The following is a 72,089-nucleotide window of genomic DNA, read 5'->3' as shown; positions in this document are numbered from 1 at the left end:
ACGGTTGTCACATATTGGTGGCAGTGGTGGGATATCGTATCGCATATTGGTGGCAGTGGTTGGGATATCCTATCACATATTGGTGGCAGTGGTGGGATCCCCATCAAATACTGATTAGTTGGCAAACACTAATTGGTTGTAGTGGTGTGGGTAGAGCGAATTGCTGTAGCTTATGTACAGTGATCTCTAAAAGTGTTGTGTACTCTAAAACAGTCACGCAGTGTATACTCAGAGTTCAGATCGCAATTGTTTTATTTTTTTTGTTAGCTTAGTGTTAGTCAGGGTGAGCAGGCAACATGTCAGCAGAGGAGTATGGAAAGCTGACAAGGAGCTAGCTGGCGGAGATGTGTCAGGCTAGGGGACTGATGCATGGAAACCTGACTAAGGCAGACCTGATTGCAGCCTTGGTTACAGCTGCATCAGATAACAGCAGCCTGGAGGACAATCAAACTGACAGTGGAGATACAATATCCTCAGAGAATGGACAGCTCAACCTTTCTGCAGTGGACTTAAAAATCCAGCTGGAGCTAAAGAGACTTGAGTTGGAGGCCAGGTATATGGAACTAGAAGCAGCTGAGAAAATGAGGAGTCTACAAGCTGAGGAAAATAAACAGCAGAGAAGGCATGAGAGGGAAATGCTGACTCTTTGCCAGAGTCATGGAGGTAATGGGGAAGGGAGTAACTGGACCCCAGAAGCACAAAAGATCAGTAAATTTCTTCCACAGTTTAAAGAGGGGGATAATTTTGACAGCTTCATTCATATGTGTGAGTGGGTATGTAAACAGTATGAAGTTTTCCAAGGGCTCTGAGTATGATTCCTGACCCCCTTACTCCATTGTAAAGCTGTAACTTCTTTAGAAAAATGCATAACACTGACTGTTTTGATTATACTGCTGTAAAAAGACACTTGTTGGAATGTTTTAAGCTAACACCTGAAATGTGTAGGAAAATTTTTCATGAGCATAGACGCAAGGCAGATGAAAATGTATGTGAATATGTTGTTGAACTGAGCACTTATTTTCATAACTCAGTGAGTGGATGTCAAGTCACCACTTTTGAAGGGCTGGCAGACCTTTTGGTGAGGGAACAAGCCCTTAGCACTTTGCCTGAGGAAATGAGGATCTGGTTAGCTGATAGACAATGTGCTACTTTTGATGATTTGGGGAAGGTGGGAGACCTATACCTGGCCATCAGGGCAACCCTGCACAGGAAGAGGACCCCCAGTACAACTCATGGGTATAAAGGAACCCATGATGGGCAGCACAGACTGCCCCAACATAATCCGCCAGTAGCAGGGGAAGCCACTAGTCCAGGTACATGTCCAGGAGCTAGGGTTAAATGTTTTGAATGCAACCAGTGGGGCCATGTAGAAGCAAGGTGGGGAACCAAAGGTGAGAGAGCCAGCAAGTGGGAAAGACAAAATGCCAACAGTGGGTTGTCTTGAGACAACCGGGGTATGGAACTACCATCCTGCAGATGTCCTGAGAGGGAAGAATTTGGAGGAGGCAGTACTATGTACTCATGCAGTTGCATGCAGTGAGGCTAGGAGGCAAGCATGTGGGTCTAGTAGCCTGGGGAAGACCCAGACAGACTGCATACTTGCAGCCAGGACTGCTGAGGTGGTTACTTCAGGGAGTGAGCTATGCTGTAGCAGTGAGACTGAATGTGAGCCACAGCTGCTTGTGGGTACTGATGTTCCCTTGGACAGGGTAACTGCAAAGGTAAAGGTGAGTAGTAGTACCCAGGCTGACAGTGCGACACCGCTGTCAGAGGATGCCTGACGTCCTGTGGAAAGGGAGCTGGGAAGGGTTACAAGGAGAGACTTGAGACAGGCTCAGCTCTCAGACCCTACATTGCAAGGCCAAAGGCAGGTAGCTAGGGAGGCAACTGATTCTGAAGGGAAGGGGGAATCTGTATACTGGAACAAAGGGTTACTGTACAGAGAGAGGACCCCTGAGGGAGGGATAGAAGGTGAGAGAGTACAGCAGTTGGTAGTGCCTAGATCTTACCATCTGGTGCTTCTAGCCATAGCCCATGATATTCCCTCTGCAGGTCATATGGGAAAAAAACATGCAAAGAGGTGTATTATGCAAAACTTCTATTGGCCTGGAATTTCCAGAGATGTAACAGGGTACTGCAGGACCTGTGAACAGTGCCAAACGTTAGGCAAGGCAGGAGACAAGGTGAGAGCTCTTTGATGCCTTTGCCTGTGATTGAGGAGCCATTTCAGAAGGTAGCTATGGATATTGTGGGTGCTCTGAGTTCCCCAAGTTCCACAGGGAAAAAGTATTTCCTAGTGATTGTAGATTATGCTACACGATACCCTGAGGCAGTGGCTTTGTCCTCCATTGAGGCCGAGAAGGTGGCAAATGCTTTGCTAGAGATTTTCAGCAGGGTAGGTTTCCCAAAGGAAATACTGTCTGACAGATGTGCCACTTTTATATTAGACCTGCTGGCTTGTCTGTGGAAGTCATGTGGGGTGAAGCACATGAAGATCACCCCCTACCATCCCCAGACTAATGGTCTTATTGAGAGGTTAAACTCTACAATCAAGTCCATGCTATGGGCATTTGCAGATCAGTTTAAGAGGGAGTGGGACAAATATTTGCCCCATCTGTTGTTTGCTTACAGAGAGGTTCACCAAGAATCCACAGGTTTTTCACCCTTTGAGTTGCTATATGGGCATAGGGTGAGGGGACCTCTAGATTTAATTTGAGATGAGTGGGAAGGTGAGTGTGAGTCTCACAAGGAGTCTGTTGTGGCATATGTGCTGAACCTCAGGACAAGGCTCAGGGAACTCATGTGCCTGGCCCAGGAGAACCTGGCAGAAGCCCAACAACAGAAAAAGGTGTGGTATGACAGGAATGCTTGAGCTATTAGAGAGTAGGCTGTAGGGCAGCAGGTGATGGTTCTCATTCCTGTCAGATACAACAAGTTGCAAGCAGCTTGGGAGGGACCCTACAAGGTGGTAAGAAAGGTAAGTGATGTTAACTACATGATGGAACTGCTAGGCAGAAGGCAGGGGCACAAATTGTACCATGTTAACATGATGAAACCTTACCATGATAGGGAGGCCCTTGTGATGAGCATTTGTAGTGGATTGCAGGAGGAGTCTGAGAGAGATCTTGTGACTGATCTCCTCAGTGAGGCTCGGGCTGACACATCAGTGGAAGGGTTAACAGTGTCCCAGCAGCTATCTCCTACCCATGTTCGAGAAATCCAAGCAGTGTTGCAGGAATTGGGAGCATGTTCACCTGGAAACCAGGGAACACCCACATGGTGCAGCACCAGGTGGATACAGGACCCCAAATGCCTATCAGGCAGGCCCCTTATAGTGTGCCTGAGAGAGTCAAACAGACTCTGAGGGAAGAGGCACAGGAGATGTTGGAACTAGGGGTAATTCAGGAGTCCAGCAGTCCCTGGGCCTCCCCAGTGGTACTGGTGCCAAAGAAGGATGGCAGCACCAGGTTCTGTGTGGATTACAGGAAATTAAATAGTCACACAGAGGCAGATGCTTACCCCTTACCTAGGACAGATGAGTCCCTAGAGCAGCTGGGTGGGGCTAAGTGTCTTACAACCATTGATCTTACCAAGGGTTATTGGCAGGTGCCTTTGACTCCCAGTGCTAGAGAGAAGTCAGCCTTTGTGACTCCTTTTGGCTTGTATGAGTTCACAAAGATGTTCTTCTTTTAATAGATGATACCTTTTAAAAACCTATAACTTTGGCAAAAGTAAATAGAATGATTATGTTCATAAACTGTTAAAATGGATGGTTAGTGTGAATATTTTGGATGAAAACCTTTTCCAATATTTTCTTATTTTTAAACCTACCATTCCCATGATACAAGGTCTACCTAAGGTACATAAAAATAAAGAAAATCCCCCAATGAGACCAGTTGTATCAGGTAGAAATTGGTGTCCTGAAGCCATTTCCATTTATTTGGAAAAGTCTTTGATAATTCTTATAAATAATTCAGATTATATTTTAAAGGACACCGAACAGTTTGTTAGAGACCTTTATAAATTTTGTGAAAGTACAGAGAGGAGGCAGGTATTACTTGTTACATTTGATGTTGTTTCATTATTCACAGTCATACCTAATGAGTATGGAATTAAAAGTGTAGCTGATTTAATGTATAAAAATGGGAATTATGATCACAACAAGATAGATTTAATATGCAGGTTATTGAAACTCGTATTGGAAAAAATGTATTTGTTTTTAAAGACAAGGTTTATTGGCAATGCCAAGGCATTGCCATGGGAACGTCTTGTGCGAATAGTTATGCCAATGCAGTAATGTTGGAATGGGAGAAAGATTTTTTAGAGAAAGGTGAATTTGAAAATGACATTTTGTTTTATCGTAGATTTGTAGATGACCTTTTTATGTTATGGGGGGCTCTGTAGAAAAACTGAGAATGTTTGTGGATTATATTAATACATCAACAAACTTTCTTAGATTCACATTGAATTATTCAGGTAAAGTAATAACTTTTTTAGATGTCCTCCTTATGCAGGAAATGAGTGGTAAATTAAATATTAGGATGTTTTAGAAGGAATGTCATGTTAACAACCTCCTTAGAAGAGATGGTATGCATCCTCAGTTTACTTTTAAAAATGTAGCACAAAATCAAGTATATCGAGCCTCTAGGCTTAATGCTATGGAGAATGATTTTGCAATACAATTAGATATAGTTAAGGTAGATTTGTTAGAAAGAGGTTATGATCAAAACATGATTGATTCAAGCGTTAACACTTTGAGAAATATGAGGCATAGCAGAGCCAAACCCTACTTTTCCAAACTGATAGAAAATAGAATAAAAAGCAAAGTTACTAATGTACAACCACTTAAGTTGTGCTTTGAATATTATTAATAAATACTGGAACATTTTAACTTCAGATAGACAAGTAAGTAAATTGGTAGGTGCATTTCCAGAATTCACCTTTAAGAATAAGAAGTCTTTAAAAAGACAACTATGTGGCCCTAGAGATTTTAGCATACAAGGCAGTAGTGTGGGTACTAAACCATGTACTAAATGTCAATTTTGTAAATATATAAATGTGGATAATAATTTTTTACATCCAGACTCAGATGCGGTTTACAATTTTAAAGTTAGTGCTAGGTGTGATTCCCCACATGTGGTTAATCTAGCTACTTGTAAAACCTGTAATAAATTTTATGTGAGGAAAATGGATAGGCTATTACGAGATAGAATTAGGGAGCATATATACCACATTAAAAAGGGGAGCTTATTCAATGCCTTAGCTAAGCATATTAAAGAGACAAGTATGCAACATTGTTTTGTTTTCAGAGTGATAGATAGATGTTTTGAAAATGTGAGGGGTGGTGATGTTAAGGTAAGAACGGAAAATTTGGAAACAAAATGGATAGTGAAATTAAGAGCAGATTATGGCCATGGCCTGAATGACCATGTGCCATTAAAACCAGTTTTAAAAAACAGGGCATTGTGTAGGTAGTCTACATAATTGTGATGTTTCTGAACCTATATATTGATATATATATATATATATATATATATATATATATATATATATATATATATATTCTTATATTTTCAGAACGTTTTATTTATATATGTATGTATTAAAAATGTTTTTATATGTATATGATAAAAGGCTGAATGTATGTTTTATATATATATATATATATATATATATATATATATATATATATATATATATATATATTTTTTTTTTTTTTTTTGTCAAGGCTTCATAAACATAAAATATATATATATATATATATATATATATATATATATATATATATACACCTTTAAGAGTACTACTAGGCAATTAAGTGATGATTAGTATAAATGCAGGTATGATACAGTTGTTGGATACACCTGAAGATGCCAGTTGGTGAAAGCGCTTGTGTAACTTGTTAATAAAATTTTTGGAAGAGACCTGGAGCCTTACCTCTACTTCATTTACACAACTGAATTTATATCTATGTGTTTCATACCTCCCTATCCATTGTCTTCTGCTGCACTGATTGTGTCAACACTTCCTCTTTGCAGTCATGTCCATGTTATATGGTTGTGTGGCCTACTATCTCCTCTAACTCTCAAATTTAATCTTACTACCTTCCATAAGTTATATTTTCTGCACATATGTATCATTACATCAAAAATAGATTGGCACACATGCCTCATGACCCTTTAGGGCTGATATACCTTATATCTTTTGCCACAACAGTGCATGTGGGACTGCACCAAGCAGCCTCAGAGCTTGTACTCAACTGCCTTTTGTAGTATCATGCAGTTGCACCATAGTTCTACATGGTCTTCCCACAGCCTTTACTTTACCCACAGCCACTATTTTTAATGATCTGCTCATTTTGCACATGTGCCTGTCTGCAATGCATTCATTGTTAATAAGCATCAAGGGCCATCATGCACACACAGTAAACAGAGTAGAGCTGGCAGCGATTGAGGCCACAATGTTTTTAAATTCCAGGGAAAAGTTCCTGACTGAGACATCCCTTGGGACAAAGCAGTGCCAAAGCTCATCCTGTGCAGTGCTATAAATGACATAATGTGCATATTATTTCTGCTGCATAGAAGAGCAAACTTGCTTCTTTCTGGCTACTGCATTAGGTGACGTAAAGATACTAACACAAATTGTGGATAACAAGATATGTGTAAGTGAAAATGGATGAATCAAAAAAAAGAGGTTGGAAATTTTTGAAGGGTTGTAATGCTAACAAGAAAAGAAAAACAGTAATTGTGATAAAAAGAGTGTCTTTATCATGCTCAAAAAATGAAAAAAAAAATGCCTTTATATTACAGAGTTTCATAAAAAGCTTTATTTATAAAGGTTCATACTTAAGAACCCACATTTAACAAGCTTCATCAATGGACTTGCACTCACAAGGAATGCAAAACAAATTAAAAAGTTTACTTCTTTTACATCAAGCCATAAAGAAGGAATATAAGCTCTTATATACTGCTTCCCTTGATTTTAATTCTGAGATCAAAAAGCAATATGCATGACCTTGTGGAGACATGGCTAACACTTAACAGTCAGGAGCAGAAAGAAAAAAAAACACTATGCAGGTAAGCAAAGTCAGAAACAGTATCAGGCCATAATTCCATCCCCTCACTAAAATACTGATGTCCATAGTGGCATTTTTGCCATGTACTACCTAAAACGTAATGTGACTAGTCAGAATGTGACTATACAGTTGGATTAGTTATGGCTGCCTTGTTTGATACAAGCTGAGTATGTAGAATTGTCCCTTCTTCCTGTCTGGAATAGTATGTATGAGTACTCACATCCCTGACTGCAGTGTTGGTAACATAACATAATATTTTCTATGGCTGCTGGTTCATATTTCTACTCTGGAAACAGGGATTATGTACATCAAAGAATTATGATTAGGTCACTGTTCCTTTCTACAGTTTATTATGTACTTGAAGGCATTCACCTCTCAGGCTTTAACTTTTAAGTGAATTTCTTTGAAATCCATTTCTCAAATATATAACAAAGTTGTTAGGATCAGCTACCAGATCATTATTATTATTATTATTATTATTATTATTATTATTATTATTATTAATTTGTTAACTAGGTAAGGTCATGAGGTAGAAGTACTGCTTTGCAGGTACATCCCTGAATTATCATCTGTTAAGCAGAGATTAAACGATTCAAACCCAGGACCATATGACAAAGCTTATCAGTAGCTCAAAGCTTTAAAGGGCATGAGACATGTTTCAATACACCTTTATTTACCATTATATTTCATTAATAGCTGTATTATAGATGATGATTTTACAGCTAATTCTATAAAATAATGGACATTGTGGTGTGTTTTTATAATTTGTTTTCTCACATCTGCCTATGTTTTCTCTGTGCTGACATCTTCATAATGATGTCATAAGGGGGTGCTGACCATGATCTTGCATATAGCAGCAAAGTATTCTAGGTAACAAAATTAAATTATTTTTTAAGATGTGAAAATATACCTTTCATCTGTCTCTGATTTTACAGAACTGATTTTGTCACATATTTGTTGCCCTGTCCTTGCAACATTTTTGATTTTCAGATAAATCAGTGAGGATTAACATCAGTCAGTTGTGCTAGACATTTAGAGTTTCATACATTTTATTGTTCAAAAATGCATGTTGATGCAAAAACTGATCATCTCTTAATTGTTCAAATTAACTACAGTAATATTTTAACACTGTTTCTGATTTGTGGCCTTTGACCCCCCCCCCCCATTATTTCTGGCTTTGTTCCTGATTCTTGAGCAAATACACTGACAGCCTAAAAATCACTAATTTATGTTGTGGGTTTAGTACTGCATCTGGCTAACAAAATATCTTGGCATTACGTACAGGTCTCTTATGCCTGCAGTTAGAACAGGAATATAGCAGTCTGGGTACTACTATAGATACTGAAGTATCTGTATAACACAGATTCATCTTCTTTGTTTCTACTCTTCTCCCTTCAGTGTATCAATATAAAAAGGGGCAATATTGGTGACTGATTAACAAGGGGGCAGATGGAGCTGCAGCTCCAGTCACATGTCTGAATAGGCCCTCCTACCTCTACTATCAGTTTAGTTTGAAATCCTTTGCTATTGTCACACCAAACAAATAGGACCCTTAAAATTTTCAGCTCCAGGACCATGAGGCCTATATAACAGAGATGGGTAATTCCCAACTCCATGAATTCACTACTTCAATTTTGTAAGAAAAGTCACCTCAAACTCTTTATCCTTTCTGTTAAACTAACAAAATATATGAAGTAGCACCTAAAGAAGTTTCTCATTTCTGTATTTAAGAGTATAAAAGTGGGGAAATGGATAAAAGCAATGTTTGAAAAGGGTCCAGAAAATGTGGCAAATGCCATACGAAAGATATCAAGACAGTTCTACAGAAAGAAATTAAAGAATGATGAAGTGTGCAAAAAATGCATTAATAAAGCAATGCACACAAATTAGGTTAAGTATTATATTACTAGAAGGTGGGGGGAGACCACAGTCAGGTGAAAATCTTAAATGAATTATTCACCTTAATATTTACAAAAGAGGGTGGCACAGTGGCACAGCAGATAGCACGGTCACCTCATAGCAACAGGTTTCCTGGTTCAATTCTTGACTGGGGTGCCTTTTTTTGGAGTCTGCATGTTCTCCCTGTGTTCTCGTGGTTTCCCTGTGGGTGCTGTGGGTTCCTCCCACATTCCAAAGACATGCAGTAAGTGGATTGGACACTCTAAACTGGTCATAGGTTTGAGGAGTGCATGTGAGTGTGTGGTGTAGAAGAACTATCATTGCAGGACTAGCCACCTAGTGGTGTAAACCTTGGCTTTAGATGATTGCCACTGTCAAACTGACACCCCGATCTCATACGTAAAAATGGGAAAAAGGGGTTGTGGATGGATGGATTTACAGAAGAGTAACAAGGAATGTTGCCAGCAGAGAAAGTTATAATAGCAGTAAAAGGGGAAAATATCAGATAACATAGTAATTAAGTAATAAACAATTCATGAACTTAAGGTACTTATGTGGATGAAATAAAGTACAAGTTCAGGTGAACCGATTCCAATGGTGTAAAAGTCTGCTGTACTGCTTCAAGAACTGGCTGAACTGTACAGACCTGTCTAACTCTAACCTATTTGCTTTATTACTGAAAAACACCTATTTTACCCTAGCTAAATGACCTAATATCCTTACAATTTCTGAAGAATCTTTAAATATATATATATATATATATATATATATATATATATATATATATATACATATATAGATATATGTATATATCTATATATATATATATATATATATATATATATATATATATATATATATATATATTTCTAGTAAATGTACATATTCATTTTCCGTATATACATTTGACATTTCAACTATAGATCCTAAACTGCACACACAGTTTAATGCACATACATATCTGACTCATAAAGTAAAATGCCACAATGTTTTAATTTATGTATGAAAAATGAATATCTTCTCTATTTTGTATGTGTAAAAACTGCACAGCTTTTCTCCCTGTACAATTGAAAATTCCAAGTATCTCACTTTATGTATGTACATTTAATGTTCTCTATACTTTGTATCTGTAATAACTGTAGAGAATTTCTCCCTGGGCCTCTGCTCAAAATGGGATCAACCTCAGTCAGGCTTTCCTTGTCAGAAGCATGTAAAGAAGTCTGTTTTATGTGAAAGGTAGGGTTTACTGCCCCAAAAGCCATATGTACCATGGACTGTTTCGCTGTTACACACCCATAGCAAAAATCTATAATCACCCCTCAGATAACTCATGTGAACATGCAACTGTGAAGGCCAACATCCTGCTGAGATGTGTAGTTTGAGGAGTGAACTTGAGATGGTGCAGTCATTGCTTCTTTGCTCACCAATAAGACCGCTTGATGAATAACATGATCCTTTCAGGCAATCACACACACACACACACACACACACACACACACACACACACACACACACACACACACACACACACACACAGTGAAAATGATAGGAGATGTGTAGCGATGAGTTAACAACGTGAGGGAAATAAGGGAGCTGGGTATAAGGAAAATGTTAAGACACTTTGGCCATTTATACAATAAAATATCAACAAGAAGGGCTTGATATATGTACACAGCTTTGGCATAGGGCAAGTGTAAGGTATAGCATTAAAAATGAATAACAACGGAAGGGAGGAGCAGGTCATCTTGAAGTAGAATAAGACAGTATAACACAAGGAAATACTGTCTCAGAGAAAAGGTGACAGGATCCTGGATATTATTGCCAGAGTAAGAGGAAAAGCTATAACATATATCAATGTTGGTGCTTAAGTTGGAAAAAGGAGTGAGGTAAAACCTGGTAGGGGAAGATCTGCACCAAGGTTACATATAACATTCATCTGTATTTTTGGGGTGTTCTATTAGCTTTTCCATATGCCTCTGTGTCTTTGAATCTAATATTTAAATGTAGTACCATAAAAACTTACAGTAATACTGATTTTACAGAATAAGTACCAAAGTACAATATGTTCACCTTTACCTTTATTAGTATATTGTTAAAGAACAATTTAATTACACCTACAGGGTTTTGTAAAAATAATTGCAATATTTTGCATCATAGTTAAAATAGTCTACTTTGGCAACTTAAAACTAAAATGCTGCTATGCTTTAGTGAAATATCAAGTACAGATATGAGGCAAATAAACACACTAGGCCCAATGCAACTGGCTCTTTTCTATAAAACTGCAACAAGTTACCAGTCTTATTTCGCCTCTGCCTTCACATCCTTTCTAGAGGCAGCATTTAATTAAGTTCAGGACAGGTCTATGCACTTTTCCACCCTCCCCACATAATGTTTGTTCTCAGATACTATGTAGGGAGTATGTGCCATACATTGGCCATGCTTTATGTGAATAAATATATCCTAATGTCCTAAAGGACTGTTAACAATAACATAGTACACCAGCTCAGACATAACAAAACAGCTAATTTTTGATGAGATATTATTATATAAGCCAGAAATTAGTTTGAAATTATTATAATGTCAGGGTGTATGTAAAAAGAAAGTTGAAGAATATGCAAACATTGTATCTGCTGCCAATTAACAATCAAAATAGCCAGAAAACAAGCAAAATAGTCAAACACTGACACATGAAATGTGTTTACATCTTTATTCATGGGTCCTTGCAGTTGCTCCAATATTATGTTTGGTTTGCCAGGGGGTACAGATCAGCTCAGAATTTGTCATCTGGTACTGAATGAGAATGTTACAGCAATGTCAACCCTAGTAATTAATGTGAGCAACTCTGTGTTTTGTCTGAGAGGATAATATTGGTCCTAGAGTCAACTACTGTTAATTAAAGGGTGTTACATTTTCTTCTTTACATGTGTAAATATAATATATTAATTAATTATTAATATACCAAATCTGAAACCTAGCAAATAGTGTGACTTCAATTAAATGAAAGTACTAGTTGAGGAAACATAAGCATTTTCTTTTAACATGTCTTTTCCAGCATACAGGTTAATAATCTTGATGTATAGCATCTAGCTGACATAGACAGGAGAAAGAGGGCAGGAAAGAGAATTTTAACATTAATCATTCAATATGTGTCGCTGCACCTCTGTCTCATTCCTTACGGTGTGTGCCTCAGTCCCACCATTAGAAATATTCTGATCCCATGAGAGATGCACCCAAGGTCAACTATAGCATTTGTTCTGGCATTTAAAAGCTGATTCTTTCAAGTAAGCATGCTGGGTGATTCTGACCATATGGTCAAGTGCTTAACCAAAAACGGCTTAATTTATTTAGATGTCGCCTTTAAAGTAACACTGTTGTAATGACCTCTATAAAGGTCAAACAGAAGTAGGGTCATATGTTATAGGGTGATATAAGTGCACAATGAAGTGAATGATGGAGTTCATCCTTCTTAAATCAGTTTGTTCAGTCCCAAGTGTGAAAAGACCTCCCTCTTCAGAGTGTTAGTTTTAAGCATTTGCTAACCTGACAGGGCCTAGTCTGACCTTGGGCTGTAAAAACACAAAACTAACAGAACTAAAAGAAAACATGCAAAGGTTCAACAGAGGGTCATAATAACAACCATTCCACAAATAAGAACATGTTTATTGTAAAACATAGAATTCTCCAGGCAGTTTTACACACACACAAACATGTGCACGCACACACACACACACACACACACACACACACACACACACACACACACACACACACACACACACACACACACACACACACACACACACACACACACACACACACAAAATACTGTAGAGACAGAGACCTTCTCAAAATCTATTACCAAAATGGATGAAAAAAGTAATGCAAAAATGAAATGGCAATACATGCAAATATGTACATTATTATAGGTGTTTTACAGTGAGCACAAAGGGGCTAAACAGATGTTCCAACAGGCTGGAACACCGGCCTCACAAGCATGTTACAGGTAGAAGGTTTATTTTCTGAGTACAGCATATTAAGTAAAGCATTTGACTACAAAGCTCTCAAATTTATCTCATTATGAGGAACATTCCTCATTTTAAGTATTAAAAAGTCTATGTTCCTCCCTGTTCCACATTGCAAGGGTCTGTCAGACATTCATTGTCAAGATTTTTTAACTTATATCCATGTTAAATAGTACTGAATTATATCAGTTCATCAAATTAACATGTTATAAGCATAAAATAATACATTTTAGCCATACTGAGAACTTCCTGGCTGAAGTTGTTAGTAAACTACCAGTACGTGTTCCACATTTTATCTATTTGTTCCACATTGAGAGGCAGTATTGCACATTTTAGACACAGAAGTTTAAGACTTAGAAATGACTGAAGACAGAAAATGCCATAGTCTGTTTTCCTCATGTATTTTCTCACCCCCCCCCCATTTTCGTTTTTTTTCTTTGTTTCTTCAGTGCCCTCTGCCTCACTTTATGTGGCATGACAGTGGTTAGCATTGCTATCTCATAGTGCTTGGTCTTCTGGTTTGTTACCCCAACTGGAGTGTCTTATCCTCCCTGTTTTTGCATGGGTTTTGTCAGAATTAATGGTTTCCTACTAAATCACAAAGATATGCCAGTAGGTGAAATGGCAAGCCCCTAAAATTCCTATAGGTCTATATGTATGTGTGTGCTTGTATGTGTATCTGTATCCTTCAGTGGACTGGTCTCCCATCCAGGACTGCTTTTCTGTTTTTTATCAAATTAATTGCATGATCCTCAATGCATTAAAGAAAATGTGTGAATGGATGGATGGCTGGCTGAATGAATGAATGAATGAATGAATGAATGAATGAATGAATGAATGAATATTCACCCGTACCACACGTGCTTAAAGTGGCACAATGTCTTAATTCTCACATCACTTCTAAAGGTAGATTTGGTTGCCTCACCCATTTTATTGAGAGCTTTCATCACAGCCTCCTGGTTTCTCATTAAAACATTCACACATTCTATTTTGTATTGCTGCTCCTCATTCTTTGCTAGACTCCAGGAAACCATCCTTTTTGTGGTATCTTAAGTCCAGGATCCTTTTTCTGTCTCATGTCAACCTGTTCAGACTCACTTCAGGCATCCAACCCCCCCCCCCATACACACATACACACACACACACACACACACACACACACACACACACACACACACACACACACACACACACACACACACGCACACACACGCACACACACGCACACACACGCACACACACACACACACACACACACACTTTGTCCAATATAATTACAAGAGGAAAGCTATGACTATTTACGGCTAATATATAGCTCTTCAAGTGCCACAATATCTGATCTAAGTGTATACCTTCAGTATTTACATTGTAAACTGGAGTAAATTCTTTGGAACTGGAGTGTTTTTTATGGAAAATTCAAAACAAATGTAGTTTAACTGCTGCCTTATTTAAAATAGCTACAGAACCATATAATACCAAAATTAATGTTGGCTAGATCAAGCAGCGTAAGAGTGCTAATTGCTACACTACATACTCAAGTTTGGGAAATGACTTTGGGTTTACATGGTCTGGGATGCTAACCACAGACTACAAGTAAATAGAGGAGATCTAGTAATACGTGAGATTCTCCAAAATGGTGAGAGACCCCTTCCAGTCCAGAAATGTTCTCCTAAATTTCTTTAGGGCCTTCAACCCATCTCAGGTGTATGAGGGAAGCCCATGACAGTAGGAGGCAAAAGAACATAGACATACATTAGCATTGTTGTTTGTTTTCTCAATCCAGTCCATAAGTGTGGTAAGATCTGGCTATCCACCTTACCTGTCTTCAGTCCTTGCCAGAAATTTCAGCAACTGTGCCTCAATCCTTGTGAAAGTCATTGCTGGTCTCAGGCCTGTACTCCTTGGAATGTTGGTAGCAGGACTGCTACTACACCATGGCACAAAGGGTCGTGTGCACCCCGTAAAACTGTGTGCCTTAGTGAGTGTCCCAGTTCCTGAAATTAGGGCTAGATATAGCACAAGGTGATTATTACTGGCAGGGGGACCCCATGATGGTAAGAAAGAAAATATGTCTGCTCAGCTGCTCCATTTTGCTTCTGGTTCCTTCTCTCTTTTATTGACTCATTACAGCACAAACCAGTATCGGTTGCAGCATCTTGAAAAAGAGTTTTGCAGCAGTGTGTGTGTATTTGTATAAGTACTTGATTCCTGCTGTTTATGGTGTAAAGAAAGGAATTGATTGTAATATACAGGAGCATCATCATATAAGATGTGTTTGGGTATGATCCTTGGGTTCTTTGTTTTGTGGCCTGACAGTATGTTTATTATTTGGCTCTGAATAAATTAGACAGCCTAAAGTGTCTTATTTTAATGTTAGTATTTTAACTATGAATATATATTTTTTATTTAGCTTGTTTTTTGCAGGCACATGGATGCAAAATGCATTGTGTTTGGGCTACAGAAGTTTGAATGACACTTAGTGACGATGAATAAGGCTATAAGCTGTTAATGAGCTGCTTCCTGCAGTGTATGGTTTGATTCCATTCACCTTCATTTGCCTTCTGTAGTGCAAGATTTAATTCCTTCAGACTTCATTTGTCTGTTGTATGACTCTGACCAAGTCACTTGACCAGACAGTGTTCCTGGGTTGCTATGCAAAAGCAGAAGTGTAGCTCAGAAGGAGAAAAGAGGGCAGTCACCCCAGGCACAAAGTGTTAGGGGCACAATCGGCAGAGGTTGGTAGTTCTTCAGTTCAATACTGGCATTTGAATGTCAGTGTTGCATTTGCATTGAAGCATTTTAGCTGTCCATATAAAGCTGTTTGCTATAGTTTAAAAAGATAGAAGAGCTTTTTTGCCCTTTTCAAATCAGAAGAGGAAAAGCTTTTCTTCCACCGTTTAAATCAGTAGCCAGAATAGCTGGCTATCTTTCTGCTGAAAAGGGACACTTAACATGCAGTCAGCTTTCCCAGACCATTAGCAAATGTGTTGCACATTTGTCTTTTCAATTTCTGCACCCTTCACATAGCTGCTAATTAGTGCTTGATTGAATGCTGTTTGATTACAAATCCCAACAGATCTCTTGTAGTTTACTGGATTGAAAAATGGATTTTCAATAAATATGAGTTTTAAGGAAAGAGACGATTACTGGTGCTAATCCCAAGTCTATTTTCAATGAGATAACATTTTGTTTTGTTTAGCAAATGGATGTCAGTATCTTCTTCTTCTTCTTCTTTTTTTTTTCCAGTTAGAGTGCATACAGCGGATCACCTTGTCCACACATTGATTGGCAGTGGAGTTTCACGGTGTCGAGGTTGCCAGCCCCAGTGCCCAACCCAGCACACGGCACACTCACACACACACGGCACCTAAATTTAGAGTGTCCAATCCACCTGCAGCATGTCTTTGGGATGTGGGAGGAAAACACCGGAGGAGGAGGAAACCCCACCACAGGGACATGCAGACTCTCAGACAGAAGGCACCCCAGTCGGGGATCGAACCAGAGAACCTCTTGCTGTGAGGTGGCAATGCTAACCACTGCACCACCGTGGCCGCCCAAATGGATGTCAGTATATTTACTGCAAAAGCTGACATATGTTTTAAATTAAATCCAAGTCTCTTACCAGTGCTAAACAAGTGCAAATTGCTGTTCTCGAATTTGTGTTATCACAGTCTTTGTCTCTTTTTATTGAGGAAGAAATGTCTTTGTGATATTCCCCCACTTCTGTTGTATTCTTAGCTACCAACTGGATTTGTTGTACTAATTAAGCACACTAACACTTCATTCAAACCATGATCCTTGAGCACAATGTAAATACACTATAAGACTGTGGCATATGTTCTTTTTTCACATGGAAATATTGGGAAATGGCCTTTCACTTTCATGTGTAACAATGGATTCAGATGTCCTACATGCCCCACTAGCTACCTACTGTTTTCTAAATGTTCTCCAGCAAGAAAGGAAAGCCGCCACTAGTTGGTAGGTGTGCGAGACTTTCATACAAAGTCAGCAATGCTAAGAATTTTATTCTGCCCTTTGGCCCTTTATTGGCCCTTAGAGGGATGTGTGATTGTAGCAAGCTGTACATTAAATTAATAAGTAATGAAATTATAACAAAAATGTAATGTATAGGTAAAATTAAAATAAGAAAAAAGAAAACTATTTACAATTTATCAGGGGAAAGAAAGGACAATAGCTTTACTGTTAGAAACATAAGAACAGGGAATAATACTGGGCATATAGATCTTCAAGTGGAGACAGTAAAAACTCTTGTCATCTTTTACAAGGGCCAGTCCGTGAAGGTCTACTGTTATGATAGCTATACTTACACACAGCTGTACTCTTCTTGAGGAGATTCACTGGAACAGTAAATCATAGTATAAGGATAGATTTGCAAGAAGGGAGGACAGCAATTATAGAATTCAAAAAAAAAAAAAAAAACAGCAGTACTTAAAGCCACCCTACCCATGGGCTCTGTATCCATATTACAGTGCCTCAAAAAGGTATGGACAGTAGTCCATATTACGGCCTCAAAAAAAAAACTTCCAGAAACATATTACTGAAATATGCTGCTGATATGGCTGCTGCCATATTAGGAATAGGCTTTCACTGTGTCTTGAAGAGATTTGCTTTATTTATCATAGCATGATGACCATTTAGAAAGTACCTTTTTATTGACTGGCTGACTTTTTAATTTTAAAAAGCAAAAAAAAAAAAACAATCTTAAGATAATCAATGTTTCTGAAATTAAGTCTTTCTTGCATAGTACCTTGGCTGCTTACAATCATCCAACTGATGCAGACAGTACTTTCCATAATTTTGATTGTTTGCAAACAGCACTAACAATTTAATGGTCTGATTAAGAATCCTTGCAGACACACTGAGTATTGCGAATAGCTGAATACAACCCAAAGAATAATGATCGGTCCCCATTGTGGCTTACAATATACCAAAGACACACTAAAAGCTTGGATATCAACCCCAAAGCCCTACCATTCATAAATACAAATTTATTAAAATCATACAATATAATAGAACCCCTTAAACACTCTATATCAATAACACAAAAACTCTTTAAATATTTAAATCTTGCACAAACTATAATGATATTACAACCGTTGCACAAAAATCCCAACCTTAAAATAAACAACCAAACCCTTAACCTGAACTCCTTTCCTCGATTAATTAATACATCCATCCAAGACATATACCCATATCTAAACTGTCCGTTACAAGAAATGAGGAACCAATTGAATCTCCCCAAATCTTATATAGTAATTTTAAGGCAAATTAAAGAACTATGTACTAGTTATCTCCAAAACTACAATATAACCAACAATGATATAATAACCTGTAATTTACTCAGGAAAACCATCCTCTCATCTAAGAAATACATCAGTAATACATATAAATTAATAAAAGACATCAGATTCCATAAAGATATACTTGTTTCAAACTACTGGAGAAAGATTAATTCTTCCATTGATAACCAACAACTGAACCAAGCAATTAACCTAACAATTAAATCTATACCTCTTAAAAAACTAGCATTCACACAACTTATGATTTATAATAATGCACATTTCACTCCCACCATTCTACATAAATTTGACCCAAAGAAATCCCCATTCTGTTCTCGCAGTAAAGACTAAACAGCTGATATATTACATCTATTCTGGAGCTGTAAGTGTGCATTTAAACTTTGGAACTCCCTTAAACTTCAACTACAAAAAATGGGCTATCAGACATCTACTCTCACCTGGGAATTTACTCTCTTACATATCTTACCAAACAATATTCCTAAAGCACAAGCAGTTACACTGATCAACATGTTCCTTTTAATGAAACTTTATATAGCAACCAATTGGCTTAACGTAATTAACATCTCTTGGGAGAGTTTTAGAATAATGGCGACTAAACACCTGTTAGCCCAAAAAATTTTAATTGACAAGGAGAATGAAAGCAATAAGATTAGGAAATTATGGGAACAAGTCTTTAATATTATTCTTACTTAGCTTACCACAATTAACCAGACTTAACTACGATTAAGAGGTCCTAATTAATACCCATGATTCATCTGAGTTTTCATTTTCTCTTCTTTCTCTTCTCTAATTTAGATTTCTATCCACAACAACTCTTACTGAATTGTAACACCCTTTTTTTTCCTTTTTTTTTCTGAATATTGAAAGCATCTATGTATATAGTGTAAACATTATTGTTAGTTTGTTTATCTCTTTTTGTATTAACCTCAATGTATAACAACTGTCTTATTGTGAATATGTGATACCTCTTCTTGTTGTACTTTGTTTGCTATTCTGTATTGATGAAAATAATAAATAAAAATTATTGAAAAAAAACAAAGAATGCTTGCAGACACAACCTTTGGCATAAAAAAAACAGACTTGTTTTCAGTAATACTCTTTCACTGTGGAATACAAAGGAAAGCATTTCATACATGAGATCTCCATCAATATCCTGGCTACCAGATCCGGTATATTAGCAAGGAACAGACCAGACTCTTTCCAGGTTTTATGCTTAAAGTTTAACAAGAGAATCAGGGGTTAACTGTGTTCCATGCACAGTCCACTTGTGCTAGGGAATGGTCAGCTTGTGATGGACACCCGGAAAGGGAGCAAAACAAATAATTTTTTTAATTCCCCCACAGTCTCAGAATACTTCCTCTTGACCTACATATTGTCATTCAGCTTCAAGAGCTGGTGGAAGAATAGGTCTATCCTTAGTTTCTCTAAGCTTATGATTCTTCAGAGAAAAATATTGGTTTGAGAGCCTAATGAACCGATAAGAAGAGATTCCAGAGTAGGCTCAAGATCAGAACATGGCAGAGCAGCAGTCCAGACACACAAATATAAATCTGACATAAGATTTTATATCACTCGTCCTTTGTCTTTGGTCTACAGAAAGTAATAAGCTGAGATGGCTGCCAGATCAGTATGTAATGGCAGCACAAGAGTTAGTAAGCTCTGAAAGCCAGATGAGTATCTGTGAGTAACAGAATATCTCCATTATGTATTTTTGGATTTTCTTAAGCTTATATGTCAAAGTTGGCCAGTATTTATTACTTAATTTTCACACACACTGAGGCATCACAAATCCTATTCATCCTTTATTTCAATTTGACACACACAAGAGTATGTAGTCCAGAAAGGAGTGATTTCTACTTTAAAGAATAGGCCTGGATGGGCCATCATTTACTGGATCTGCATTGTATTTAACCAGGTGATATATTAGGGTAGTTACATCATAATTATGCTAAAATTTCTACTCACTTACTAGGTAAGATAAATTGCAGTGACTAATTGTCTAGCTTTCTGTCCAAATATGTGTTTGCTTTTGTGTGCATCACTGCAGTGCCTTTAACATATTTGCACCAATTTTTATAGATTCATAGGTACTTACTAGGCTATTGATCAGTAAAGATCAAATGTTATATTTTTAATACAAAGAATCCAGATTGGGGTTGAACAAGGATGTGTTGGGACATTTATGTTACCACTGTCCATGAGGGACAGAGGTGTTGAACCAGGGGGTAAATTTCCTGTTACCCATGCACTCACCCAAATTACATTTGAATAGTGTAAGGGAGGTATTTTGCTTTATGTGGAGTGAAGGGTGATTATATAGAAGTGATATTCTCTGTGATACATACCTATCTCCAAATATGTTCTGTTTATTTTGCAAAAGAGATTGAGATCCACTGAGTAGGTATTTATGATAACATTAGACTTGCAAATGGCTAACAGGTCTGACAGCACAGGGTTTGTTGAAGCTCTATATGTCAGGCACATTCATCTCTCAGTAGCCTGAGAAGAGGGACACGGCTTTGAAATGGTCTGGATACATTTTATTATTTAGGCCCTTTATTTTTTAATGAGAAAGCATTGTGGTTATTCCAGCTGTGACAAGAATTTGGAGGGTGGTACATATAAAAAGGGGCATTTTACCCAATGATCAGGCTAATCAGTGCCAAGTGTGGTGGATCAACTACATCCTTGGATCTGGATCCATTTTTTTTCTTTTGCCTGATTTGGTTATTTTTTAACATCTTGCTGTTATATTCTGACACTGTGAGTGCTAATACTCTCACTAAATATTAACTGTATGTACTTTTATTTGGATTGTTGGCTTCATTCTACAATTTTGTCCTATGAGCTTTTCATTCTTGGGATATTATGCATTTCTCAGGACTGGGAACCTTGTTTCATACCTTTTTGTTTTAGGTTTCTTAGTGATGTTCATCTATTTTTTGTGTTCCCAGCATTTTCTGGCCAACCAGTGACAACTGATATGCCCTCTGTCTTCCAGGCCCTAAACTTTACTAGGGATCAAAGTTAAATATCTTCTCTGTTTACGTTTTCATCATTATGATTGTTATTATGGTCCGAGTTGTCATTCTACAGTATGGATTTATCAGACATTAAGTTGTCTTTCACATTTATTAGCTTTTGATGTTTGATGTGTTTGAATTTTAATTTTGTATGTCATGCTGTATTGCAATTTATGGACAAGTATCTGATCTTTGTAGCTAGGACAGAGACCAAGGGATCTCCTTTGATAACTATTTATTCCTCTGCATATGCTTTGAAATGAGCAGCAAGTCCCATGTTTTATGAAAAATATAAAGGGAGATGTCAGAGATGGCCCTTTATGAGAGCTCCTGGCCTGAGGAGGGACTGTGTCCCAGGGTTGGTTGCCATTCTCCACCTTGAATCAAAATTTCATGTAGCAGTTCATGCACTCTTTTTTGCATAAGAATGTAGGGTGCCTGTATTCAACTACAGGCAGGTCCCAGGTACCCATTCTCGAGTGGATTTGTTAAGGGTGTTGTATCCATATGCAACATTCATTAACAACAAGCTTGCAATGTTCTCTGACTTATGTAATTTGGAACTTTGCATTCATAATAGGGACCAGACTGCATACTTGCTCCTACTGAAGTCATACCTCTCAACCACTTGATACAAGAAATCTGGACAAGGCCTGAAATAATGGGAGGACCTAGAACCAAACATTGGGACAAATTTTAAATACTGTTCTTATAAATGTAGCATGTTGCTGGAGTAACAGGATTTATGTTAGCATGCATTTTTTAAAGGATATGAAGTCTGAAACTCAAATACATGTCATAACTTGGTGACTTCAGTCCTCAATGATTTCCTAGAAAACCACAAATTGTATAAGGAATAGACCAAAAATATGAGGCAAAAATCTGGATATTCTGTGAAAATCTGGACAGTTGAGAGGTATAACTGAAATGTTGGGACGATCAGCCATGAATCACAAAATGGTGAATAAAAGACCAAATATACAAAAAAAGAACAAATATCAAACTGTGTTCTTCTCCTATATACTTTTTTATTTATTTATTTATTTATTTTTTGAGAGGGGAAGTCCTCACTGCTCACCATAAACTTAAATATACCAACTCCAAGATCACCATACTTCAAAGGAAACTGAATATTTTGAGAAAAGAAAATTTAAGACTAAGTCTAGATTTTTGGTTATTCACTATCGATTTTTGGTTATTCACTATCTACATTCCAGGACTCAGCATTGTGAGTCCCAACATTTCAAATGGTTATCCTGCAATGCTAGAAATGACTTGAGGATTTTAATTCTCAACTCCATACAACCAAAGTTGTTATCAAGCACACTAATTCTTTTGAATATTTCATGAGTGCAAGAAGAAATATATAGGTTTATCCTGATACACCATCCTCCAGACTGCATGAGATGGTCCTTCAAGAGTTTACCAACTATCTTTTGCCTAAGTTTTAGGTAATACAAACTGGGTAGTTCTGAGTAACTTCAGCGTTTAGGTTGAGGAAAGTAGGATGGCTCTTGAGAAAGGGGTTTTGGTTTGGGTGTGTTCGGGTAATTATTTCTGTGATACCCTGCAGTTAGTTTGCCAACTAGATGTGATAACCTTTGACTTGACGAAGTGGTCTCATGGTCAGATCAATATCTGGTCCATTTTGTCATTTTTCTTCCTGAAATACAGCCCTCAGATTTTGATGACTCTAGGTGGACAGCAGGAATTTATTTACTGCCATTCTTGAAACAATGAGACTTTTTCTTCACCAGCTACTTTTAGAGTCCAGTACAATTAAGATGCATTGGCTTGTCATTATCTACAATAAAGCTTTGATAGCTGCAGTGTAGCCATTTGTCTCACTATGTATATGCCATGTGACACATAATCCTTGCTTTGAACCTGAGCTCCTTCTTCTCAGGTGGGAAGGGTAAAGACTTAAATGTTAATGGAGATGTACTTGCCTTTTGGAGGACAGGCTTATATTGGATCACCATCCTCATTGCTCATTAACAATGATCTGTGCTGCATCATACCAATTGGCAATTATTTTCCATCTGGTTGACAGTCTGTGTAGCTCAGCCTGGTTTGTTCCCTTGATTTTCCAGGTAAGCTTACTACAAGTTGAGTCAGAGACTAATTTTAGAATGATTCAGGTTGTTAGTATGGGTTGCAATTCTGTTTATTGATGCTGGGATGAATTTCTAACACCTGATTACTCTGATGTCATAGCCTTTGTATTAAATTTGTGCCAAACATTTTGCAGTCTTCACCCTTACCTTAGTTGGCTGGTTTCACATTATCTGGAATACTTGGCCTTGTATTCTATCAGACTGGCATTTCCTCATTGAGTTTTGAATGGTCTTTCTATCCTCATCTAAGAAGGCTTTAGTGACAGTTCTGTAGAAATCATCCTTGGATCCTGATTATTTTAGTAGTTACTGCCTTAGCTCAGACCTGCAATTTATTAGTAAGGTTATTAATTAAGTAAGGTTATTAATAAGTTGATATATGTGTAGTGTGACTCATTCTTACAGGAATAAGATCTCTTCAACCCATTTCGGTCTGGAATAAATACCTATCATAGGAGTAGAATCAGCCTCACTAAGCTTATAAATTATATCCTAATAGCTATAATAATTAGAGATGAGATCAGATTTCTTAATCTGTTTTGGTCTTCTTTAATCTCTCTGTAGATTTAAACAGCTGGATAATGGTACTTTTTTTTTGCAATTTCTTTGGAAATACTGTGAACTGCCAACATCTGCTCTTGTCTTGTCTTGTTTGCCTAATGACTTTGAGAGTGATTTCAAGGGATAGCTTTGGAGGCTATTTCTATCCTAAGCAGCCTCTACAGTACTCACCAAAAGCAACACCAAACACCAGACATATGCCAACACCCAGTGAAGTCACATGAGCAAAACTTAAAAGGCAAGCAAGCACATTACCCAGGACTCTTGTCATAGGGGATTTCATTGTATGACACACGGATACCCCATTCACCAGACTGAACAAGGAGAAGATAATGGTCAGCTGCTTATCTAGAGCCAGGATCTGCCAAGTTACGCCTGCACTCAAGTCACTACACCACAGGTACCAGTATGATTCTATCATAGTTTATGTGGGTGTTACTGAACTGAAACGTGCATCCCTGGATTATATGAAATCAGACAGTGATCTCCCTGAATATGTGTCTCAGGAAGGTATGTGCCGTGCATTCAGCAGCACTCTACCTTCACCAAAGATGATGCCATAGTATGAACAAAAGATGATTGACTTCAATAATTGACTTAGATTCTGGTGTCTTTCCAGGGAGGATTCAATATTTGTCAGCATGGGAGGACATGCTTATCAAACCACTTTGCTTTGAAATGGATGGTCTGCACATGTCTCCCCTAGGCTTCCAAATATTGGCTAAAACTTTATCCACCCTTTTAGACCCTTTTTAGGCAATGCCAAATTGACAAACCTACCAATATGGCAAATAAAGCCAAAAGAAACCTAAGGGTGTTACTGCTCAATGTTAGGAGCCTAAACAAGAAATGGCACAGTCTACAAGCTCTCCTTACTCTGGAGAATAAAGACATCTGTACCATTACAAAACTGTAATCCAAGCCAAATGGCTAAAAAGATGAAACCACCAGAACTTTTAAAGGCCTATTTCAAAATAAACCTTTAAAAGTTCTGCTGGTTTCTTCTTTTAGCCATTTGGCTTGGATTACAGTGTTGCAGTTTGTTGTGCTTCTTAGCTACATCTGTACCATTATCAAGACATGGTTTAAATCTGCAGAAAGAACTTTAGCAGTGAAAAGCTTCAGTGCCTTCCACACATTTAGACCATCAGCTGCACACATGGGGAAAAAAGGTGGAGCAGTCTCAAACCATATTAGCAACAAACATAACTCTACATTGGTTAAACAGGACAATACCTTGGAATTTATCTACATGCAACTCAGCAAAGACAAAATCCCATACCATACCCTAGCAAGATATAGGTCACCCTATATGCCTTTAGAACCCCATAGCTCATACCTAGACCTACTGGAGACCATACCTCTCAATCTAACTAGCCAAAAATCTGTATGCTGATTAACATAACATTTGCATACATAATTATGTGACCCCCATCCATTCCAATGGAATTGTGGGAGACCAAATTTTGCAAGCAAATTAAAGAACAGACAAAATATTAAACACAAAATAACAAAAGGGCAATAGTGTTTTATTTATATTAATATTTGAACTTGTACCAAACTTTGAATTTGTGCAAAACTAAAATACAGTTTTTCTTTTATAATATAAAATTTACTGCTTTACACTAATATTAAATAACACAAAATATAACCAGAAACAAAACTGTTTTATTTATATTAATATCTGAACATGTTTATATTAACAACATCTGAACCACACTGATGAGATAAAACTAATTTGGGAACAAAATATTTCACATCACACCCATATATTTCTTACCACAGACACAGACTATGAAAGCCAAAAAGAAAAAAAAAAAAAAAACATAAAAGGTAAGTTTCACTCTGACTTGAAATCATTAGTGCATCATTCCTGAATCTTAACACAGGAGACAAAGAATAAATGTGTGAGCACTTACCATAACAGTTTCAGAGACATTTACCTATGATTCCACACTCTTTACATTAGGATACAAGTAAAGCCAAAAGTTTTCCAGCAAGTGTTGGACTTTTCCATGGAAAAAAAGCCATTTTGTACTGCTAGTTCAAACGTGTCTCTACTAAGAGCCAGGCGCGTGATAAAGGGGTGGAAGTAGGTAACACGATGACAGGAATATCTATCAGCAGATGCTAAAGCAAAAAGTCTTCCCATAACCCAAAAATAAGGAATTTTAATGGATGACAGAGATAATTCCAAAATCTGTAAAATAAATATAAAGCATATGTATATGGCATGTATGTAGGTCATCTTCTCTTAAATCCTGTCTTCTAGATTATTGAATGTTACCAGCTAAATTTATTAATTAACCTGTCTCATCACAGACTGCACATCATGTAGAGACAATACCTCATATACAGCAACACCTGTTAAATGATTGCAGATGTACACTTGCCTTTCTACCTCACTGTCTTATATATACAGTATATAGGTAGGTTACTACAAGTGCATTTTCTACCTCTCTGCCTCCTAAATACAGTATCTAGGTAAAGCTGTCATCTTGTTATGGTGTTATGGATGGACATATAGCATTAATACCATCTAACATCTCTACAAAGATAAAATTACTTAAATACTACCTTTACTTGCCTATCCTAACAAAATGCACTCTAGTAGTAGCAGTAATAGCAAAAGCAGCCAAAAAGAACTACAAGGAAACAATTACTGCAGAGAAAGAGAAGAAATCCTATATCAACTACTATGGTGGCTATTCACACAACTGTGCAGTATAATTCACTTAATTTTATTGCATTCAATTGCTTGACAGAAGAAGGAGAAATCAATTAACTTATCAAATCAGCATTTAACCTTCTGCCTGTCTTCCATCCCTCCTTACCCCCCCACACACTTTTCCATTGGTCATCTGCCTTCCTAAATGACATATGGATTAGTTCTTCACTACAGATTATACAGTTACTTCATTCTGTAAATCAACAGCCCTTTTCATAAGGAATACCTTCATTATGCATCCAGCCCAGGCATTAGGTAGTAGATACTACATTCACCTGCTTGTGCTGCTTCTCGTAACTGTCCTTACTGTTTAGTTTGATCCTTTCACTTCTCCCCAGTGTAAACACTTACACAGATAGCAATCATGTCTGTCTCACCAACCATCTTTTCTCATCTGTGCTGTCAGATGAGTTAGCAGCAGCACAAGTAAATCCGGACCAGTACCCAAGACAGTGTGCTTAAATCCAGCTACATTAAACCACCAAAACCCAAAACTATATCTGATTAAAAACTCTTCCAACAACTTTCTGACAATGTGCAGCCTGCAGCATTATAACTAGCTAAAGCAACAGACAATAGTAAGTAGCAGCAAATAATGTTTAAAATCTGTGGGCTGATGCTTACATTTACGGCTGCCAAAACAAATAGGAGTGAAGTGAATGTAAGGAGAAAAAAAAAGAAATGCAGACTAATTGGATTAAGCAAATTGACATTATTTCAGTCTTTGACACTTTATGTGAAATCAAATCTTAGGGTCTATATTACATGAACAAACGATCAAAATGTCGAGTACAACATACCCGACATACTTTGATCGCTCGTTCATGTAATCGAAACCTACAAACCCTGAAAAATACAAAATCAAAAGATTTTGTTTGTCCCACACCTTCCCTATACTAACATACAACACACACACACATACAGCCAATGCATACAAACCCCTACACACTCACATCATTCAAACACTTACACACCTAGACAAACACACATACTTTTAAAACAACCCCCCACATCCCCCCTAACTAAATATGCTAACTCCGAGATTGCTGTACATTGGGGAAAGGGCAATTTCCTGGTAATCGCAAAGTGACTTCTTACACAAGCAATTACCTGGAAATTGCCCTTTCCCCAATGTACAGTGATCTCGGAATTGGTATATTAAAGAAAGCAGCCTCTTACGTAGCCATTCTGAACAGTGTAGCGTGTTTACATCACATGCTACACTCACTAGGAAGGCTGACCAAAACATTTCAGAACTCCAAATTTCAACATTTGGAGTCTCCGATTACAAGAACGTTCGATCAAAGTGTGTCGAGTATGTTGTACTTGACATTTTGATCATTTGTTCATGTAATATAGACTCCAAATCTTAGGACAGAATAATGATGCTGAATGGATCGTATATATATGTGTTTTTTTTCTTTAACCTGCTGGAGCCGGAGGTGGTCGAGCCACCAGAGATAAATTTTTTGAATTCTCATTCTCCTGATCTGGGTCTGGGATTCCTGGGAGTGCAGATGCTGGATGGACTGGACTGGACTCTGCTCTGCTGCACTGCACTGTAAAATGAAAGTACTTGCTTCTCCTGTCCTTGGGCTTGAGCCAACTTAAGTTAAAACTAAGTGTAACAGCTCCATCCTCCACTCATTGCTGCCTGCTGTGCTGCCCTCCTTCTCAACATGATGAACATACAAACATACGTATATAGTAAAATATACAGACACTGTCCAAGCCCCCAGGTGAGTTTTTGATAGGCTTTCAGTTTGCCTCTCGAAGGTGAATTCACTATGGCTGAGAGGTATGCGGGAGACACTCACCATTAAACTAAATACTCTATTAATGGGAGGCTTTAACTATCCCTTTATAGACTGGGAAGCATACACTGCCTCATATTTTCAGGTACAATGATTCCTGGACTTTATTATCATAATTATCCTTGACCATATACACTGGACCCGGTCCTCACCAATATAGGAGGGTGCTGCACCCCACCATGTCACATCCTCACATATGAGGTCATATCACAAAACTCGGTAACCCCAACAAACCCAGTAACAATTAGGAAATATTCCAAAGCAAACTGCACCCTTTTAAATGATAGTTTGTCAAACTTCAGTGGTCCTCCCAACTCCGAGATCACAGAAACCTATGAAAACTTATTCACAGAGACCCTGTACAATAATGTAAACAGCTGTATAGAGGCTGCTGTACCTATTTTAAGTAAGTCCAAACAAACTCTAAAAACAAACTACACTGGTGGAATTCTAATCTTATTAGGGTATATAACAAAAGGAAAAAAAGTCATGGCTAAAATCAGGAACATCAACTCTCATAATGCTAGGAGCTCTTTAATTAAACTAAACAGTTAACGAGGACTAATTAAGTCTGATCATGACAATTATGAGTTCAGGATAGACTCACAGGCTAAAGACAACCACAAAGCCTTCTACAGCTATGTCTGAAATCTCAAAGGCAGCACACATCAATGTGCTGAACTGGTGATCAATGGTGCTACCTTCGCTGAGCATTACTAGACAGTGAATTTGCTGGCTGACAAATTCCATTCAAACTTCACCCTACTTCTCCATCTTCCCTATGAAATACCTACTAGCATAACCCCCACAACTATTTATAGAGCAGGTCCTGGTGATACTTACTAAGGCCAAAAATACAGCTTCAGTGGGCCCTGATAATATCCTGAGATGGCTCCTAAATAGCTTGAAACATGACCTATCATGTTTCAACTATAGCCTTACAACATGCTTTGTACCTTGACAATAAGACGTCAACAGTTATCCCACTTCACAAGGGCAGATCATCAATTGATGCTGGAAACTACAGACCTATAAGTCTGGCTATTCTGTTATGCAAAGCCATGGAACAAATTATCACAGATATGATCAACAAAGACATAGGCAACCTTCAGACACTGGAACCAACCCAGTTTTGGCTTTGTCAAGGGAAAGTCATACCTACTAAATCTGGTGGACTTCTTTGAAAAGGTCACCAAGGCAATGGATGAGGGGAAAACAGAACATGCCACCTACCTGGACCTGGTTAAGGCGTTAAGGACAATACTCCATGCCAGTATAGTTGACCAACTCACAGAACTTGACATAAACCCCTACATAACTCTCTGGCTTGCCAGCTGGCTCAAAGTCAGGACCCAGGAAGTCAGGACTGATGATACCACCTCCACTAAGAGACCAGTCACTACTGGGGTACCTCAGGGCTCCATGCTGGGACTGCTCCCATTTGCCATCTACTTCTCAAAGGTAAACGCTAATATCAAAGGCCTTTGGTTGACCAGGTTTGCAGATGACTGCAACTTGGAGCCTATCATAGATCCCTTCCCATTACACAAATATTTTACAAGACAGTCTAACACAGACAAATGACTGTTTCCAAAGTTATGAATTAAAACATAATGCCAAAAAATTTATTATAGGGCCTTTTGGGAAAATTGCCACCCAGACTAATTACTCCATCAATACCTATGAGTTGACATGGTAGTCAGGGATCTGGGAACGTATGTAGAGAGTAATCTGGATTTTTGACCAACATGTGGCCAAGGTAGTAAGAAAATTATTCTATGTCACCCAACTTATAAGTAAAGGCATGGCATCCAGGTCCAAGGAAGTCACAGTGCCACTTTATTCAGCCCTTAGCCCCAAAATTGACTATATTGTCCCCTTTGACATATACCTGACCAGACATATGTAACAGTGGGAATGCCCACAAAGGTTTCTTACCATGAGAATCCAGGTATAAACACATTGTCCTATATGGGTCACCTTAAGGCCATATCTCCATACTCTATCTGTTTCAGGTTACTGAGAGGCAATCTATGCCTGATATACAAGGCAGCCTCAGGTCAAGCTCTGATGAACCTTTTGCACATCTGCAAAATGAACAGCATCAGAACCACTAGATTCATGGATTTAAATTTTGCGTGTGACATAAATAAGATATGTTGGTGATATATGTCTCAGAGGATCCCCATGCTCTGGAACAGGCTCACTATTCATGTGAAGCAGAGAACATTCTTAACCCTATTTAAGAATAACCTTGACCAATGGAGGGGAAATCAGAAATTCATCACTGCTCCCATTTCTCTTATAAACAGAGGCAGACAGTAATGCCCAAACCAACATATTCCCCCTCACATAACTTCTAGAAACTTCCTAACTAACATACCCCTTCCTGATAAACTTCCATGATACACAGGGACATAATTAGGTTGTTCTGGTGGTCATTAGCCTAGTACATACCTCTGAACCTCATAACTCTCTGGAGTGTGGAATTCCACAGATTTAACTCTATGACCATTCTTATCCATTGTGTACAGGCTGCACTTGGGAGTATTCATTAGAGGAGGTCCTCTGTTACTACTGCTAAGTTATTGATACACAGTTGTGTGTCTTCTTTGTCTGAGAGTATATAACTGTCATCAGTACCTCCACAGGTAGTCTGTAGCATCTACACCACTGAATGCAAAGTTAATGGCTAAAACTCTTCACATCAAAAACTATGATCTTGTTGGACCATGCAGCTTCAGGAGATTCTGGATTCAGCCTCTTAACCTCAATATTACTTAGAGTGATGACAAGCTTGTGTTTGTTAGTGAGAGTATGGTCTTGGAATGAACCACATCAGAAGTTAATATTTTGGGATGAGGTGTCTGCTATTGTCAAGTTTCTTGTCACCATCTATGGAATATCACCATGAACAAATACATTCTTCCACCTCTAGACCTTGCTATCATTGTTCTTACATTTGTCTCTTTATGAGTTATCTGTTCGGTGCAATTAGTTCAAAACTCCACTGCCCAGCTACTTTCTGAATTCCCTGTTAAAAGAACAGCATATCTGACCACCAAACTCTGCATTAGCTACCTACATTTATTGCACAGTGTATAAAGTTATTGTAGCAGTTTATACAACCCTACATGCTTTAGGGACCTAGCAGCTTTAAAAAAAAACTTTGTTCTTTACCATCCACTCCAATCCCTTTGCATGGCTGCTTAGTTGCTCTGAGGGTGCAAGTGGAAACTTCTGGAGAGTGTTTTTTTTCCCCTTCTGTCAGACACCATACCTTTGAAACTTACTACAGCAGTGACTTCAGATGTCACCCACTTGGGATGCTTTAAGAAATCTCTGAAATTTCTTTTTTCCATCTTGTATTTTTAGAATGTACAACTGTACTGATTTTTTTTAATTTATTTATATATTTATTTTTACTCATTAATATTTATTGCTTTAACCATATATTAGCTTGCATTGTTTTAATGTTTTAGCATGCTGACGTTTTTTCATTTGTAGCTTGCACTATTTTAATGTTTTAGCATAGTGACAGTTTTTCATATGTAGCTTGCATTGTTTTAATGTTTTAGCATACTGACAGTTTTTCATATGTAGCTTGCATTGTTTTAATGTTTTAGCATTCTGGTGGTTTTTCATATGTAGTTTGCATTGTTTTAATGTTTTAGCATACTGATGATTCTTAATATGTAGCTTGCATTGTTTTAATGTTTTAGCATACTGACGGTTTTTCATATGTAGCTTGCATTGTTTTAATGTTTTAGCATACTGACAGTTTTTCATATGTAGCTTGCATTGTTTTAATGTTTTAGCATTCTAGCGGTTTTTCATATGTAGCTTGCATTGTTTTAATGTTTTAGCATTCTGGTGGTTTTTCATATGTAGTTTGCATTGTTTTAATGTTTTAGCATACTGATGATTCTTAATATGTAGCTTGCATTGTTTTAATGTTTTAGCATACTGACGGTTTTTCATATGTAGCTTGCATTGTTTTAATGTTTTAGCATACTAACAGTTTTTCATATGTAGCTTGCATTGTTTTAATGTTTTAGCATACTGACGGTTTTTCATATGTAGCTTGCATTGTTTTGTTTTAGCATACTGACAATTTTTCATATGTAGCTTGCATTATTTTAATGTTTTAGCATTCTAGCAGTTTTTCATATGTAGCTTGCATTGTTTTAATGTTTTAGCATACTGATGGTTTTTAATATGTAATATGCTTAGTTTATAAGTGCAGAAATAAAGGTGAATGAAGTTCAATTTGAAGTAGTCAAATATTCATTTATGACCAAATTGTGGGTATAATAACAGCTCATTTCTGCTATCATAGATTAATCACCAAGTGGAGAAAAGTACACCTCCCCAGGACATATTCTGATGGCCCCCATACAAATTAATTTTAGCATTAGGCTATACATATTAGTGAGGAAGAGGCTAGGATAGCATATGGCAGGCTTTTATTGATCAAGAGAAAAACGGTCATTCTACTGGTTCCCTTGGACCTGTCACATCTGTCAAAATGTAGTAACAGAACAATTGTACATGAAATGAAATAGATGGCTTTGTGGAAACAAGGTTGAGTTTTTGTGTCAACAGCTATGCAGTAAAATCAGTGAATTTTTGACTAAACTACCAGCACAGAGTAGATCAACCTGGAACCCTTGTAGATATACGAGTTGTATGTAAGCAGATGATATATTAGAGTAGTCATATCATCCAGAAGAATTCCACCAGGTTTTGGTTCATTATCTTCAGCAGTACCATAACAATGATTTCCAGCAAAAGTCAGGTGCATGATACTTTTCACAAGAAGCAAATTAAACATAAAGTTTTGCTGATCAGCTACACCAGGAAATCTGGGTTGGAGCAAATCATAGGGACTTTCATGCAGAGTAGAACTGGATTGCCAGTCCATAGCAAAGCATTTAAATAGCTTTCATTTCCTTTTTGCTGCATTATGTTCTAAACTAACAAATGACTAAAAGATAAACTAACACTCGTATGTTAAAGAAAAGTACAAAAAAGGTGGAAGGGGTACTGGATAAGGAGGTGATTCCAAAATTATGTGGAGACTAGTTTATAAGTTCACAGGCAAGTATAAGGCTAGAGCTGCCCTTGGGGGCCATTTTAAGCCTAGCTAATTTCCCTCCAAGGTGAGAATCAAACCCTGTATGCCAACCCTCCACTAGGGAAATTGCCAATGCTGCAAATTCCATGTGGCAGAGTGGGGCAGATTCTGTCAAAGCACTCCCAAGTGTATGTTCTCCCCTTAATATCACAGAAATAAACTTCTGAAGCCTATTCAGAGAAAACAAGATCCATAAGGCAAGGAAAATTCCCAAACCAGTATTCAGTGGTGATGATGATAAGTCCTGATAAGAATCCATTCCCACATCTGACATCAAAGACAGAAAATCATGAACTACCAGAGATGGGAAATATAGTTCCACACTAGCCAGGTTTCAATCTAACTATATTTTAGCAGTTAGCCTAGACAAATAGTTAGCCAGTGAAGCTATATAGACAAAACTAACCACATACAGATCTAGTTCTATATTCATTGCAAGCATTTAAGAAACAGAAGTAAAATAATATATTTGATTAATTATATGCAGAATCTAATCATATGCATTACTTGATTAGCTGGTTCAGTATGAAACTGCTCAGTACTAGATGATCTTATAGGAGAATGGAAATGTAGGTGCTAGTTACTTACCTACATACACAAGGGTCTATATTACATGGACGAACGATCAAAACATCGAGTGCAACATACTCGACACACTTTGATCGATCATTCATGTAATCAAAACCTAAAAACCCTGAAAAATACAAAATCAAAAGATTTTGTTTGTCCCACACCTTCCCTATACTAACATACAACACACACACACATACAGCCAATGCATACAAACCCCTACACACTAACATCATTCAAACACTTACACACCTAGACAAACACACATACTTTTAAAACAAAGTGGGGGGCTTTGCCCCCCACACCTCCTAACTAATTATACCAACTCTGAGATCGCTGTACATTGGGAAAAGGGCAATTTCCTGGTAATCGCAAAGTGACTTCATACACAAGTGATTACCAGGAAATTGCCCTTTCCCCAATGTACAGCGATCTCAGAGTTGGTATATAAAAGTAAAGAAGCCTCTTACCTAGCCATTCTGGACAATGTAGCGTGTTTACGTCACACACTACACTCACTAGCAAGGCCAACTAAAACATTTCGGAACTCTACATTTCTGCATTTGGAGTCACCAGTTATATGAACGTTCAATCAAAGTATGTCAAGTATGTTGTACTCGACATTTTGATCATTCATTCATGTAGTATAGACCCATACACAAGGAGTATTATCAATAGTAGTTGAACACTGCATGTAATACACTGTCTGTCTCCCACCTTAACATTAACCAATACATAGTTCAGTGGATTGGTAATTGGCTGTCTGGCAGAACCCATACCACCCATACCATTAAAGGTGGGGGTATTTTTTGCTGTAGACAGAAAAATGCCACTGTTGGTGTCCCCCAGCACTCTGTGTCCTGGGTCTCTCCTCTCTGATATATATATATATATATATATATATATATATATATATATATATATATATATATATATATATATCTGTGACATAAATGTTGTTATCAAGGGACTTAGGCTAATCATGTTTGCTAATGATTGCAAACTGAGGGAGGTTATCAAACCTCAATCTGATACACAAATTCTTCTGTGAGGGCCAGACCAAACAAATGCCTAGTGTGTTAATCAACGACTTAGCCTTAACATCAAGAAATGCAGCACTGCTTACCATATACATAATGTTCCACTTAAGTTTATCTCAGTCATCTGGGACTTGGGTATGTATGTTGACTGCAGACTCTCCTTTCCTTCTACCTTGCACAGGTTATCCCTCATGGCATCTCCTCAAGGTCCAAATAAGTCATAGTCACATTTTATTCTTCCCTTATTAGGCCCATCATTGAATACAATGCATCCTTCAGCATGTACCTCACCAAGCACATAAACCAGATTGAGAGACCTTAATGTTTCCTCTATAAAAAGATCTCAGGTCTCAGTACCCTTAGCTACTCTGGTGGACTAAAAGCTCTGTCACTCTACTCAGTGTCATACAGAGTCCTGAAGGGTAACCTCTGCTCAGCTTTCCATTACGTAAATGACCCAGCACTCGTTAAACTCGTTCACCTAAACAGAACAAGTGGTAAAGCAAACACCAATTCTATAGATCTAAGCCTACATTATCACATCTACAGGAATAGATGTCAGGACAGACACCAAACCCAACATATACCCCATTTCTGGAATAGGATGCCCTTACTTATCAAGCAGAGTACTTTTCATGCAACCTTTAATACCAGTCTGGATGACTGGATAGTTGATAGCAAATTTTTACCAAGAATATGTGGAGAATGTCTACTTAAAGGGGAACACTGCTAGATTCCCACCAGTGTTAAGCAATGTGAATGAGCTTCTTGATAGTCTCTTCTGGCCATAAGGTCAGTAAGAGCCTATGAGCAGTCAATATCAGTATCTGAAAAGAAGTATTATCCAGTGACTCAGATATGCTATTTAGGTATGGAACTGGTAAATAACCAGCTAGCAGATTGACATTCATTGTTACAGACTAGAAATGTAGCCAATGCAGCAGTGCAGAAATGTGACCAAAATTGGGCACTGTAATAATGATAAGGATATTTTCATACATATTAGAACATAGCAATAATGTAAATATCAAGAAGAGCATTTATCAGAATAAATTTTACATAATCAGTTTAAAACGGGAATCAGAACTAAATCAAAGTAAAAAAACACACGCATTAATCTGATTTGCTAACTTGTACTGGGGATGGGCTTTAGTAAAATGAGAGGAGAGGATAAGAGTGAGAGACAGGGATAGAAAACTATGATGTAACAGACATAGATGGTGAAGGATACGGATAACAGATGACATGAGCTATTTAGGATAACAGATTACATGAACTAATTAAAATTAGCCTGTTAACATGTGGGAAGCTAAACATCATGGAAATACCAGGATATAAATAAGAGGAATCATCACTAGAAAATGTTGAATATATGTTCCCTCTGTACAAGCTCATAGTAAAACCAGATGTGAGCTATTCACAGTTATGCAGCTATGGAGTACATCTCATCCTAACCTGATAGGGCAAGTCACACTTCTCTGATCTAATGCAATTCATAGTCATGACAAAAATGTATGGCTGGATTACATTAAAATGTAGTTTGTATGATGACCATGAAGAACTGAAGTACTCACTGTAGCAGTTTAGACAACTGCTCAGTTGAGTGCCTCATCATCCTGCACAAATAAGTAGTACACAGAAGTGTACACACACACACACACACACACACACACACACACACACACACACACACACACACACACACACACACACACCCCTTCAGCTACACTCAACCATAAAAACATGCACTCACCATTATACACACGTGTGCATATGTTCACACATCTAGTGTCTGCACACTCTGCATCTACAGTCTCTCCATCCATACTAGTCACAGATCACTTTAGTCAGAGGGAATCGATCACACATAGATACATACATACATACGTACATACATACATACATACATAATATCATACTAACCCCTCATACAATATCCCTGTATCCAAGCACACACATACACACACACACACACACACACACACACACACACACACACACACACACACACACACACACACACACACACACACACACACACACACACACACACACATGCAGACATGTGTGTGTGTGTGTGTGTGTGTGTGTGTGTGTGTGTGTGTGTGTGTGTGTGTGTGTGTATGCATTCACATAAGCGTACACACATATACACATACACAAACACCACACTGCACTACTTACCTCGATCAGTAATCTGAGCAGAGAAAAGTTGTTTCTCTTCATCCTGCTATTATTTTCTCACTGGAATGAATAGGTATACATAGATAAATTGCTGCATATACGTATGGATTTTGTGCACTATTTTCCATGGATTTTACATAGTATGGATGCCAATGAATGGCACAAGTATCCTTGCAGAGCAGAGCAATCAACAAATTAATCAAAGGCCTAATTAGCACAGGCCATGCCCACAGACCATTGCATTAACATGCTTTTCTAAAAACTCTTAGTGCTTAGTACAGAAGAGTTGTGCTACTGAGCTGCGAGATGTCTGTAAGCCAGACAAGACAAAGAAAGTCCTGAGGAGTTAATTAGTACAAATGGGGTAAAACCAAGCTCATATAAATACTTTAGTACTTCTATCCAAATGGCAGTTGTAGACATTTAATTTGAACAGATTTAAACAATTACATGTCTATCTCACTTCACCTGAAGAAACTTTGCAACTGTAACTTAGGCTGTTTGCAGATAGGAAGCAATGCAGGGGGTGTGTGACAGGTACTGTCTCACAACCCCTGCAATGCAAAAGCGCTGTACAGCACCTTTAACATGTCTCAACCTCTCAGAGCAAAAATTGGCCAAAGCCTAAAATTATGGAGGAACAAATATGGACAGAACATAAATATTGCCTTTACAAACTTAGAAAGTTGATAGAGGAGCAGGGTTTATATTAATATAACAACATGTAGGGAAGGATTAGAAGCCTAAAACTCAAACTTATGCCATTATTTAGTGACTTCAATACTGATATTGCCCATACAGACCTAGACAGTTGATAGAATGACAAGTAGTGCATTCCCAAATATGCTTTACCAAATATACCAAAAGTGCTTTTATTAATTTTTTTCCATTCTAAGTTAAGTTTAAGCATAGATGAGCAGGTTAGCATGTTATGGCCCTCTGCTCAGCATTGCTTAAACATCTCATAGGAGCTAAACAAAAAAGTATAGCTAAAATTTTAACTATGAGATAGCATGGTGGATAGAGTCCTGACTTTGCATGCAGGCATTCAAGTACCAAGAAAGGCACTTTAGTTTTACATGGGAAAGCATTGTTAAAATTATTTTTTTATGTTAAGTTATGTAGTAAGTGATATTTGTAGCACAGGGTTGTGTAGCTGGTCCAAAATGGAAGTGTGAGTGCATATAACATGTGAAATCACCCATGTATACGCAAGTGTCCTATACAGTATAGTCACACCCCAAGGCAATGTAATGAAAGCACATAGGGGGGTGTCATGTAAAGTAAATCATATACACTTAATAATGTGTCAGTAATGATGAATTAATCTACAATCCTGATATTTTTAAAATGAAAACTGAGCAATGCTGAGCAGTGCTCAGCTATGCTTAGCCAGTTTAAACATTGCTTAGTTGTAAATTCTAAGCAGAAGTTAGCTCAGCTAAGTGGATTTGTGCACTGCTTAGCTGAGCTTAGCATTTTAAAATGGTCCAATGACAGCAAAGGGTGGGAATATGGCCTTACTTAAACCACAAAGGTGGGAATACAGCCAAACCTGTTGTAGTCTAATCACTGCAGGAATCATGTCTGGCATTGGAGAGGGAGCGGTCTTTCAGGTGCAGCACTGGGGCATTCAGGAGTCCAGGGTTATGGCTAGGCTCATTGTAGAAAACCATGATGACAGACTGCTGCAGGAGCAGTACCAGGGCTCTCAGTACAAAACGGAGTCCTGGGACCATCTGGCACGTGACCTCACCAGTGCCACAGGAATCCCACAAACTGGTGAGCAGGTACGGCATCATTATGCAGACCTAAAGCAGAGCAAGGGAGAGCTCTTGGCCCAGTGGATCCAAGATGACCAGGCATGGAATGCTGCAGCAATTAGTAAGTATCTCATACAAAGCTGTACCAAATCCTAGCTTGAGTATGTGATAGACAGGTATGCATAATGGTTGTTTTCTCCCCTACAGCTGCAGTGGAGAGGGCTAGCAATGCCGAGGCCCATGCCAACAGACTGACAAGGCTGCACTGACAGGCTGGTGAGTAGAGATCTACCTTGCAGTATATACTGAAATAAATAAGAAGGAGTAAATTGTGTACTGCCAGTAGATGTAGTGTGTTCTGTGTCTAACAATTAAATAAAAGTTTGCCAGGCTAATAATGATTTACATGATATGCAGTTGTAAAGCACTGTGTCATATAAGTACAATAAAGACCTAAACCACCAACTGTTGTGTTTACTCTGGTATGTTGTTGTACAAATAGAATGTGTACAGGTTCTTCACAGCAAATATGGCTTTGACAGCATGCATTTACTGAGGTTGTTCTGAGAACCAACTATTATGCAAAACAGTAGATTGTGGAGATGTAAAGCAAAATATAAATGAAATATGAAATATGGTATGCACTAAGATCTGAACCCTGAATAGTAATGTCTAATGTATTACTGTGTGTCACCTGCAGCATTGCCTTTGTGTTAACCTTTGCTTTCCGATGGTATTATGCCAAAAAAGTAATACACAGTACACCATCTGTCATGCATGAATCCCAGGATTACAAGGTTAGACTGTCTAACCCACAGAGTAATAGGCAGAAATAAGTCAAATAAAAGACAGCAGTTCCCCAGTAGCTTAGTGTGATGAGAAATAGCCTTGTTGTTAATTTTAGCACACCCAAACATGGTTCAAATCCAGGAAGTGGTACTGAAATGTGTGTGTGTGTGTGTGTGTGTGTGTGTGTGTGTGTGTGTGTGTGTGTGTGTGTGTGTGTGTGTGTGTGTGTGTGTGTGTGTGTGTGTGTGTGTGTGTGTGTGTGTGTGTGTGTGTGTGTGTGTGTGTGTGTATATATATATATAATATATACACACACACACACACACTCAAAAAATCTTGAATATTTGTAGAAACAGTCAGATAGTGGTAACAGATATTTTCTCCACAGGTCTTACAGGTAAAGAAATGTTTGTAATAGCTGTAGGAATGGTATACCAATACACCATGTACAACTGACCCACTGTCCAACCCCATGCCTGTAAATGACAGCAGGATAGGTACATACACCATGCACTCTTCTCGATACATGTCTTTTAAGTGTCACACTGTCATGGCTAATGGTCACTGCTGCCAATCACCTTGGACAAAGATAGGAATCCAGGTGAAGTATGCCAGTAGCAGACACAAACAATATCAGTACGGGTACCACTTCTTTGTCAGATATGTCACCCTGACATGTGCAAGCCCTCCTAGTAATGTAACAATAGTTGTCCCAGTCTGCCACATACCATTACAGGTTGACAGTTTGACAGGTATGTATGTGCTAAAGAAGCTATGGGCCATAGGTAGATGTAAAGTGAGGGCAGACCTGTAGAGTATTGAGCAGTATTGTTGTGAAAAATAGAAGCCTATACAGTTGTTAATGGGCTTTTTCTCTCCCCCCCACCCCTCATCTGCATCACTAATTATTATTCATATACTATGGGTATATTTTTCTCAAAACTTAATGTTGGGACGTCTGTTCTATTATTATTCATATATATAATTGGTTGCATATTAACATACCTTGTTCAAATACCATTGTTGGTGGCCTGTTGCCATCAATGTAACTGGCATGCTGCTACAATGCTTATGTTCTGTTTACTATGCATCTGTTTCAAATCTGTTGATTTGAGTTAATTGGAACACCCATGCATGCTGTTATAACAAATTTTGAAATGTTTTGTTCATGACTAACCAATATATCTTGGATATATCTTGGATAACTTCAACATCATAGCACATTTGGGAAGGCAGATCCCAGCTGATCTGCCTGTCCCGCCTCATCTGGCCCTGGCACCAGGCCCCAGCATGTCTGGAACTCAATGTGGAACTTCTTCATCTGCTGGTCCTTTACAACCTTCGGGTAGAACCACCTCAGGGGATAGGCCTCCCCCTGGGTGCTGGTGCGGAGAGGAGCCTGTCACCTGCTGCAAGTTCCGGGGTATGGTGCACAGAGTCATCCGGTCTGAGTTAGATGGACAGCTGCGCCCGATGGAAGGCCACCTGTCACACCTGGAGGGGCAGGCTGCCCCTGTTGTGCAGCCTCCAGCATAGCCACCTTTGGGGCCGTGAAGTTGCAGTGGTGGCTGCCCATGGGTAGGGACCTCAGTCCCACTGTATCCATTTGGGGGCTCATGGGCCTCTGATTCCCAACCACCCTCCCTGTCCAAGGTGTTTACCCCCCTCATGTGTCATATACTGCCCCTGTCTGCTGTCTTGTGTGTCTTGTCTGTCTGTGAATGCAACCTATCCTACCTAACCTACCTCCCCAAACATACCTACAGCCCTTCCCCAACATCCCACTCTCACCTTAATGTTGTGTCTTTCGGCTTTTTCCCGGTTAGGGGTCACCACAGCGGACCTCCGGTCCGCTAATGATTGGCAGTAGATTTTTACGTGTCGAGTTGCCAGCCCTGATGCACGACCTTCAATGAAGGTACGCCCATTCACGCATGTCTCCACACAGAAGACGCTCTAGCTGAGAATCGAGCAGGACAGCTTCTTACTGTGAGGCGACAACACTACTGCAGCACCACCACCGCAGTATAAAAAGCAAAAAAGGGCATCTGTCCCTCAAAAAAATCATTGCCCCATACATAGCTCTACAGTTCGCCCCCATGTCCAGTGACATAAATCAATCAACACTCAAATTATTCTACAAATGTATGTTGCCAACATCCCTCCCTGTGGAGTGTGAGGCTGTAAATTCCAAATTTTCCACATCAATCACAGCTGTTGCTGCAGTAGAAATGTAGAGCTATGGTCCTATCCTACACCCATCCTGCACATCCCCAGCTGGTTTTCCTAATGTTTTACCCCCTGCTTGCCCCATTTCACCACTTCGCTATCACGCTTTTTTCTTTTCTTTGTTTAAAATTAGCGCAGGTGTAACTGGGAATAATCGCCTCTAAGCGAAGCTAAGAGGACTTAACTATCTGTTAGCATCACTTAGCTTCACATAAAACCACACAAACCCACTTACAACTGTTTAAAAGTGCTTTAATCACTCTGGCTCCATCAGCCCTTGTTCTGCCCAGCAACAAAATAATCAACCCTACCAAGTCTCAAACCCAGGACACTGTGCACTACAATCACAGCACCATACCACTACATAATCTGAGGTGTGGGGATGTGTAATGGATTTACAAACATATCATGCACTATGGTCATTTAACATTAATGAAAAAAAGTCATCACTATCAAGTCTTGAACCCAGGACCCTGTGTACTACAGTCACAGCAACGTCCCTCCACACCTCAATTTTTAATCATTTTACAAACATATCATGCACTACAGTCATTTAACATAAGGGAAAAATATACATCCTTAGTGTATATATATATATATATATATATATATATATATATATATATACACATATATATATATATATATATATATATATATATATATATATATATATATATATATATATATATATATATATATATATATATATATATATATATATATATATATTTACTCAACCTCTTACTGCAAGACATCTGTAAAAAGCCTGACAAAGTGGGGGGATAAAGGGCAAACAATAGTGGCATATTTGAAATATGTCTGTTATAAGCTTAAAAGTCTGCTAGAGTAGCATGGTTTGTTTTAAGATATATTTTCTGATAGATTTCAGGTCTGAAACACAAATGATTGTCATAATTTACTGATGTCAGTGCTCACTTCATCCCAGTGATTTGTTAGAAACCCACAACTGTTATGGGGAACAGACCAAACATATGAGCCATGCATCTGGACAGTGTATAGAAATCTGGACAGTGGAGAGATATGACTGCACTCATGTAACAGAAGGGAAATAGCAGTGAGAGCTGCCAACCATTTCAGACCAACACAACAGTACCCCAAATCAGCTCTGAGGCATTTGCAAATATGTCATGCACTACAGGGATGTAACTGTAGGGAAAAGCAGACATCAGTGAGAAATTGTCTACCCACAACCATTTGCACCACAGTCATAGCAACATACCAGTGACCTCTAGAGTATAACGACATTTCCTTACTGTCAGTCACACTACACCAACATATACTGCCCAAAGTCACAGTCTACTGGGAATCCTGAGGTGTTGCAAGACATGTCTCAGTCTGCCCCTCCAAACATATACACCTGATAGACCACCAGCAACTGTAGCAGCATGCACAGTCATATAGAAAATGATCTATGAGACTGACATCTGCTACTCTCCCTGCTCAGCCCAACAAACATTTACACACAACACTGCTACACAATCTTGGTAGTCTGTTAACAATGGCCAGACATGCATAACTCTCAACTGTACAGATTTCCAGTGAATGTCCAGGGTGTGGGCCTATATTTATGGCCACTGCCACATACCACTTTGAGGAGTCTGCTAAGTCACTGGGATGATATCATGAGTGAAGTCACTAAATAATGATATACCATACCTCTGAACCTCTTACTGTAAGACATCTGGACAAAGCCTGACATACCTGGGGGACATGGGGCCAAAAAGAGGGACATGCCTCACATAATGGTGTTACACACTGAACCAGTTGCTGGTGTTACAGGGTTTGTAGTAAAATAACAATCCCTGAAGGATATGATGTCTAAAACACAACTGGATGTCAACATTTACTGACTTCAATCCTCACATTATCCTACTGATTTCTCAAAAACAGAAATTGTCTGAGGTACAGATCAAACACAAGAGGCAAACCTCTGGGCATTCTGCGGACATCTAGACAGTTGAGAGGTATATCAGAGACATATCACTGTCAGATGTCAAGTCACACAGAAAATGCATGTCCAGACAAACCCTGTTAATCTAGCAATCTTCTATGTGTATAACAGCAATACTTACTTACAGTCTATATCGAATTCTGGAACATTGTCCCCCATTTTGTTGGGCTGTCTCCACATTTCCTGTTCTGAGAGGTATTTCCACTTACCTTATGTGAAGCTGTAGCCCCCACATCTCTATAATGTCCTTCTCACAGGCAGGGAAAAGGGGCAAGATCCACATGAAGGACTTAATTATAGCACTGTGTTGCTATGGCACTGGCTAATGGAAAGACAACACCGCTGCTCTGGATGCAAGTAGCAAGTGGGAGACACCAATTAGTGCACAGGCCATCACCTGCTCATGAGCATTACCTACAAAAACAAGCTGCTGACTATGCAAAACAGGTCTGAACCCATCTACACAAAGAAAGACTGCGACTACACAAACCTAAACATTTGCACTATTCTGAGGAAACACATCAGCACTATAGCAGGTATGTCAGTCAATTAAGCATGTAATGGAATGCAGAAGGGGGGATGCAATAATGTGAAATGGGAAGTTAAACACTAGGTTGCAACAACACTTGCTGGACTCACATGTTGCTATCTAGAACTTATGGCCATTCCTGCTGGCCCTATCTGCAGTGGCATAGATCACAGCTCTGGCCCCTGAGTCACCCCAGCAAAGGTCAGCTCGTGTATGACTACTATTGCAGTGTCTGTTGTCCAATACTGACTGTGACACTGTTAGGCCAGCTACCTGGGATGTTGCAAATATTCATATGTCACCTGTGAATGCTACTATGATATATATACTTGTTTTACAAATGTAAGAGACTTATATAGGATATGTGCACAGCAAACAACCGGCACAGAAGTGTGTGTTGAACTGTATGCTATATACTGAGCTCATACCTTTCAACTGTCCAGAGTTTTTCAGACTGACCACATGTTTGCCTCATATTTGTAGTCAATGCCTCATACAGTTGTGTATTGCCTGGCAAATCACTGGCAACCCAGTAAAAACTGACGTCATAACATTATAACATACATTTGAATGTCAGATATCATATCCTGCGGAGTATTCCTGTGACTGCGTAACCATCTTTGCCAGCAACTAAGTGTGTTACAGCTAGATTTATAAAGTGTCACTATTTTCCTGCCTTTGCCCACCATTGATGTGTGCCTTTGTCCTGATGTCTTGCTCTAACAGGAACTAGGAGTCTTAGCATGAAACCAATGTCATTGCAAGCGTACCTTGTCCTGGAGGATGCTGACATTTGTGCAGTCACTGACACCTGGTTTGCAGCTGTGGAAAGCACACTAACCTTCCAGATTACTCATTGCACCATATGTTTAGACCCCAAATGGAGGGCTGCAAAGCCACAGGAGGTGGAGTTTTAAACATTATCATACACATACACACCTCCAGGGTGGCCAAACAGTATGATGCATGGGAGACATCCCAAGTGTAGTTAACTGTTGACAAAACACCTACTAAAATCATAGCTAGCTACAGACCTCCAACCATGACTCTGGATACTCACTACACCAATCTGGACTTGCTTACGTCTGTCAAGAGTCAACCCTCTGCACTGCTCCTAGGTGACTTTAACTACCCAGCCACAGTGTGCATCACCTATTCTACCTGAACATGAAAGCACAGAGATTCCTTGGCTTTGTCAATGCCAATGCATTGGATCAGCTAGTCAACACTCCTATGACAGGTGGAAATATCCTGTACCTGGTACTAAACAACATGAGTAGCCACTGTAGCACTCCTACAGTGTCATCCTCCTTGGTAAGATCTGGCAACATAGCCATCTGTTGATGTCACCACCACCCCCCTTGTCAGGGTCAAACAAAAAGCACTTCCCAAAACTGACTATACATCTTCTCAGAGCAGGTATAAGTAGCTTTACAGACACTGTCCCATCAGCTGGAACTAGCAGTAGTGTCCAAGCCAACACCACAGTACTATGTGGGCACCTACATAGCTTTATGGACTCAGCAATACCTGACAGGACAAAATCATCTCCCTCAAGGTAGAGTAAACCTCTGTGGTAGACAGCAGCAATACACAAACTCCATAACAGGTGGAAATAATTGCTGGACAGGGCCAAGAAGGAGCAGGTGCCAAAGTGGAGGCAATGTCACCTTTGCCTGAACAAGCAAATAAGGTCACAGGTGAATCACCCTAAGGCTAACTTTGAGTGCAAATTGGACACATCCACCAAGGCCAATCACTAGGCCTTCCACACATATGTCTGCCTTCCCAAAGGCAACACCCAAATCTGCTCTGTAGTGGTGGTCAATAATACCACATACACATACAGCATGGATATAAGCAACCTGCTGCCAACAGGTTAAGTGTAAACATCACCCCCTGTCCCCCCATCGGTACACATGGACATGCACAGCACCTACCCCCCTCCCCTCATCATCAGGAAGCAGGTCCATAATGCCCTCTCAAAGACAACAAACAGAAGTCTCCATAGACCTGATACCATCCCTGGCGCATCTTATATGAACTCAGGCATGAGCTCTCAGCTCCATTACACACTGTAGTCAACCAAAGCCTGAGCACCATTGTCATCCTATCTGCAAAGCGGACAGCCACTGTCATCCCTATAAACAAAAGTTGAGCAATCCACTGGTCCAGCCAATCATATGCACATCAGCCTAACTAGTCTAATCTGCAAGGGCATGGAAGGCAATATCAAGGACCTTATAAACAGGGACATCGACAACCTCATAATCCATGAGCCCACAGAATGTGGTAGTCTCAAAGGAAGATCAGGCCTGTTAAACCTGGTCAACTTCTTTGAAGCAGTCAACAAACACAAGGGTGAGGGAAAGATGGTGCACAATACCTACCTTCACCTAGCCCAAAACTCTCACAATAATCCCCAGGTGGCCATGATACATAAGCCTACACAGCTAGGCATCAACCTGTATGTTACCAGATGGGTAGCTAACTGGCTCAAGGATAGTACCTACTTGGTCAAAGTAGTGGATGCCACCTCTAACAGTAGACTGACAAAGCTTTATATCCCAAGGATAAGTCTGGGGGCCTCTACTGTTTAAGATATACATTTCTGAGGTACAAGACAAAACCAGTGGTCTGTGGCTCACCAGGTTTACAGATGATTGCAAGCTGGCCACTGTCTTACATTTCCCTACTGATGTGAGCATCCTCCAAGAGGCTCTTACCCACATTAATGACTGGTGCCAGAAGCATTGCCTCAAACTGAATGCCAGGAGATGCATCATTTTACCTGCTGTGATAGATGTCATCCACATAAATTATGACAGTAATAACAATGTACTGAGCATGCAATCAGGTGTGGGGCGACTTGTGCACCAAGGTTGGTAGCAACCTGACAGTTTCCCATCACATGGGCACCATTGTACGGCAGGCTGTCTACATGGCCCACCTCACAAATATGGGTAAGTCATCCAGGAACCAGGAGGCCACAGCATCCCTGTACTCCACCCTTATCAGATGCATTATTGTGTACAATGGCTCCTTTGGCATGTATTTTGCCAAGCAAATGCAGTAGTTGCAGAGAACAAAGAGGTTCCTGACCAGGCAAATCCAGGGTCTGCAACACCTATCCTATTCAGATAGGCTGAAAGCCCTGTCCCTGTACTCAGTCTCATACAGACTAATCATAGGAGACCTGCGACTGGCATACAAGGCCATTTCCAAACCAGCCTTGATGGCATTTCTGCATATCTGTAAGACAAACCCCACTCACGCAACCCACATGCAACACCCTCACCTGGTCTGTGACATGTATTGTACTTGTTGGTGGGATAGTGTAGTGTCCCACACAATACACTGTCTGTAAAATACACTCCCTCCCCATGTCTAGCAGAGTACCTGTATAGCACTCGAAGAAGAAACTGGACATCTACATGGGAAATGGAAAAGACACCCCTGGGATCCAGTGTGTGTCCCAGCTGGACAGGGGGAACAGGTGCTGGCTTTGAATGGACATGGGTGAAAGTCTGGGCTAGGCTTATGAGGGCATCTGGGCCAATAGCTTGGTATCATCTTATGAACCTATGCACCTAGTACTTTACATGTTTCCTGTATGTATTGCAAACTGTCCTACAATGTTGTCTAAAATGAATCCCTGTGAGTCTGAACTGTGTAGGTACTGCATTGATAGAGTATTCACTTGTTCCTTCATTAGTTATTATCACATATCATTAAACCTTGTCATTGTGTCTGGTCTGTATAGCAGTAAGTCAGCTCTTACAGTACTTGCATATGCACTTGGTGACACTGTATAGCTCACTCCAATAGCCTTGGTCTTGGTCACACTTACCATTCTGCTAATAGGCCCATCACACAGTAGGATTTGCCACCCTTTGTTGAGGGCCTTACAGTAGTTGTTAAAGAGTTGGATTGTGGCAGTCAGAACTACTGTAAAGTCTGGCCTGAAGGGCACATAGGTGGCAAAGCTGTGCAATATTTTACCAGGAGAGTGTGTGTGTGTGTGTGTGTGTGTGTGTGTGTGTGTGTGTGTGTGTGTGTGTGTGTGTGTGTGTGTGTGTGTGTGTGTGTGTGTGTGTGAGTGTGTGTGTATCAGCAAACATAATATTGCAGGGTATTAATTTACATGTGCTGCCTTCCCCTCACAGGTGAGCATGGGGGTTGGTGTCTCTCCCCCTCACAACCTGATGTCAGTGTCTTAGCAGACTCTCATGATGATGGTGGTCATAGTGAGCACAGGTGGAGTTGTCAGGGGCTGACTCTGTGCCATTGGTTTGTATCCCACTGTCACCCACAATGTCCCCATACACAGTCAGTATGCCCACACATACCCAGTCCCCAGCAGCCGCAGATAAGGGACAGTTGGAGGGTGGTGGCATGGAAAAAGTTAGTGCGGTGACTATGGCAAGTGCGAGTGTAGACACTAGCCACAGTCAGAGAGCAGGCGAGGTCACACACAGGCGGATGGACAGGGGTGCTCCATGGAGGACTGCTGCCCATCAAGCCCCTGTTGCAAGTATCACAGCAGGTGTCACCAGCCGCATGTTATGGTCCATCATGGAAGCACAGGTGCATACTGACTGCAACACCAGACAGATGCTCAGGGTCATGAATGCAGCACTTCCTGCCACGCATGATGACCTCCATGGCATTTATGATGCTGTACATCATTTTGCCGATGTCGTGGATAGACAGTGGGGTGAGACATTGTCACTGCTCGAACGTGCAATGTCTGTGCTTGAGCATGTGGTAGGAGTAGGGCATCGGCCAGGTGGATGTAGGTCAGCAACATGATCAGCTGAGAGCCCACATGGCCGTGCACATTCATAGTCATGTAGTGGCAGTACCACTAGCACTACTGAAGGGAGGGTGCTGTACACTCCACACCGGAGCAGGCCATAGGCACATATTCCTGGCCAGTCCCATCGGGGATGCAGATCCAGTAGACAGCAGTCAACATCGGGGAGTAGTACTGCATCTGTCCTTGGGCCTGGTGGTGTCAGTGAGACTCCTGGCAGAACCAGCATCCCTGGTGGGAAATGGTGAACCATACATCCTGCCATGTACGGTCCACAGCTGTCCAACATAGCATGTGTCAGGCATCCACATGGCTTGATTGTGTGCATACAAGCACTCACACATCTCTATCACAGGCCAGTCACCACCAGACATCCACAGCTTCTCTGCAAGGCCCAGCTGAATATCTCCCCACCAGACACACACACACACACACACACACACACACACACACACACACACACACACACACACACACACACGATGTCAACCATATGGCCAATCCTAAGCATCTGGCGATCCCACACCACACTCTGTGCTTGTGCCACACCCCTATTATCCATACCATTGATGCAGGGATATATATGCTCATATGGGTCTGATGCACAGTGTGTATATAGTACAGTGTAGTAATGTAATGCTGTGTAAGGTGCTGTCTGCTGGCAATAGTTATGGGTACACATCAAGGTGAATGTACCTTTTTAGACATGATACATTATTGCTGTTAGTACTGCAAACTGACTGTAGTGTCACATAATGTATTCTGTATGTGTTCCAGGTGTCTGTGTGTCTGCAGGCTGTGGACCTACTGAGAGTAGCAATGATGAGTATGACGGAGTGGAAACACAGTGACCTTTTCATAGTCAAGGTACAGCTGTATATGTACATGTTTACCAGGTGTGTTTACATGCAACAGTGTGTGAGGGACAATTGTGGCAGACAGTGTGACCTTGCATACATACCCTTGACACAGCCAGCTAGCCATCATACATGTCACCTGGGTGCTCTGTAGTACCACAGGCTCACACTTACAGAAGAGGTTACTTGAGTACTGGCACTAGCTTAGCCATTACTTTCACTGCAATAGATTCACCTATCAGCACCTGTTGCCCCTGCCATTTTTGTCCCATCCACTCAACCTTCATGCAGTTGATGAGGGTATGCCTGTTACTGTGTATGACAGGTTTGGGGTATGTATTCCTGACACAGGTCAGCCTGTGTTAGTCTAACCTGACAATCACCAGCATGTGTGTCTGCTAACTCATATGCATGTCTGGTCTCTCATGCTGGTAGTGCACACAGAGTCATAGTCCTGTACATGGGGCAGCTGTTGAATGGTTGAGCACAGCCCCTACCTGCACAATCTTATGAACAATAGCACTAGATACATAACACAAATAGCATAGAGGTAGTGTAGTGTTGCAGTGTCTGCCACTACTATTCAAGTTGGTGACAATTGCAGGGGCTGTTAGGATTGCCAGTGTTGGGCTCAGAGGCCCTTAACATGGTACAGCCATCTGACACACACATACACACACACACACACAAACACACTGCTGCTGCATGGGGACATGCACTGAAATGCACATGCACATTGAGTTGACACTTCTCAGAGTAAATGTCCTACCCATCTATTTATGTACACTACACAGTGATATGACCATTGCATGCACCATAGTGGCTTTGTGTTAGAAACTGTGTAACTGTGCTTCTACAGTGGATGACATCTGTATTGGCTGAAACTAGGTTGGTAATGGGGGAGTTCACAGTGTGGAAGAGGCACACAAAATGGTATAGCCATCACATGCACACAGTAAAGACAGCCACAAGGGCTGTGGATACAGACGCACATACACTGTTGCCAATAGACATATTAGTAACCCTACATATCCACTTCTATGTACTATAATGCTATGTACACATGACCTGCTCCACACAGATTATATGCCTGGGACATAACACACAACCTCTTACAAGTAATCTTGCAAATGCCTTCATGGATGGTGGGCTAACCCACCAGAAATAGTTACTGCTTTCATCTACTGTTCCTACAAACCTGGGAAAGTGATAGAGTGACAGACTTTGTATCAGCATGATGTGTCAGTCAGGTACTATGTCTGATGCTGGCATGTGTGTCACTATGGTAACTGTGACATAGTTGGCAATGATATAACAGAAATGCTCATTATTAGGGGATACAGACCATGTACAGGTTGCAAACATCTAGATATTCCATGTACATCTGTACAGATGACTGGTATGGGCTGTATAGTGTTACATGGTGCATGTGGGGCAGATGCCATTAACAGGCTCTTTAAAGTAATATCATGGGTAGAGGTCAACAGGCCTTGAAATGGTATAACCTACACACACAACAGCTACAGGGGATATGCTTCACACACACTACCATAGTTGACAGTATTGAGATTAGAACCCCTACCTATCTAAATATTTGTACAATAGTATTATGCAGTTATTGCATATGCCACAGAGCTTAGAGGGCTGATACATTTATACATATACTTCTATGGTGAATGACATCAGCAGGTCTTGAAAAGTAGGGCAATGGGAAGTGTACTGGGTGGTACATGCCTACAAATGGTATAACCCACACCCACAGAGGATATGATTCTCACCCAAATGCGCACACAGGAAGGATATGATTTTCACACACACACACACACACACACACACACACACACACACACACACACACACACACACACACACACACACACACACACACACACACACACACACACACACACACACACACACACACACACACACACACACACACACACACACACACACACACACACACACACACACACACACACACACACACACACACACAGTTGCCAGTACTGAGTTTAGAACCCCTAACAATCTAGTTATGTGTATTATAGTGTTATGCAGTTATCACACATGCCACAGAGCTTATAGGATTTAACAGTGTCCCAAGGTATGTCTAAGGTGAATTACATCAAGAGCCCTTGTAAAGTATGGCAATGGGAAATGTACTGGGTGGGAAGGGGATCAAAATGCATTACTCTACAAACATACACACTTTCAAACATCTTCACACACACACACACACACACACACACACTCACACACACACACACACACACACACACACACACACACACACACACACACACACACACACACACACACACACACACACACACACACACACACATTTACCAGAACTGAGAGTGGAACCCCTGCCTATCTACTCACTAAGCTAGGCATCAATCTCTATATCACTAGGTAGGTTGCAAACTGGCTCATAGATAGAATCCAGAGTGTGAAAGTAGCTGACTCCAAGTCAGACTGCTGACAAGTCACAAGTGGAGTCCCACAGGGTTCAGTTCTGGGTCCTCTCCTGTTTGGTATCTACTTCTCTGAAGTCCAGGCCAACATGAAGGGACTCTGGCAGACAAGGTTCGCAGACAATTGCAAGTTGGGAGCTCTTATTAACTCCCCAAGTGATGTTGACATCCTACAGAATGGCATCACTGAGACCAACGACTGGTGTCAGAACCATGGCCTTAAGCTCAATGCCAAAATCATCATCCCCTTTGGGAAAAACCCATTTTCCATGAATTACCACATTGATGGTAGTCCACTGAATTTATAAGATATCTTGGACCACAGGTTGGCAGCAACTTCTCTTTTGATCACCACATTGCCACTGTGGTCAGAAAGTCCTTCTATGTGGCACATCTCATTACTAAGGGTTTTGCATCCAGAAAGAAAGAGGTCACTCTCTCCCTCTACTCTTCCCTCATTAGGCCAATCATCGAGTACAATGCCCCATTAGGCATGTACCTCACTAGACACCTGCAACAACTGGAGAGACCACAAAAGTACCTCACAAAGAGGATCATAGGCCTTAAACAATTGTCTTATATGGACAGACTCAAAAAACTCCAACTATTCTCTGTCTCATATCGCCTACTTAGAGGTGATCTCTGCTTGACTTACAAAGCCATGTCTGACCCAGTTCTGTTAGAAATGCTACATCTAAAGAAATCCCAATCCCTCCACACCACACACTCCATAAACCTCAAGCTCATTACCACAATTAACAGGACATGCTGGAGGGACATGTTCATAACCCAGTGACTGCCCATGCTATGGAAAAGACTTCCCATACATGTCAAGCATAGCACCTTGCTGACCCTCTTCAAGAGAAATCTTCATGAGTGGATGGGAAACAGAAAATTCACCCCGGGGATAACTCCAGTGGTTCTACTTGACAGAGGCACTGAAAACTACGGTCGGGTGGCACAGCCAGGGTAATCCTATGGCTAGGGTTGTAAAGGCCCCAGGGCCATTAGCCTAGTACACACCTATGAACCTATGAATCTATAGTGTTACGCAGTTATCACATGCGCTATAGAGCTTATAGGGCTGACAACTTTCCAAAGGTACTTCTAAGGTGAATGACATCAGCAGGAGTGCTAAAGTAAGGCACTGGGAAGTGCCGTGGGTGGGAAAGTCCTCAAAATACTTCATCCTACAAACATACACACTTATACACACACACATTTGGCAGAACTGAGAATAGAACTCCTGCCTATCTAGTTATTTGTACTATACTGTTACATAGTTATTGCACATACCATGGAGTTTATAGGGCTGGGACTGTCCAAAGGTACTTCTATGGGGAATGACATCAGCAGAACTGCTAAAGTAGAGCACAGGGAAGTGTATTGGGTGGGAATGGCCTAAAACTGTTTAACCTACAAACAAACAAGCACACACACACACACACACACACACACACACACACACACACACACATACACACTTGCCACGACTGAGATTAGAACCCCTACTTATCCAGTTATTTGTACTATATTGTTACGCAGTTATCGCATGGGCTACAGAGCTTATGGGGCTGACAGGTGTCCAATGGCACTTCTAAGGTGAATGACATCAGCAGATCTTGTGAAGTAGGGCAATGGGAAATGTACTGAGTTGGAACAGCCTATTAATACTTAAACCTACAGACACACACACACACACACACACACACACACACACACACACACACACACACACACATATGCAAAGGGAGGTGATGTGATATTATAACCACCACCTCTGTACTATTACACAATGGAGCTCACCTTCATGCTGGCATGTGCAGCTATTTACGACCAGTATGCCACTGTCCACAGCAAGACATCACTCTATGCCATTCAGGGTATCCCTGTGTATGACTCACTCTCTCTCTCTGTGTCCCCCTTTGTCTCTTTCTTTCTCTATCACTGTCTGTCTCTCTCTTCCCCACATCAATGTGTGTGTGTGTGTGTGTGTGTGTGTGTGTGTGTGTGTGTGTGTGTGTGTGTGTGTGTGTGTGTGTGTGTGTGTGCTTGACATATTGTTATATGTTGCCCATATATATATATATATATATATATATATATATATATATATATATATATATATCTGTGTATCACACACAACAGATGCAGATATATCACATATGGGCCATCTACAGCTAGCTGAGGGTAATCCTGTCTGATGGGTGTGTGTAGAGACAGTTAAGGTGTACATAGCTGTCTGTATGCAAAGACATATATGCACAATACAGTTAGTTAGTCCGATGTGGGTTCCAACATGGGCTGTGGGCCTTCTAAAGTAAGAGTGGGACTCCATTCCAGAGATAGTTGTACTCCGGTCCAGGGTTTTGTGTGCTACAACCATACCACTCAAAAGTAAACAGAAAATTGCTAGAGGTACAGGGTCTGTTTTAGCAGACATTTTCTGACATATCTGACGTCTGACACTGGACTGTATTGTGTCATTACCTAGTGACAGACATCCTCAGATCATCACAGTGCTTTACCAGAAGAATACAAGATGTATGATGCACAGATCAATATTATTAACCCAACTATAGACATTCTTGCCCAAAAAGGCTAATTGAGAGCTGTGGCTACAGCCGATTGACTGATAAAGCTGTGTAAACAGTCCAGCAACCTGGTGATAAACTGGCTGGAGATCTCCTGCTTGTGTGATATTCTTCTTACCTGAAAAGTCATATCCTGGTGTGGGCCCATACCTCTCAACTGTACAGTTTTTGGTAGATTGTCCAGGCGTTTGTCTAGAAGTTTCATCCAGTCTACATAAACTTGGGTTTTTATGGCAAGTTGGTTGGAAATAATTAAAGACTGATGTCACAAAATAATGACAGACATTAGTGTTTCAGATTTTATAACCTTCAGACAATTCCTGCTAATGTAAAACCCATTATTCTACCAACCTTCTCAGTTTGTAAGAGCAATATTTACATGTGCCTATCATTGGGCCTTTGTCCCACTTTTATTTACGACCTTGTCCAGATGTCTTGCTGTCAGAGGTTGAGAGATATGGGTATGGGTACAGAGTGCATTCTACTGTGCAGAAATGTCCATTACACATGTAGTATATTCCACATAGCACTGTGACTTCCAGATATGTTACTGGCAAAGCAGTACAGTGTGATGTGATGAACCACTGACAGACAGTTGTGTATCGGTTGATAGATTGATATGACATTAGTAGGGTATTGGCCCTGAAGCCCTCATAACCCACGCAGATGTGAGTATAGCCCATGTTAAGACATGTCAGCACACAGAGTCCCTGTCCTGCAGGGACACTGGTGGAATCACAGGACTGTATTTTGTGTTTCCCATGCACTATTACAGGAAGCACATCACTATGGGTATTGAGGCACTTGGCTTGATGAGGACAGGGAGTGTATTTCACACATGTGGGAGTGTGTGAGACACATATCTGTCACACCAACAAGCTGTACTGATATCACAGACCAGGTTGATGCTGCGCCTATGGGTTGATCAAGTGGGCCTTGACTTCCATATGTGCAACAATCCCATCAAGGCAGGGTCTGGATTGCTTTGTATGCCAGACAGGGGGTCACCTCAGCAGAGTCTGTATGGAACAGGATAGAGGGACAATGCTGTTAGCCTATCTGTGTTGGGTAGGTGTTTGGGGTAAGGGTTTAGTGTTTGCAAGACCCTGGTGTGTGGAGTCTGCATGATCTGTAGTATCTAGGTTTGTGGAGTTCTCATGTATTTTTGCCTCTAAGGTGTCCTTTGTTTGGGTTTTTGTTTTGTTGTGGACCTCCACTTACATGGGTGTGTATTGTGTATTTGCAGGGGATGTTTACTGACTCCATACACTGCATGGCTCCTATGTTACTGCACAATTTGTTCTGGTGTGCACATTCTCTATTTATCTGGTCAGTGGTTCCCCTTCCCCTTATGTGTGTCTCTTTGTCCTTCTGTAGTCCAGTTACAGGCTTTGCCCACAGTGGCTGCTGTTATGTATTTGTAATTCTGATGTGGGCGGGGTAAATGCTGCAACATCACACACAAGGTTGCGGACTTCCTACCTCTGAGTGCACCTATTTAGCAGGTTGTCCATCATTGCACCACTACATTTGATGTGGTCCTCAGATGGTTTGTGTTGCTATATGTTATTGTGAGGCTACATGTTGGTCTAGCTGTCAAACCATTACAGACTGACATCTGGACAGCCCCATATATGACAGTCAGACAAAGACACACACATGGGGATAGGGTGTTAATACTGTTCTGCCAAACATAGCCAGTTGGGAGACCAGTTTGAGATTTGCTTGCGTTCTCTTATGGGTATAATGTCTGCTTCCCTACTGTCTGCCATTGATGTTTTGACATGACCCTTTCTTGTTTTGCAAATCACTGGCAGGCAAATGCAATGTTAGGACAATCAGAACAAATATACAAGGCATACTTGTACTTCTTCTGTGACAACCTGTCATTCCAGGGGTATGGATGTTGGCCAGTGACATGTCATCAGTGCTGACACAGTCAGTTGGCAACTTTTTATGACCTGGCAGTACACTGACCTTCAGGTACCTGCTGTCCTACTAGGCACCATACCTCCTGACTATTTACAGCCAGACACTGGACAAAGCCATACGTAATTTGGGGACAAAGGCCTACATAGAGGGACCATTGTTAACTACTGGCCTTACATACTTAGAAAGGTGATACAATAACAGGTTTTGCATCAGCATGCATTTTCCCAAAGGGTATGAAGTCTGAAACTACAATCTGTCATTATTTTCTGACTTTAGTCTTTTGTGGTTTGCCAATGATTTGCCAGAAAACCACAATTTCATGACAAAGAGACCATAAATATGATGCAAACCTCTGGACATTCTGCAAAATGCCTGTACAGTTGAGAGGTATGCTAGGAACTGTATAGGTTACTCTGATCTGTGTACTGTCCATATGTGTGGCCCCCTGTCCCTGACCTGTCCAGCTTTCCTGCAGTAACAGATATTGATATCTGGACAGTGTGTACAACTCCTACCATAGCTGTATTTGACATGCAGAATAGTTGACACTGCAGTTCTTGGAACGTGGACCCTGTCAACCACAGTACTGTACCTAGGCCACTAAAACACGACAAGCAGGAGTAAGTGCAGGCCACATACTGACAGTATTGACCACACATATACATAGCTCATTGACCCCTGCATATTGTGGACATGCAATAAGTTATCAAGCTGATTGGGACAGCCCTAGGAATGTTTGTTCTGCTGTTTATACCCTAAAAACATTACTGTTACTGCATTTCTATGGGAACATGGTTGTGTGTTATGGGGGGCACATATGTTAACTGTCCACATTTGTACAGGCTGTACTGATGTTACCTTTACATTTTGGTTCCATTTAGCATGGTATTGTGCTTATCTTGGAGACTACAGGCATATCATTAAAGACCACAGATTAGACTCTAATGGCAGACATTTGGGTTTCAGACTTCTTACCCTTCAGAGCCTTACTGCAACTGCAAGACCTGCTGTGATATCACTGTGTAGGTCTGTATGGGCATATTTCATCATTGTCCCCATTTGTGGGCCTTTCCCAGACATTTTTTATGGTTTTCTATGGCTGACTTGCTGGGTGAGGCTGAGGGGTGAGTATGGGACCCCCACACTGACATCCATGCATGTGACCTATGACCCCCCCCAGTTTGCTAGCACCCCACATATACTGCAGGAGATTTTTCACCTAGGGGACTACTGCATTCTCTGCAGAAGCCAGTATTGGGCAAACATTTCCTTTTGTCCCACATAGCTGTCAGTTGTCTGCTGCTATCCCGGTAGGCCACCCCATTCCCTTGCATGCATGCAGCGATACCATAGCTATGCTAACACAATGTATTACTCCATTCATTTATTGTTAAGAAGACTGATTTACCTTGTTCCCACAGCAGTTGAGAGGACAGTGCTTGAGGGCTGGCTCTGTTGGATGCACACAGTACACAGCCTATACATGGTAAGATACAGGTAGTGTGATGTGTGTGGCATCCATTTTACTGTGTGTGCTAGTCAGAGAGAGGTGCCAGTCCCTGTGTCCCTAGAGTGCCAGTATGTGTGCTATGGGTTGCCACTTTGCCAAGACCTGGGCATACTGGGCATGCTTCCTTCTACCTACAGGTGCAGGCTCAGGGGGGTTCCTCCTCCAAGTCCATCTGTGCCTGTGAGGGCCTTGGCAATGGTGGGGGTCTGTGTGGGCCATCCCTGTGATGTTCCTGCCACAGCTGTTTCTGCAGGATCATATTGTGTAGTATGGCACATACTATGAACATGTGTGCACATGTGGCTGGAGAGTACTGCAGGGCTCCACCAGATATGTCAAAGCAGTAGAACTGTGACTTGAGCATCCCAAATACACACTCTGTAATGTTCCTGGTTTGTGCATGTGCCTCATTATGGCATTCTTCAGTGTGTGTGTGTGTGTGTGTGTGTGTGTGTGTGTGTGTGTGTGTGTGTGTGTGTGTGTGTGTGTGTGTGTGTGTGTACATTTCTGATGGGTGTCATCACCCACAGCTCCAGTACATAGCCAGCATCCCCCACCAGATGGCCATACAGGATGTCCCCCCTGGCAAATGCCTAGTACAGCTGTGAGACATGCCAGATATGGAAGCTGTGATAACTACCAGAGCTGACAGCACACACATTCATGATAATGCCTGGGCATTACATATGACCCGGCAGTTTATGGAGTGATAGCCCTTACAGTTGACATAGACTCTACCCTCTTCACCAGGTGGTACCTTGATGTGGATGTGTGTGCAGTCTATGGCACATAGTACCTCTGAGTAGTCTGTTACAAGGTGGAAGAGATGCATATTGTTGGTCCTCTCCTCACATGTGCTGGGGAAATATATGTGCTCACCAACATGTGTTCACATGACATCCAGGAACTGGTGGAGTACTCCGGATGCAGATGCCTGTGAGACCCCCATGATGTCCCCAGTAGGTCTTTGGAAGGTACCTGTGGCTAGTATTCTTAAGGCTACACATCCCTTGGTTTCAATTGGGATGGGTTCCCCTCTGTTGGCTCTGTGTCTGAAGTGAGGCCAGCCCAGCTCGCAGAGTTGCTGAAGTAAGTCCCTGTCCTCCCTGTAGTGCTCTAGTAGCTCCAGATCATGTAGCCCATGGTAGGTTACCCTGGATCTGAACACTCTTCTCCTCTTCCTCAGTCTGGGACAGCTGTCAGCATTATCCTCACCACCCTCAGCACCCTCAACCTCTAGCACATACTGATGTATCAAAGCGACAGCAGCCCCTAACATTTTGTCAGTTAAAATTCCCCCAAGTGTGTACACCAATGGTGCAGAGTTTATGGGAAAAAACAGACTGAAAGGTGTTTGCATAGTTTATACTGGTGTATTGCAGATGCTGCCTGTGTGATTGACTGACAATAATACATTCCACCCGCAGCTATATTATTTGTACTTGTGTACCTTTATTCTGCTATTTCCTGCTTTTTTTCTTCCCATTTCTGCCCATTCTAAGCCCCGTATAATGCCACGCAAACCCGCTGTTCAAATGTAAACACTTCTAATGGTTTCTGTTGTTTTTTTTTTTTTTTATTATTTCGATTGTGTTTAAGCCCCACGGCATGCAGCGCAAACTCCTGCAGCTATAGTAAACAGTATTGAGTAGAAAGTTCCCTCCCAGGGGCGTGAACATGCTCAGCATTTCTTTAACTAGCTCAGACACACCCCTTGCTTAGATGTGCTTAGCTGAGCGCAAATAGAGGCAGCGGAGCTCCAATGTGCTTACACTAAGCATGACACACCCCCTTTCCATGTCAGCTGCTTCCCCTGCTTACACTACAGCATTCTAGCGCCTACATGGCTAGGTGCAGGCAGACATGGTCTCCCATTTTGCTATTCAATAAATTTAGCTCATTTGCATACCCCACTGCCTTAGTCCCTTGTTACAGCACTATACCAGAGCCTATCTCCTTAGCTACCAGTGTTACCTGTTATTGTGTTGGTTCTGCATGCTACCCACTCTAATGGCAAAATTCATATTTCACATAAAATTGTCTTTTTACATTTTTTTTTATTTTCTGCATGATCTCATTTGCATGCAGCTGCACTACACTTAAACAATTGAAAATGGCCAAAAAATATAGGCAAGAACACAGTTATCGCCACTTATGAACTTTTGATTTACTATATAGTGTAGGTGCAAATACAAAGCAAAATATGGCTAAATGACTGGATAATAAGAAGAAAATAGGCAGACATAGTTTATCTAAAAGAATCAGTAAAACCAAAAAATAAATAAATAAATTAAAATTATATTGTTCTATACCAGCCGGGGGTGGGGGTGATGCACAAGCCAGTGTATTTCTTTATGCTGGTCCCAAGCCTTGATAAATGGGGATGATTATGTCAGGAAGGGCATCTGGTGTAAAAATATGCAGACAACAATATAGATTTCCATACCAGATAGGTTGAGGAATGGGTTAACAACAACTGCCTCCAATACTGTTAGCCAGCAAGCTGCTGGTGGAAATTAAGCTACTGTTGGTGGAAAGAGAAGGAGAAGAAGAAGGGGAAGGCATGCCCTGAGGCAGGAGGAGAGGAGGAAAGTTAGGAGTGTGAAAGTGAGGGTAGGAACTTTGAATGACTGGTAAAGGGAGAGAGCTAGCTGATATGATGGAGAGAAGGAAGGTTAGGGTAGGGGCTATCCTGAAGGAACAGTATGTCAGGAGTGTTTTGGAGGTAAAAAGAGTGTCAGATAGAGTGATGTTTATGAAGCTGGAAACTGATGGTGTGATGATGAATGTTGTTAGTGCATATGCTCTGCAAGTTGGGTGTGTGATGGATGAGAAAGAAAAATTTTGGAGCAAGTTAGATGAAGTGGTGAAGGGTGTACCCAAAGGTAAGAGAGTGGTGGTTGAAGTGGATTTCAATGGGCATGTTGGTGTAGGGAATAGAGGGGATGAGGAGGTGATGGGTAGGTATGGTGTTAAGGAGAGGAATGCAGAAGGTCAGATGGTAGTGAATTTTGTGAAAAGTATGGACATGGCTGTGGCAAATACATATTTTAAGAAAAGGGAGAAACATAGGGTGACATACAAAAGTGGAGGAATATGCACACAGGTGGATATATCCTATGCAAAAGGGCCAGTCTGACGAAGATTGGAGACTACAAAGTGGTGACAGGAAAAGTGTATTTAGCCATAGGATGGTTGTCTGTAGGATGATGTTGGTGATCAAGAAGAAGAGGAGGAGAGTGAGGGTAGTGCCATGGATCAAATGGTGAAAGTTGGAAAAAGGATAACTGTAATATGGAGTTCAGGGAAGAGTTACAACAGGCACTGGGTGGTAGTGAAGAGCTACCAGATAGCTGGGTAGGCACAGCAGAGGTGGTTAGGGAGACAGCTAGACAGGTGTGTGGTGTGACATCTGGACAGAGGAAGGAGGACAATGAGACCTGGTGGTGGAATGAGGAAGTACAGAAGAGTATACAGAGGAAGAGGTTGGTGAAGAAGAAGGAGTGGGATTGTCAAAGAGATGAAGAAAGTAGACAGGAGTACAAAGCATATGGTGAAGAGAGAGGTGGTAAAGGCTAAGTATGCGGCATATGGTGAGTTGTATGAAAGGTTGGACACTAAGGAGGGAGAAAAGGACCTGTACCAATTGGCTAGACAGAGGGACCAATCTGGAAAAGATGTGCAGTAGGTTAGAGTGATAAAGATAATGAGGAAAACGTACTCACAAGTGGGGAGACTGTGTTAAGCAGATGGAAAGAGTACTTTGAGGGGCTGATGAATAAAGATAATGAGAGGGAGAGAAGGTTGGATGATGTGGGGATAGTGAATCAGGAAGCGCAATGGATTAGCAAAGAGGAGGCAAGAACAGCTATGAAGAGGATGAAGAATGTAAAGAGGCTGTTGGTCCAGATAACCCATGAAGGTGTTTAGGAGAGATGGCAGTGGGGATTTAACCAGATTGTTCAACAGAATCTTGGAAAGTGAGACTGGAGAAGAAGTGTATTGGTACCAATTTTTAAGTATAAGGGTGATGTGCAGAGCTGTATTAACTACAGAGGGATAAAATTGATAAGCCACGGCATGAAGTTATGGGAAGGAGTAGGTGGAAGCTAGGTTAAGAAGGGAGGTGATGATTAGTGATCAGCAGTACAGGTTCATGCCAGGAAAGAGCACTACAGATGTGATGTTTGCTCTGAGCGTGTTAATGGAGAAGTACAGAGAAGGTCAGTAGGAGATGCATTGTGTCTTTGTGGATTTAGAGAAAGCATATGACAGAGTGCCTAAAGAGGAGTTGTGGCATTGTATGAGGAAGTCAGGAGTGGCAGAGAAGTATGTAAGAATGGTACAGGATATGTACAAGGGCAGTGTGACAGTGGTGACGTCTGCAGTAGGAGTGATGAATGCATACAAGGCAGAGATGGGATTACATCAAAGATCAGCTCTGAGCCCTTTCTTACTTGCAATGATGATGGACAAATTGACAGATGCAATCAGACAGGAGTCCCCTTGGGCTATGATGTCTGTGGATGACATTGTGATCTGTAGTGAGAGTAGGGAACAAGTGCAGGAGACCCTGTAGAGGTGGAGATGACTAAGACGGACTATATGTGTGTGACTGAGAGGAAGGACAGAGGAATGGTGAGGATGCAGGGAGTAGAGTTGGCAAAGGTAGATGAATTTAAATACTTGGGATCAACAGTTCAGAGTAATGGTAAGTGTGGAAGAGAGGTGAAGAAGAGAATGCAGGCAGGGTGGAGTGGGTATAGAGGAATGCTAGGAGTGATTTGTAACAGACTGATACTAGTAAGGGTGAAAGAGAAGGTCTACAAGATGTTAGTGAGACCAGCTATGTTATATGGGTTGAGATGGTGGCACTGATGAAAAGACAGGAGTCAGAATTGGAGGTGGCAGAGTTAAAGATGTTAAGATTTGTACTGGGTGTGACAAGGATGGACAGGATTAGAAATGAGTACATCAGAGGGTCAGCTCAGGTTGGACAGTTTGGAGACAAAGCCAGAGAGGCAAGACTGCATTGGTTTGGACATGTGCTGAGGAGGCATGCTGGGTATATTAGGAGAAGGATGCTAAGGATGGAGCTTCCAGGTAAGAGGAAAAGAGGAAAGCCTAAGATAAGGTTTATGGATGTTGTGAGTTAATCAGCTGTTCTGAAGAAGTCTGCGATAAGCAGATGAAAGCGCTTAACAGCTATATGTGTAATTTACAGTGGTTCATTTTACAAGTTTTTTTATTTTTTTGTGGACTGTTTTTATTAAATACATTGGTGGATTTACATTTACTTTTATTGCCTTATTCGAGTTAAGCCTGCATGCTAATTCTCACAAGCTAGCTGTGATGGTGAGTTTGACCATCTCGTTCTAGTATTTCTGGTGTTGCCGTTCATCTTTTGGAGAAGTTACGGTGTTGTTTCAGCTATGGAGCCTTCATCATCTCCTGTTTATGTCACAGATGAGGTTTAGTTCCTTAGAACAAGAAGTTCTGATGCTTTTGTTTTACAGATATGCTACAAATCCATCAATGTAGGATTAGATGATGACTTGTAAGTTAGGCATAGGGCTTTGAGATGGTCCACAAAAGACTTCTTGTTTACTCCCTGTATTCTTTTTTGTGAGGAACCTCTGTGATAGTGCATTTATATCATGTTATCGAAAGATGAAAATAGCGAATGCTATTTCATCGGCCCCAAAACATCTAAACATGAAAATATTGAACATTCAGAACAGCGAATTTTTTCTCATGGAAAAAATTTGCTGCTCCAAAACACATACACACAACACAAGCACATCAAACAAACAGCAACCACACACATACACTTAAATTCCTACATCTAACACTACACTAAACTAAACATACACTACTATCTACACACTTACCTTAACCCAAACCCTAACCCTAAGATCTGTCACTATCGCACACTCACCTAATACGCCCTAACCCTAACTCACTTAAACCGCCCCTAACCCTAAAGTCTGTCACTATCGCACACATGCCTAACCCATGCCCTAACCCTAACTCACTTAACCCGCCCCTAACCCTAATGTACAAACAATCGCACACTTACCTGAACCCAACCCATAACTTTCCACCACAGCGCTAAGAATAGCGAAGCCACAGAAACGGCCAACCAAATTCTTTCCCGAGGAAAGAATTCACTGTTCTGCAGCTTCTCTATTCTTAGTGTTTGCTGAATAGTGTTCTATATCAGAACATTCGAAGTTTTAATACTTCGATGTTCTGATATAGACCCAATTTCTCAAGCTGTTTCAAGTGTCTGGTCAGATACATGCCAAAAGGTACATTGAACTCAATGACTGTTTGGATGAGAGCTAAGTACAGTGGATTAATGATCTCCTTGGATATGGATGCCATGCCCTTACTTCTAAGTTCTGCAACATAGAATGATTTTTCTCCCTACAGTAGACACATGATGGTCAAAGGTCAGGTTACTGTCAACATGCATTCCCAGATCTCTGCCCACTGGGTCTACTTTTAGGGTGTATTATCAATGTGGTAATTTCCATGGATGGCTGTCTTTCCAAAGGGTACTGTTATGCATTTTTTGCACTGAGCTTTAGTCCATGGCTCTGGCACCAGTTGTTTGTCTGCATCAGGCTCTCTTGTTTTTAGAGGATTCAGTGACAGCTCCAAGTTTGCAGTCATCTGCAAACTTGATCAACCAGAGGTACTTGACATTTACCTTGAGTTCAGAGATGTAAATGCCAAAAAGGAGACAACCCACCACCGATCACTGTCGGACTCCACTAGTGACTGACCTCTTTGTGGAGATGGTTTCCCTATCCTAACTTCTTGTGTCCTATCAGTGAGCCATCTGTCTATCCATCGGATGAAATAATGTGTTTATGCCTAATCTTGTAATTTTTATCTACAATGCTTGAGTAAGGGCAATATCATATTGTTACTTACATTTTCATTCATTTTTTTAATACAATGGCAGCTTTAAGCTGAATATGAGTATGATATATAATCTCTCAATGTTCACGTCAAATAATTTCACCTTATGTCCCATTAACAGACCTTTGACATGGGCTCATAGGGTCATATGTGTGTACTAAGCTAATGTCCACAAGGGCCTTTTTAAGCATAGCCATGCATCCCAAATCTCTGACAAGTTCTGGTACCCTAGTAAGTGTAAGCAGGAGCTTGGGAAATAAAACATTTACAAGCAGGGGCCTGGGAGATGAATCATTTATGGCTTTCCTGTGTCCATACAGACACAGGTGCTAAATCAGGGATAAATTTACTGTTCCCCATCCAATTGTCCAAGTTACACTCAATTTGGGTTAGGGAGGAACTCTGTTTCACATAGACAGGGAGTCTGTTCTAGTGAAGGGGTAATCTCAGGGATACATATCTGTCTCTCCAGCAAGTCCTATTTATATAACAGGCACGATTTAAGTGTTTAGAATGGATTATTCTGGTGCTGTTTGTTTTATATATTCCAGATGTATGAGATACCATTAAATACATTAATTTATAGATATTGTAAGTAACAAGTATGAAGTTGTAAATGGAAAGAGAAAATAGAGATAATCCATGTTCCATTTATAAACATCCAGCATACTCATTTGAACATCAGCAATGAACACAAGCTTGTAGGTCACTCCTGGACAAAGGTGCTATAAAAGCCTAACAGATCTACACCTACGCAAAACTTACCAATCTAGTAGAAAAAAAAAAGCAAACACATAAATGAATAGTAAGTAATAATTGCATTCAATACAGTTTATTCTTCAGAAATTAATTATGATGGATCATTATTAAGTTCCAGGATATCTAGCAAACTGCCAGATTGTTAGTATTATCCTGGTTGCATTTTTATTAATCTAGTTTGTCTATTTGACATTACTACGTTAAACTGGAGAGATAAATAAATTAAAAATGGAGTATGTGTTTGTGTGTCTGTATGGCTTGCATACATGTAGATGCATGTCATTACAATCTGTGTTTGCATATGTGCTGTAAACCAAAAGCAACACAATGTAAACATCTTATTTAATTAGACATTTGTTAAGAGCTGCATTAAGGTATGATCAGATAGCTTATATGATAACTACATAAGATAGCATTGACACTCAAGACTGGAAACACCGTTCTGTGTTTCATAGATTCATAGACTGTTACTAGGCTAATGACCCAAGGGGCCCTTCTAAGCCTAGCCAAGTTTTCCTGAAAGAATTATAATGTCCTGCATCCAAATAGGACAATGAGTGCCAGGCATTTATAAGGTACCTCTGTTCATAATGGACATGGATGCCAGGCCTGGTGTAAATTTCCTATTACCCAGCCACTTGTCTAGGTTGTGCTTAAACTGGGTATTAGATGAACTCAGCTATACATGGGTGGGAAGCCTATTCCATAGAAGGTGCTGTCTCTAGAACACATATTTGTCTCTCCAGCATGTTCTGTTTATGTCACAGACAAAATTCAGGTCCCTGGACCTTTGACTTAAAAATATGTAGGAGATTCATAAGTGTGGGGTTTGTGGATGCCTTGTAAGCCAGGTATAGATCAACCATCAGCAATCTATAGGAGACTGAGTACAGGGAAAGGCATTTAAGGCACTCTGCATAAGGAAGTTTGTTATACCATGTATTCTTTTTGTAAGGAACCTTTGAGGTCACTACAGCTGCTGCATATGCCTGGTCAGGTACATACCAAAGGGAGCACTGTACTCTATGACTGGTCTGCTATGGGCAGAGTACAGTGGGATAATGACCTCTTTGGACCTAGATGCCATGCCTTACTTATGAGTTCTGCAAAATAAAAAGATTTCCTCACCACTGTGGTCATGCGGTGGTCGAAGGAGAGGCTACAGTCTATGTGCGTACCCAGATCCCTGACCACTGGGTCGAACCTTAGGGGTGTATTATCAACATGGTCATTTTCTGGTATGGTTGATTTTGCAAAGGGCACAATTATGCCTTTCTTAGCATTAAGTTTAAGCCCATGGCTTTGGCACCATTTATTAGTCAGAGGCTGACCTTCTTGAAGAATGCTGGTGTCTGCAGGGGAGTTGATGATAACCCCCAGCTTACAATCATATGCAAACTTAGTCAGCCATAAGCCTTCAGCATTTGCTTCCATTTCAGAAAAATAGATGCCAAAAAGGAGCAGGCCCAGTGCTGAGCCCTGGGGGACTCCGCTAGTGACTGGCCTGTTGGTGGAGGTGACCTCACCTATTTTGACCTCCTGGGTCCTATCAGTGAGCCAGTTGGCTATCCAGTGGTTGATAAAGGAGTTTATACCTAAATTATTGAGCTTGTCTATATTGCCTGAGTGGGGTATTGTATCAAAAGCCTTGGCCAGTTTGAGGTAAGCTGTGTGCACAGTCTTACCTTCATCCAGTGCTTTGTTGACTCTCTCAAAAAAGTCCATAATATTTAATAAGCATGGCCTTCCTTTAACAAAGCTGAACTGTGATGGGTCCAGTGATTGCAGGTTATTTGTCTGCTCATTTATCATGTCCATGATGATTCTTTCCATGGCCTTACATATGAGGCTAGAAAGACTTATGGGCCTATAGTTACTGGGATCAGTGGTTGGACCTCCTTTGTGCAGGGGGATGACTGTAGCCAGCTTACATTCCTTGGGCACAAAACCTGACTGAAGGCTGTAGGTGAAACGTGATTCAAGTGGACCAGAGAAGCCATGTTTCACACTATTTATTAAGCATCCCAGGATGTTATCAGGGCCCATCAATGCAGTATTTTTGGCCTTGGAAAGTGCATTAATGACCTGTTCTCTAGTAACTGTTGGGGGGATTGTGTTATTTGGTATTTCCTTTGAAGTATCGGGGGAGGAGTGGGGGGAGAAATTTAAGCTGAACCTGTCACCCAAAAGGTTGGCAATGGCCTCTGGTTCAGTGTGAGTGATGCCATTAACAATTAAGTTCTGTGCATTGTTGTGTATTTCTTCTGAGGTTATGGACATAGCTGCTGAAAGCTTTGTGGTTGTCCTTTGGCTGAGAAGATATTTTTTCTTCAAATTTAGCCTTTAAAGTATTAATTAACCATCTTAGCTGCCTGATTAGATTGATCAGGGAGCTTTTAGTATGTATGGCTTTTTTCCTACTATACTTGGTCAAGATTTTTTTCTTTTGTTGTATAACCGATTCATAGTATGATTCCACCAGGTTGCCTTGTCTTTTGAGTTTGTCTTATTCTTAATAAGGCTGAGCACAGCTTGAGCTGTACAGCTATCAATATGGCTGTACAGAGATTTTGTAAATAGCTTGGTGTATTCTATGGTGTTTACTGGGTTGGGATTGCTTGGAATTTAGCCAAAGTGTTGCTTAGTAGAGAGAGGTTAGTCTTGGAATAGTTCCTAATAGTTTTTGGTATTTCTGGATCCCCAGATATAATTTTTATTTTAAGTACTGCTGCCTTACGGTCAGATCTGACGAGGAACGATATTACATTGGGTGAAGAATATTGCCCCCCCCCCCATGTTTGTGATTACAAGGTCAAGGATGTTTTAACCCCTGGTAGGAGAATGGACCAACTGTTCCAGGATGTTGGTATTAATAAAGTTTAGGAATTGCTGGCTTGTGCATTAGAAGTGGTGTAGGATTTCCAATCTATAAAGGGGTAGTTGAGATTCCCAATGAATATCGTATTGGGTTGAATGGTGGGGGACTACATTGAGATAGGTAGTATGGGTTTCCTGGGGCATGGAGGGGGACCTATATGTTACAAGGATATGGTACTGCACCCTGTTTATGGTAAGTTGCACATGTATGAGTTACAGTCAGTCATACGCTTCAACTAATCTGGATGTGAGATTAGTCTTAATATAGACTGACCCTTCTCCAATAAGGTCCCAAGAAAGCTGATTTGGGCAGTCCTTTGATGGTTTGAAGTCCCAGAAACATTGGTAGAATTAGTGCAGGCTATGTACAGGACCCAATGAAGCAAGTATAAGTGGAAGCAGGTGTGCATCAGGGTTCAGGTTTGAGCCCACTGCTGTTCATACTAGTGATGGACTTAATTAGTAAAAGGTCAAGAGAGAACAGATCAACAAAGCTGCTGTATGTAGACAATGTGGCACTACAAACAATCTCGAACAAGAACTTTGGCAAATGTCTGGATAATGGAATCCAAAACTAATGGCACATGGGATGAAACTGAGTACAGACTAGATAGCTGTTGCAGCAGCAAATGGGGAAATTTAGAAGCAGAAAAACTGAGATAGAAGAGAAAGTGGTAGAACAGGTGAACAGCTTCAAATGCACTGAAAGGATATCTAAAGAAAAGGGAAGAAAGGGAAATTTGAATGGAAGGACAAAGCTACACTCAGGGGGGCTGTAGCCAATAGGCACAAAATGTTAGGGAGAGAGGGTGACAGAAGAATGTGAAAGAAACTTAAAAGTTAGATATACAAACCAGTGGTGGAACCAGTACTGGTACTGAAATGTGGGCAGTGAAGGCAGAGCAGTTGGGGAAGTTAGAGGTGATGGTGATGAAGTGTCTGAGGTGGGTGACAGAATGCACACAATGGAACAAAGAAATGAGTATATCAAATCAGAAGCCAAACTATCTCCAATTGCAGAGAAGTTAAACTAGTGTACAGATTATGATGGTTTGGGCACATGTGCATGAAAGTAGAAGACAATCTGGTGAAGACGAAGGTTTGGGACACACAAAAAGAAGTCAAGAGGAATCAAGCGCATCCAGAAAAGAGATGGATGGATTATGTGAGAGAAGACCTGCACCAGTAAGCCATGATTATTAGGAGAGTGACATTAAATCAAGAAAGATGGTGACAGTTGATACAACACCTTGCCTCCATATAAAAAAAATGGGAAAAGGGGGGATGATAATGATGGAAATGTTCCCTTGGATGGTACCCCGGGACATGCTGACAGGGTGCATAACCAAGGTAAATGTATGACAAGATTTAACTGGCTCTGTACATGTACAACTCCTAGATGACAAATGTCCTGCCGCTTTCTTTCTCTTTCTGTCCAAGCACTATACCCTTAGTTACTAGTCCAAAATGTCCTCCTTGTCCTCTACCTCTTCTTCCTTCACCCTATCCTAAATCATTCTCTTTTACCTCTTAATACTAATTCTCCATTTTCCTCCTTTTCTCGACTTCTATCAAGTTCTTTTCCAAATATATTTCATAGCTGTTTGCATAATAATGTTATTAATTAATGAGATATTTTTAAATGTTGTATATTTTCTGATTACTTGTATACCTCTGTGCATTATATACTTTGTGTTATTTCTGAGGTGCTTTTCTATCCAGAAAAAGTTTCATAGCTCGTTACATGATGCTATTAATTAATGATACCTTGTATTTTTTATTACTTGTATTCCTCTGTTTACTATGATATTTCTCTAACTTTGGAATTTTTCTGGAGCCTTTCTCAATGGGCCTCTGTGGAAAAGGGGCAGCTTGCTGCCCAGTTGGACTATCCTGACAAACAAATGCAATAAATAAATAAACATGTAACATATTGCACACTATACCCAAAAGGCACATACAAGTATACCCTCTCTGAAATGTGCATGGATGGAATTGGAGGTCTGTATACATGGCAGTGCCTTTTCTGTGATAGTAAGGATGATGAGCATTAGTCGTTCTTATGAAATACTGCCCTTACCTGGTACCACATATAACGCTAGAGTATGCATTACTCGAGTAACAGTATACAGATATTAAATCAGGAGTAGAGACTTTTTAGTTAGGTGTAATAGCCACATCATTTTTAAAATCCTTAATGGAAATGAAGTGGAAACTTTTTAAAGAAAGTATAATTCCATTAAAATATGTTACAATTTAAGGAAACTCATATGAATGCATAAGTGGTCACAAGGACTACAGTCTAAAGGATGCATTTTTTTACATCTGGTGACACCTACCTCTATCATTTTATCTTGTTTACATATGTCTGTAACACTACATTACCATGCAGTCCTTGTTTTACTACAATGCCCATTTTTTAAATATTTTCACATAATCTAATGTGAAGTAACACAAAACATTTACCACAACAAAAAAACTTTAATGATAAAATTAAAGCTGCTTTATTGTTATGTGTAACTCAGCCTTCTCCAGATTTGTGAACATTGACGATGAGG

Source organism: Protopterus annectens, chromosome 2.part2, assembly GCF_019279795.1.
Source record: "Protopterus annectens isolate FY-2018-M chromosome 2.part2, PAN1.0, whole genome shotgun sequence".
Lineage (NCBI taxonomy): Eukaryota > Metazoa > Chordata > Ceratodontiformes > Protopteridae > Protopterus > Protopterus annectens.
This window is presented reverse-complemented; position numbering follows the sequence as displayed.